A 72,089-nucleotide genomic window follows, 5' to 3' on the forward strand; every position below is an offset into this window, starting at 1 on the left:
ATCTGTCGAATTATATTTTGATCAACATATATTCCTTTTTGTTGAATATATCACGAATATGTACTTATTTCTGAAAATGCTTCATTTCTGCGCCATTTACTCATTTGGTACTGCATTTTTCTAATATTTATGTTTAAATTAACATCACAAAAGCAACTGGTACTCACCATTTTTCTTCCTTACCTTTATAATAAAAACACAATAATTTTTCTTTAAATACATATATTTTATATAATTTCGTTTATTTATTTGATTTCAGCTATTTATGTACAATTCAGAATTTCTCCGTTTTTCAATCTAATTATCTTATTTATGCTCAAAAATTTATGAAAATTAAAATTTATTGCATTGAAGTGAAGGTTTCTATAAAGACATCTTTTGTTTTGTTTTTGTTTGTATATACGTTTCTTTTATATATACAATTTATATACTAATTGATTGGTAAAATTATTGTTTGCAATCCTTGCTTAGCCGCATTGCGAGTAATTGCAGCAGTTCTCAAATAATATAGCTTTACAGTTAAAAAACGGTTTCCTCTCTACGAACTATGAGTACATTTTTCTTTTGTATTTGTTTATTAGTTTCTTCTACGCATAAAATCTGCTTTAATAACTACGCGAGTATATATACACGACTCTTTGCCGAAGCTGTTCTCATTTTTGTGCCTCTCAAACCGCAATTATCTCAATTGCGAATGGCTACAAATGTCTTGTTCTTTGATTATCGTTAGGTTTATGCGCTTCTCTAGTAAAATTATTATCTTTTATCTACGTTTAGTTAGAGTATGTATATATTATTTGGTGTAAATTAAAATACGAGTAAATCTTAGCTGCCCTGTTAGTAAAGTAAAAATATCATTTGAGTTTAAGAGAAAACAAGTATAAATGAAAAGAGGCTTTCTCTTTTTTTTTCTGCTTTGTCTTCATATTAACCGTAGTAGTTCATTGGCGGTTGAGTGGGATAGCTTTTGGGGCCTTGAGAGCTTGAGGAAGACCCGGAGGACCCGGAGGAGCTGGAGGATGGATTCTCACTGAAGAGGCCGCCAAAGTTGCGCGAGCCCAATATTTCGCTAATTGGATTGCTGCCGCCGCCGCGGTTGGCGCTGCTGCTGCTGCTACCGCCGCCACTAAGCAAGCTGCCCAAGAAATTGCTGGCACTGCTACCGCCACTGCTACCAGAGCTGCTGCCGCCACCACCACCGCTCAGAAGACTGCCCAAGAAGTTACTGGCGCTACCGCTACTTCCAGCGTTGGCCCCGCCTCCACCACCCAACACGCTGCCGAGTAGACCACCAAGAATATTGCTGCCAGATGAACCGCTGCCTGAGCCGCTGCCACCACCACCGCCGTAACCGCCACTTGGCTGGTAGCCACCGCTTGGTTGGTAACCGCCGTTAGCACCACCATTAGCACCGCCACCGCCGCCGCCACCACCTTGCAAGCTCTTCGTGATTTGGCCTGCAATAATACCAGATACAGCCTGACTTACCGCCGGGTTGGAGAAGAAGCTAGAGAAGAAGCCGCCACCTTCCTTGTCTTTCGGTTTCTGCGGCACTTTGTCACCACTGCCATAACCCGGTGCATTTGGAACGTAGCCACCGCTACCACCAGCATTCGGATTGTAGCCACCGGGTTGGTAGCCGCCGGGTTGATAGCCACCAGGTTGATAACCACCCGGCTGATAGCCTCCTGGCTGGTAACCGCCGGCTGGTGGCTGATATCCGCCCGGTTGTGGCTGGTAGCCACCGTAAGGGTTTGATGCGCCTGCTGGCGGGCTGTTTGGCAAAGTGGGATAGAGGCTGTGTCCACCTGAACCGCCGCCACCGAAACCACCACCGGCATTGCCGCTGCTGCCGCCACTGAAACTGTTGCCATCACCAAGATCGGGCACTGGTGCGCTCGGATTGTACGAGTTGTGTGTGGTGCCGGTGCTCACTAGGCGCAGGCGCGTTTGCATTGATCGAACACATGTATTACACGTATATGCGTGTGTGTGTGTGCGGGGGTGAGTTGAAAGTGTAGTTTTTACATTGGCGAGGTTTGCAAAGCAAGCGACAGTTTTTAGTGAATTTTTTTTAGTCGTTTTAGCCACAATTTAGCAGAGCGAAAGAGCGTGTCGTGTTGGAGCAGAGATTTAGCCACAGAAGCGTTAAAACGGAAAAAACAAAAAAACAAATGTAAAAATGTTTACTAATATACAACAGCAAAGCAAAGTGTAAATTACATTAATAAGAATAACAAAAGTTCTACTAAACTTATATGCAGATGAACTAAGTTACCAAAAACCTAGTCTAAAATGTGATGGCTTTTGACATAATCCATGACCACAGCTCTTCTAAATCTTTGAGTCCTGAATGCTACTTAAAACTGAATCTTAGAATATTTGTAATTTCGAAGAGGTTTTCCCTTAGATTGGCATTGCATTAGCTTTAGTTCTAGTTCTTGAATTAAATTTTAAAGCGAGTAATGCTATGTTTAACATTTTATCATGAGGCGCCATTTTTTGTTTTGAGCATTTATTTAGAACAGCGACATCTTCAGCTAAATGCTAGTATATTAGGAGTCCCCCTTTATCTTTAGCAGAGATTTTTTCACAGTAGAAATATTCTCTCAAAGCTATCGCTCTCACTCAGAAATATCAGAGACTAGCCACTGTACACCCAGGAGTGACGGTTATTAGAAAATATTTTTCGATTAGGCTCAGGTCATGAAAGAACATTTACCATCTGAAATGTGTGAATGTACCCAAAGACCGGCATCTTTTGTAAAAAGGACGTCAAGCAGACACAAAAGCGAGCGATAAGGCATCATTACTGGTAATGAGACGAGGGTTTATGAGTATGAACTCCAAATTGTTAAGTAACAATTAACATATGTTACATAACAATAACATTCGCTAGTGTCACTAAAAAAATAGAAAGAAACCGAAACCGTCTAATCTCATTCCAGCCGAAGCTTATGGCCAGTGTTTATAAATTGCATCAAGCGTTATACTTGTATTGGCTCAGTATCCTATTTTGAAGGCGATAATAAAGATTTGAATAAAAATAGGAGCAATTTTATTTTTTTTGCCAGTCCGAGTCATATTTGATCAATTGGTAACGTTCAACTAAAAAACAGTAACATATATGTACAAGTATATTAGGGTGGAGCGAAAGTTATTATTTTTTTTTGCTTAGCCTGAGGGTAAAATCTGTAGATTATAAATAAAGAAAATTTTTGAACAAACAATTTTTTTTTAACATCTAGAGGCGGCGCACGCAGCTTTAAAATAAATTTCGAGTTTAAATTTTTTTTGGACAAGAAAAAATTATTTTTGGTTTAAACTCTTTATATTATATTTATAAAAATTACCGACTGTGACGGCTTTTGACTCCAAATTTATTTTAATGCTTAAGGAAAGCTACAAAATGTTTAAGATATTTTTTTAAAACTCCAATAGTGACCACAAAAAATTTTTTAAGTTGATAACTTTTAATTGGCCAGAAATAGGACTCTACTGAAATAAATATTTATAATCGACAAATTTTATCCTCAGGCTAAGAAAAAAAGTTTTTTTTTTCGCTCCACCTTAATATATATGATTTTGTATTATTAACCAATTATTTTTTACACGGACTACTTTAGACGGACTTTTCAATTTGGGAGCGAAATTAATTCGAAATCGAAGCAAAGGTCAGGCCTTTATAAAAGGGCTTTACTGGTGTAAAAAGCACTGAAAGTATGTTTTTTATTTGATATAATCATTTAGGTGTCTACAGTGAAGTAGACGAAGTCAAATATTTGAAATACATACAGAACCCCTTCGGAAGGTTCCATGACGCCATAAACTACAGAAATTCATCACATTTTAGCTATGCTCTTTAATATGCCTGAAAAGCGTCATTAAGCGTATATTAAATTTTATAACTGTTAAATGCTAAAATACTTGTACAAATATGCTTACACTTAGTAACGTGTAATTGTAGTTCTAAAACGCCGCTTTTTGTTAGGTCTTACACAGTTACTCTCGTTTGTTTGTATTTACTAATTAAAGCCGTCACGCTAATAACACACACTCTCACAAAGATACGTTGCCACTTAATTTTATTTCGTTGAATTTTCTAAAGTTTAAGTTGCAATCTTTTTTTTTTAATTAAATGCTAAACAACTTTTCAAGTTCACTAAATGTTATAAGTCTTCGGTTGTGTATTGTTAATTAAGTAATTATATAGCTAAATGGTTTAGTATTTACCGCCTGTTACATATGTACAAATTGAGTTAAGTTTTTAGTTTTTTTTAATATTTTCATAATTTCGTTAGTAATAATTGCCATTAACAATATTCGCTTTTGTTGTTGTTGTTAGTTATTTTGGTTATGCTTAAAATGAACACAATTATATGAGAGGCATAAAATGCTAAATTCAATACGAAATGCCCATTACTTTGCCGTTAAATATAATTAGTAGTATTGTATCTATAAATATAAATATATGTACACACATACATATGTATATATACCCAACTGTACATATTTTGGTTAGAGATTAGTACTTTGCTATTGGTTATGGAATGTACTGCCGTTAGTTGTGAGTTTTTAATGCCGTTATGCGTAAAAAATGTTAGTAGCTTAAACGATAATTATTTATATTATTAATAAATTAATTTGATTGCATTTGTTGAGTTCAGTTGGCAGCTTTTGCTTCAGTTTCCGCATTTGCCATTTTTCTTACAAATTAATTTTTTATTTGTGTGTGTGTGTGTGTGCGTCTGTGTGTAAGTGCAAATGAGTAACAACGGACGGAAATATAAAAATAAATTCACAGTTTTCGTTAAATACTTTTGTGAAAAAACAAAATTATTTTTATTTGCTTTGGATAACGGTAAAATAAAGTTTTATTTATGATTTGCATACAAAATATATTTGAGGTAAACAGAATATCTGATACAATAGTTGCTTTAACATTCCTTAGTTAAAAAACAGAAGTTCGAAAACTCTTTTAAATGCCAACACCTTGCAACAATATTCCTAGTTTTTATATACTTATATATAGTATATATAAATATATGATATTGATTTTATATTTATTTACAATGTTTATTTGTATATTTTTGTTTCAATTCATTTGATTTAATTTTGATTTTGATTTTGATTTAGTGGTTGCCATACATTTTGAAGAATTTTAGAGTTTTTGTCCAACTCTTCATATTTAAATTTTTTTATTGTTGTTTAATTTTTATATTTTATCTTTTTTTTCATAAGTTTCTGTAATCGTTTTAAAAAAATTTAGCTTTGAAAAATATGCCTGAAAATCGAATTGAAAGTTTTGCTTTAAAAGCACCCGAAAGGCCAAAAGCAGGTGATAAAAATATATTTAGTTTTACAATAATATTAAGTAGAATTTTTAGCTTCTTCTAGTTTTTGAAAAACAAAAGAACTTTAGTACATCTAGAAGCTTTACGAAATTATAGTGGATTTTATCCGGCATATAGGTATTTAATTGAGATTTGATTTTTTTTTGTTTTGTGGCAACTCCGTTTAGAGTTCTTTTATAGTTTAGTATCTTACATTGGTTCAACGTTTCTAGTGGGTCAATTCAGTTGTAAATTTTCCTTTCCAAATTGTGGAATTTGTTAAAATAATATTTTTTATGATGAGATTTAGTATTTTTCGCTGAAAAATGAAATTTTTTTTTTTGTTTAAGACATTTGGCATTACTTCTTTAGATACAAATTCATGTATATAATTACTTGTATGTGCTTAACTTAACTATACAAAATTGAATTATTTTATTATTTTTTATTTATTTAACTACCTTTTTGCTTTTTATGTGAATTAATTTTTCGTTTACTTAAAATAAACTTTTTTTTCGTTTGGTTTTCACTAAAAATTCGTTGTGTTCAAAATATATGCGAACATTTTCTCGAAACTGCCTTCAAAAAATTTTTGTTTGTAAGCGATTTTTTTCGATATTAAAATTCGTTATAATTTGAACATACATCTGGTTGTGCAAATACGCTCATTTACAATATTTAGCAGTTGAAAAAACTTTTGAAATACTTCCAAATTCTGCGAAGAAGAGCAGAGCCCAAAAGGAAGCTTGTAATTTAATTTCTTACTGAAAGAGTTGGCGGAAGTTTGCAGTTAACTTTCCAGAGTGAAACCTTGTTGGAATTTTTGACTAACGCTCCCAAAACGCTTACCTACGACACCAGAATAGTTATAAGATTATATATTTTATAAACTTTATTACCGATTGAATAAAATATACTTTTGAGAGCAAACATTAAGCAATTCAACCATTACAATTCTCATATTTTCAGCAACTGAAATCCTCCATACAAAAATTCCCTTATTTGCATATTTTAGATGAAAAGAATGCAGTGTAATCCTAACAGTATGCAAAGGAGTCTGCTGAGCTAGAATTAAATATCTCTCCACACAAGTGGGAGAAATTTTCGAAAATCGATTACGAATGTTGTGCACAATTTAATTGCATTTCCTTTGTGAGATGGACAAATAGTGAAATGCAAAGTTTCTAAGGGCACACGCCCTCACAAAAGCAAACATGAGTTCAAACAACAAGGAAATGTAGAAAATCTGAATAACAGTACCATCAAATACATTTGAGAAATTCAATTAGCAGTGGAAGAAATGGGAAAACACTAACAAGTTTCCGAATTCCAAAAATTAAAAGATTTGAATATTCTGCAAAATTAATTTTCCAAGCAAAAGATGAAGAGCGATAAGTGTAGTGAAACATTCTAAATATTCATTTAAATTTGTTCGTACAAATTCAGACATATGTACATTTGTAGTTTAGCTAACTTTTCAGTGTTGGAACCAACTAGAGTGCGTGGTGATGGAGGCGTTGACTAATATCAACGCTGCTTGTCCATAGTCCATGCGACGTCCGCCGAAATTTTGCTCACCCATCGTATAAGAGTTGGGAATGCTTTGCCAACCCGAGTTGGGCCCAACAAACTGTTGTCTATTGGGAAAACAGCATTGCCAATTGCCATCACTGTGCCCATCCCCATTCCGACTTGGCTCCCCATTTGACCAGGTGCATTCATACCGTCTTCTTGTCTTTGTTCGTTCCCCTGAGCTCCCATTCCGGGTTCACTACCCATTCCGGACACCAACTACCTGACCAACCTGTCTTCTTGTCTCTGTCGATGGGTATAATGCGGGATCTTCTACAAAGTTTAGGAGAATAAGGAAGTGGTAAAATTAAGACAAGAGAAAAAAAGGCTCTGCCCTGGCGCCATTAAGTATCTTAATGTGTGCATTTTTCCACGAATAGTAACCCTTTTTATGTGGTACATAAATAATGTACAACTTCCTGAGAAGCTTATAGCAGTGTTGCATTGATAACATTTATTTGACTTTCGACGTACTTAATCAGGTGCACAAAGTTTGTATTTGTGAGCAGCTAACCGTAATTATTGTTACTATAATTATTGTTGCTATAATAATCGTAATTGCCGCCATAGTTATTGTTGTTGTAATAGTAATTCCCATAGTCATTACATACATTATTATTATTGTAATTGTTGTTGTAATTATAGAAAATTGCCCGCCTTGATGGTGCCACAAAAGTCGGGTAGGGATAGTTCCCCGGTTGTCTGTAAAAAGAAGGTGGGTAAGAAGACCACTGGCTTTACACTAATCGTCTCACCGCCACCATTTAGACGAGGTAATCCAGGTACTGGCAGCGGGGCTATTGGACGTACGACAATAAGTAGTGGCAAATGATTAACTGGCATTTGAGGTTTTATGGGTGTCATTGAAGAAGCTGTTGGAATCAAAGAAACCGGCCTAACGATGGGTGGCCTGGGTAGCGGTGTTAACAAAACTTGTGGTGATCGCACTTAACAGTTCTTTGGAATAGAAAGAGGGAGAGAGCTAACGCTTTCGAACCAATTATCTTCACAGAACTTTAAAGTGTCCTTGGAAACTTTGATATCAAACTTGAGAGAGCAATAAAAGAACAACAGAAAGTATCGCATGAAAATGGATTGTTTGAGAATATCGAAAGAGAGTGTACCAAAAGGAACTCATGTACTTATTAAATATCAAGAGCTGCATGTATGGCTGTTGAGTGTGGAGTTAGAATCACAATCAAACGTAGGTAACGCTTTTGTCTATACCTAAAACATAGAAGACTCATAGAATAAAACTTTTTAAAATTGTACGCCTTGTAATAATTTGGAAATAATGAAAGTTTTTTGTATCAAAATTTGATTTCGATTTGAGCTCTGCTATCACAGCGCAGACTTCCAAAGTATTTCAGTTTTCTCATTCCAATTTGTTCAAACACTTTATAGTATGCAATAAAAAAATATTGTTCATTACTTATGGTATTATTATAGTCCGCACCGTTATGTTTCCATTACATGATTTCGAATGGATATTTTAAAACTACAGCAACGAAAGAGCAAAACAACAAAAAGGTAACCGAATCAAAGTGGAAAATAAAATGTAATATCATTTAACCCATTAAGCGCTTAATAAACGTTGACCGTCGATAACAAGACTATAACATCTCTGCCACAACGACGTCGCATGCAACATTACGTGCTGCGACCGCAGGCCAAACGCTGCGATACAAACGCCGTCAATAGAGCGTAACCGCATGCAACAATGGTCAGCGTCTGCCAACTAGTCGCACCACCTCGATGCACAGCGCCCGATGGATGTCCCTGTGTCTGGCGATTGTACGGGTTCTGGTTTTGATATTGCGGCGGTGGTTTGTTGTACATGTTCGGATTTTGATAGCCTACATTGCTGTTGCCGTAATAGCCGCTAGGCGGGGCCAAGCCGCCTCCGCTGCCGCCGAGTATGCCGTTGCTGCCACCGGGCGGGCCACCAGTGCCGCCTGGCATTGAATAGTAGGGCTGCTGGCCGAACACGAACGACGGACCGTAGGGGTTGACGGGCTGCAGTCCGACCGGATAGCCGGGATTCAGTACGCTACCTGGATGATTAGGTTGGGGAAATTGTTGAAAAGATGGTGCTAGTGTGGGTGAATTATAGGGGAAAATGGGCAGATTGGGTAAGATCGGCACCGACTGCGGAGCGCCGAACACATAGTGCGGGTCAATGCCACCGGTGCCGCTATTCGGGCGTAATTTCTGACTATTGCCGGGCGCACTGTTGTCATTGCCGCTGCCATCGTGACCGTTGCCATAATTCGAGTTAACATTGTTGCTACTCTTGCTTGCATAACCGTTATTTATGTTATTAAGACTGCCACCGGGTGATGAATTGCTGCCACCGTTGGCCGATGACGCGCCGCCATTGCCGGTGTAGTATGTGTGCGTGTTAAGCGTGGGGTTGGATGAGGCGGATGAGAAGATGGCGTGCTCGGGACCGGGCTTGAAGCTTGATCCTGGGCACGATTAGAACATTTAATACGTGTTACGATGGAGAGTGCGGGCAAGTGGTGCAATGATATTGTTTATTTACGATGAATTTTTAATTTTTGATTTTGTTATGCAGCAACCAGAGAGCCAGAGAGAGAGAGAAAGAGTATAAAATGCGTTTGGTTAGTTAAGAGCAGTCAAGGAGATGAAGATGTTAAAAATATATATATATGTTTACGTTAGTTGTTATATGTACTACTCTTCATGCAAGCGGCAAGTAGCTTAGAGACATGCGTGGAAGACAGTAGAATGCAGAAAATCTCAAAAGAAATATTTTTTAAAAGTGATTTGATAAGTGCGTGCGATTAATAACAAATATTACAATGCATACTTTTAGGCGTGTAAGCACATTTTTATTTTCGGTTGCAACAACAAATACTAGCATATACTTAATGTTTATGATTATGATATCAATGCTTGGGTAGTGACTGCAGCAAATAAAGAATTCATACAACCAAATAGTTGAATTTAAAATATAATTTTTTGAAGAAAGCAACAACGTTTTGTAATATAATGAAATAAACGTATGTATGTTATTAGCTTTTGACGTTGCCATTGTAAACAAATTAGTATTATTTTCGTGATTTTCATGAGTTTTGTGTTGTGATGTGTCCAGTTTTGCGGTAAAATTTGCAAGCGTTCTCAGGCCAATTCTTAAGTGTAGCTTAGCCATATTCATTTCAAACGTTTTTAACCATCTCGATTTAAGCTTCTGGTGAAAGCTTGCTCAGTGTCCTATGAAGCTCTAATAAAGCTCCTAAAGCTCTTAAAAACAAAAATTCTCTAACTTCTTATTTGAAATTTTGGGAATTAATAAAAAAAAATTTCTGTATTCGATTTGTTAGCTGTTGCTCATATTTGAGGTTGAAATGGTGTGCAGAGCTCAAATATAAGTATTTAGTAGGTGTTATCATAAAAATTTGTCATAAGGACTTTATACATGAAAAAAGCTTGTATTAATTTGTAGCATTTTTAAGAGAGCTTGTGAGCTTGAAAAAAATATCAGCAGAAAATTTCGAAAGCTCTTCTAGCAACTTTCGATTTCTTCAAAATTGTGATTGCGTATAGTTTCAGAAAGCGTAAAGAGGGCACTGATAAGTCTTTGATCTTTTTTTGAAATCGTTAAACAATTTTTATTTCAAACAACTGATATTAATTTAGTAAGATGAATTTAAGAGTCTTAAGATTTTTTTTTTAATTATATCTAATTATTTAAGTGAAAACTTGGGCCTGTATACTCAACGTAAGTAAGTCATGTGCTGAAGAGTACGAGAATGCTATTTTTTACTACTAAATTATGCTAAATCTTTCTGCTCAAATTTTTAGCGATTTTTGAGAAACAGATAATTCTTTTAATAATTCCCAAAAAATAAAAATAAAATAATGTAGCCAAATGATGCCTTACGGTTGACCTACAGGTACTAAAATTGAGTATTTCTTCTTCACCAAAAAAAAAAATTAAGAAAAATTAAAATAAAATAAAACATAAATAATAATCACCTGACGGATTAACTGGCGCCGAGGACGACGAGCTGGAGCCGGATTTCCTCTGACATTTCGGGTAGTTGCCGCAGTCCTTGCCCTCGCGCTGCGTGTAGCTGCACGAGTCGCTGCTGATGACGCACTCCTCACTGGGCAGACAGCCAATGTCGTTGCAGCCGCGTCCATACTCTACAGTAGCGTGACAAAGCCGACGCCGAAAGCAATGTGGGTAGGCAGGTGTTTTTTTTTTTATATCGAGACAGTCATTGTTGTTGTTGTGATTGTTGATTTGATAACATTTGCAGGACAAAAATAAAATTGATACAATAAAAAGGGAGTAGAGAAAAATATAAGACGAAAAAATTAAAATACACAATAGTAAAAGAGGAACTCAAGAATGGGAGTAGACAGTAAAATACGAAAAAAATGTGAGTGTGTGTGTAGGCGAAAAGGAGAATGAGAGGAAATTGTAGGGAGTTTGTTTTGTGTGCAGGACATGTCCTTGTATTTGGGGCCGAGTGTGCCGAGCATTACGAATGGGCTGATAATAAATAATATTATGACATGTTGACAACATTGACGCGGGTGAAAATTACTCAAATATTTACAAAATGTTGCGGAAATTGATGAAAATGTGTAAATGCGTGAAATATGCTTCTCTGTGAATATGTGCGAATGGTTGTGTGTATGTGTGCGTGTTTGTACGAAATATTGGCTGGGGGTGTGTGTGTGTGGGTGTGTTAAAGTGTTTGCGTGTTTGTGTGCACGTGACCGGAAGTCTGTTTAAGGGTTCTATGTTTGTTCTACACGCTCGAGTTGTTGTAGTGGGAAAGATTTTTGGGATTTCAGGCAAAAGTGAAAAGTGGTTGTTGGTGATTTGAACATTTAAATGATGATGAGACATGAAAATTGGTAAACTCCTTCAACGCGCGCTCGAAATACTTTTGAAAGTTTTAAAGATTTAAACATTCCGGAGAGATGGTATGGTGGTATGCAAGACTAAGGAAATAATAATCGATTTAAATGGCGGACGAGTTGTTTAAATTGTTTCGGATTTTTTTAGTTATAAAAAATTATGAAGAAAATTATTTCTTTTAATAACATTTATTGAAGTTATATATATATTTTTGTAATTTTCACAGTTTTTGCAGAATCTTTTGAAATTTGAAAAACTATGTCTTGTTTGTAATTTCAGAAGTAGTTAATAAAAATAATTTTTTTCGCGTTATTTATGACTTTTATTAATAAATTTGAGCAACAAACAACTTTCAAATGCGCTTCTCTCCCTAATCTTGCATACCACATATTGAAAATTTTCTACTGAAACTCATAAAATTCTGTTAGTTTCAGAAGATCGCAAATAACTGCAATGTAATGAAATACTCAGTGCTGCTGAGATGAACATTTAACGACTTATATAATTGTTTATTGCTTCATTCGCAGTTAGTTCGTACATACTTGAGAAGGAGTTGACGCTGTTAACGACGCACAGCAGCAATAAGACGCCGGCAGCAAGACCTGCGGTGCCCATTCTCGTCCACATGTTCGCCTAGCTATGTTCCAAGTCGTTGTCTATTCTTCTTCGTTCCGTTCGGTTTCCTCTCGATTGGTCGACCACTTTATGCGCTGCTGCTTCTGCGGTCGCTTTGACTTATTACTGCAGCTTCAATATATCTTCTGTCAAATATTTCGTCTCGCTGTCCCACACTGTTGAAAGCCAGCAAGTAATATAGCCTGCTTATAGGCGTTAGAGTTGGCGAAAATTCTGCAATGAAAAGCGAGCAAATATATTTCTGTTAAATTAGATGCAATGAAATATGAACATCAAACAAATAAGGAGCGAAAGAAAAATATTCAAAATGTAAACACAAATCTGCAGAAGAATGAAAAATGCGAAAGCATGCTGGAAATGACCAAATAATGTGAAGCTTTGTTTGGCTGTGCTTCTCTTTATACTTTTTGGCAATGTTACTCTTTGCCTATATTGTTGTTGTTGGAGCTCGGTTTGGTAAATATTTACGCTGTCGCATGCGGATGGCTTTCTCTGTTTGTATTTGCACATATTGGTATGACACTTTGACACGCTGCCTTATTTCCGACTGCGGCACTGCGACAAAGCAAATTAATGAAAAAATTTGATTTCTCTGGAATACAAAGCGACTCTGTTCGTTGATTTGTTGTATTGCGACAACTATCAATTTGAGTTTTTCGAATGTCGCTTCAATAAAATTGGCGTTTTCTGCTTTTTGCGATTTCTTGTTTATAAGTTTTACAAAAATATAAAAATTGTGTTTGTCGTTAATTTTGTATGAAGCAGGGAATTAATATTTTATTTAAATGCTGCTGCCAAGCACAATTATTTCGTATTGCGTACAAATTTTAGCCGGCAAGTTTGTGATTGATGATGACTGCCTCTATTCAATAAAGGGATATTTTTATTAAGGCATTTTTAATTTTGCACCATAAAAATTATTTGGTTTTGAGAATTATTGCATTTTTTAGAAGATATTGGTTGCTAAGGCAATTTTGGTGTTGTCACACGTCATTTGTTATCTTCTCCGGGATGTTTAATATGTTTTAGCATAAATGCTTTCCGAAGAATTTGTGAATAATATTACTGTTTTTTGCTGTGAGTAGGACACAGTTTGAACTAGTCTTTAAACAACAGTAGTTATTCAAGTGTTCAAGTGAAGGTCGTCAAAGACCCTAATTTCAAAAAATTTTATATATTTTAAAGGTACATATTCCACAGACAACCGCATTAGTATAAATTCTGGTTATCAATATTATCCACTTGATGTAAAAATATGTTAATTTAAAGTTGAATTCTACATAATTTGAAATAGACCCAAGATCAGAATCGATTTTATTGGAGAAAATTTAAAAAACCAAGAAAAAATGTTAACTTCTATGGCACCGAAACTATAATACCCCTCACAATTAAAAAAGTTTCCATACAAGAATTTGATTTTGATCGATCAGTTTGCAAGAAGCAATGACAATTTTCTGGGATTAACATAGATGGAGCTTTCCAAATTTTACATTGGTTAAATTTGTTCAGGGTGGTTAAAATATTAATTTTACCACTAGAAAACCGCTAATTGTACAAAAAAAAGTTATGTCTACTCATTTAAATATTTATTTTTATTAAATAAATTTGAAAATATTTTGTTAACAATTTACGTTATTCGAGACTACTTTTTCACTTGTCCAGCTTCGACGTGGTGAAAAAAATGTCTGTAAAATTTTTAAAAGCGGTTTTGAGTGAAAGAAAAAGCTGTGTAAATTTATCAGATCTCCAATTTACAAAAAAGTGTAATAATAAAACCACGTTAAAATTATCAAATAAAGCGGCAGGAAGCTAATTGTTTTCATTTCGCATTAAGCATCTGGCATTTGCTGTCATATACATACATACATACACACAAACAAACAGAAAATTACCACAGAGTAGATATGGCGATAATTAAGAGCAATAACTATTTAATTTTATTAAAAATATAAACATTTTATGTGCACGCTTATTAGGGAATAAGCAAAAATACAAAACACACCGCACGAGGCAATTAAACCACACGATTCCAAAGTAAAATTCGCAATTTATCGTTTGCATGTGTATGTGGGATGCAAAAATAACGCTGATAAATGACTACAAGCGCCAATCACCACCGAATATTCGGCAATTTCCGCCAGAACGCACACAAAAACTGGGCTTAATGTTGCCTAATGGATTAAACTGCTTGTTGTTGTTACTGATTAAGCGTGAAAATGCCAACAAAAAAACGAATTGTAGCACTTTAATTGAATCTGTCGAAATGTCAATACGCATTAACCTGTATGTATTAGGCCTAATTATATGCTTTGACAAATGATTGCAGATACAATTTTTTCTTTCTTGTGGCTTTCGGTGGATGTATAATGTTTTTTGAAATTTTTGGTGAATCGCAGTAGTAATGGATTAAACAATAGTGAGAGGAAATTTTGCTAAAAATGTAAAAGTGTGTGGAAGCTTTCTTAGCTGCGTTGAACATGACTTCACTCATTCAACAAACTCCTTTTGTGGTGCTTGAGTCACAAAATTTTCACAAAGTAAATTCTCAAGAGCAAAAATTGTTGACAAAGTAACTTTTCGAGCATTTGAGAGCACTTATGATATAGGACTTTTTGTGATTGTAGTTTCTATAGACAGTTGTGTTAAAAATTCTCTATCAGCATTATTCAAATGTGAAAAAAGAAAAATTTTCTTTGAAAATTAAGTTCGTTCCTGTACTCTGCTTTGAACAATATCGGTTTTTAGTGTGTTAGCGAAATTGCTAGATAGACCGGAGATTCTGGGTTTACTTCTAAATAGTCTCTAAATAACCCCAATTACTTTACTAAAACAATATTATATAAGCTAACACATGTCGTTGCTCTATAGTTGTACTTTTAAAAATGCTTCCCCACAAGTGAGTATGTGACCAGAAATTGTTGCTTTGTTAAGGCAGCGAAGCGCAATTGCCCGGCCACAGCTGTTGTTCAACTAAAAATGCCCCGAAGATATGCACAAGTAGGCTATAAGCAATTTTCTTGGCTTATTTGCATCCACATCCGCTGCCTCGGTTGTCTTGCCACTTAGCTGCTGCTGACAGGAAACGGATGCAAACTCTTCTACAAATTCACTTAAATGTCATTTCGGCTCGAAGCATCTCCCGTTACGGAAAATGTGTGCACAAATTTGTTTTTTTTTCGTATCTGCTGGTGTCTGCTGCCACATGGTTAGGCCCTCACAAAAGTTGGCAACGCATAGGATACGTGCCGCAGGCAATAACATACGAATTTCGGAGTTGCCAAAAATGCAAGGCATTTCTCTGGGGGAAGGAAATAGTTTTGCGAAAAATAGGATTTCTAACTGTGCATTTTAAATTTTTGCAAGAGTTTTTGAAAGTATCTTTATATATATGCTGTTTAGTCTTTAGTAAAATTTTCCTTAATTTTTTATGCAACATTTTTATACTAAAATTTTATTTTTTTTTGAAATTTAATTTATTTCAAATTGCCTTTAATTAACATCTCAATACAAAACAACTTGAATTTTTGTTTAAAAACTTTGTCAAAAGCAGTTAAGCGACAAGTTGAAGACAGAAAGGATTTGCCAGCTGTGAAAGGAAAGCTCAATTGAACTGCTAAAAACTCTCGAAGATAATTAAAAGCGTTGCGACATTTTCCTGCTCTGCTCTTTGTGTGAATTTTGTGCGCTCTTTTGTGCAACTTTTCATCCGCATCAAAATGAAAAACGAAAAAGGTGCAAAAACGGATAGTGTGATGGACAGCAAGTACTCGGTTTAATGACAGCTTAAACGAATAGCTGCAAAAATGAGTTTATTTCACTTTTATCGTTCACTTTTTCTGTTTTAGCAGCGGTTTTATTGATTAGAGAAGGCTTAAATGTAGTCCTCCACTGATTACAAGAATTTGTCAAAATTTACGCTTTAAAAGGAAATTAATTTAACGATTCGTATTTAGAAATTTTTTTATGAAGAGGTCGGCAGTCTAAGTTAGTTTTTCCAACATGTGCAGGTGTAGAGATTAAGGTGCGACACGTGATAGGAGTAACATAAAAGCAAGTTAAATCGAACAATACAACTATAATTAAAATAAAATTAATTGTTAGAGACATAAATCCTAAACCGGTTTGAATTTTAAGCTATAGAAATAATAAAAATGTACTTTTGCTAAATGTGTGTAGATTTTCATCGCCTCTTGTTACTCTTCAAATATATGTCACTAAGTATGTATACTCTTTGTAAGATATAAATATGCTCTAAAGTCATAATATATTATTTACAGGATTCTTATAATTACTAGTTATAGTTATTACCGCCTAAAAATATATAATAAACTAACTGTCTATTCAAAATAAAATATTCTTTACCAATGTAGTCAAATACGCGAAATTTTTCGCAATTTTATATCAGCTGTTGAAAAGCAGCATTTAAATAGTAAAATTAAATATATTTGCAGCTGAAAAATATTAATAGAAAGAGTATTGTTATTCAACATAACAGCTAATGAGTATAACAATTTTTATAATTTAACACAAAAATCTTAATTTCTTCATTAAGCAATGAAACTAATTTGCGAAAATCAGCCAAAATCATTGAAGAATTTCACCAGAGCCACCACTGAAGTTTTGACAACAACTATTTCAGCTAGCCCACACTATTCCAGGAGAATTTTGCTTAAATGCACAAATGATTTTATTCGCACTTGGAAAAGTTTGCCATAGCATGGCAGTTGCACGGAAATAATTGCCAGTTTCAGTTGAAGTTGCATTGGCATAAAGTTTTATGCACGCGCAATTTCTTCCTTCCTGCCGGCATAAAAGCAGCCGAAAATGAATAAAGTTTGGATTTCCATTTCGGCTCGATGTCCTTACGAACCACGGCCGGTGTTAATATGCAGCGGGGACGGATTTCGTGATTTCCTCTGATTTCAATGGTAATTTTGGCAGCCGAACTTTGGCTTGACTGGCAAGCAAAATTTTAAGTTCAAGAAAACAAGCCGAGAAATAAAATTGCGCCGAACTGAAATTACTTGGTGGGTTACTGGAAAGTTTGGCGAATTAAAATAGAATAAAGGATTTAAAACATATTATATACGAGCTAAGTTTCTTGCAACAATTAAGAAAAATATAATAAAATTATTTATTTCTATTTGCAAGCTAAGCTGACACACAAAATGACACGAGTGTTAATTAAGTTTTCAGGAGCAGCGCCGCAAAGTAGGCTACCATTTGATTGCTACTCTTGCATAAGCAGCTGAGCTAACACTGCCATGCGATTATCTTTGTCTGTTCCAGCCTCAGCCGTGCTACTTGTTCTTCTTTTTTGCATGCATTCCCCGTTATTACCCATTTTCGTTTATTGATGCTTGTTTCCTGCATCCTTGCGCAACAACAATAAAACTTTGTTCCTTTATTGCCATTCGCTCTCAATCTTCAGTTGATATATGTGGAAAATATTTTAATTACTCTGGATATTGGCAGCCGGCAGCAAGCTGCAGCACACAGCGCACTTGACCGACCAACTTGTCGGAGATGCACACACGTACAACATATATGTGTGTGGACGTGGCACGATTGCCATCATAAACACTTTAGCATGAACACCTTCAGGATATGTGACAAATTTTCCTTATCCACTCACACATTTCTTCTAACTACACTTCTCCCTAATACTTGGAGTCCTTTTCGATTTCGCTTTGTGCTCATGTGTGTGTGTGTGTGAATGTTTAAGAATGTGTGTCAATTATGCAAGCTGAGCATTCTTTCGTGTTTAATTGCTTTCGATATATTCACCGGGGCCGACACATGCACACCGAATCAGTAAAACTGCTTGCTTGGAGCATTTCGCACGTGAAATAGCAAGCTAAAATATGCCTTACTCACACATGCACATTAATGGCTGCAGCTTAGGTATGTGCAGGGAGAAATGTAAACATTATTTTGTGCTACATAACTCGTAAATTCGAATGAAATGTCAAATAAAATGCTTGCGTACTAAATTCTAAGCCGAATTCATTGAGAAGGATGCTGCAGGTGGTGAGCAAATTTCAAATAACTGTATAATACAAATATATTATACATATATATAACTTATGTATATATATATATATATATATATGTGTGTGCTTAGTTTAGCTTAAAATGACGAATTTAATTTAAAATTCCTTACATAGTGTGTTTCTAGAAATATGGAATGCCACAAGTTAGGGTGTTAGCTTTACTTAGTACCTTTGGTAGTTGCTTAGCCAAGCTTTCCTTTTATTTGTAGTGCAAGTCCCTAAACTATGCAACTCATAGAGAGCCCTACACGTTTTAACCAATCTGTGTACGGCGGAAAACGTTGAGCGCATTGTTCCTTTTTGACTATGGGTGGGGAGTTTTAAGATGAAATTCACCTTTTATTCCAGAAGTTACCAAGCGTAAAACTTTAGCTAACTAATCTAATTATATAGAACTGAGTGGCAGACAGGACAAATCGGTTGATTTGCGGACATTAAAGAGGTAATTTGTGTTTGAAAAAGCAGCAAGTCGTCTTTTTTAAATTAAGGAATATTCGTGTGTATAAAGAATATTTTCCGAAATGTTCGAAAAAGGTAGACATACATATATGTATATAGCGAACAATGTCGGTTATCGAAACAAGAGCTAATTAAGTGCTAGAGGATTAAAGCTTATAAGGTTATTGATAAGTTAAACTCTGACACCTTATACTAGCATAAAAGCATTATGTGAGTTATTAAATGAGTACTCCACTGGTAATATGTTACCTCAGTTGGGTTGAGAGTGCAAAGATACGAATCTTATTTTGAATCAAGTTGTATGGCTTAACTCAGTTCCTCTAAATGATTTCAAGTTATTGCTAAGAATGATGAGATTTGATATCAATATATATAATATATATAATAATCTTGATTTTGATCGGTCAGTTTGAATGCCAGCGATCTAAACAATATGCTCGAATATTATAGCGTTGTTTTGGGCAATAGTCTATACCATTTTTTTCAAGATATCTTATTAAATAAACAAGTCTTTCATCCAAGAATTTGATTTGGATCGGTAAGTTTGTATGGCTGCTATATGTTATAGTAGTCTGACAAATTAGTAGCTTCTGTGGGGAGAAAAGAATAACTAAAAAACTGAGGAAATAATTCGCACATATACGAACGGACATTCCTAAATTGACTCAGACAGTCACGTTGATTCTTTATATAGGTATACCATATACTTTACGGAGTCTCAGAGTCACAGCATTATCTTTTAAGAGTGTAGAAATAGAAAGGTTTGGCGACTTCCAACGAAATAATATATTTTTGTTTTGTTTTATTTACTAATACTTCATTGCTCCACTGTGACATGACAATATGTTTGAATCATGCTGATTGCTGCCAGTTTTCAGCAATTTTGGCAGCCGCTACAACGCATTGAAATTGCCAATCATTCGGCGAAGAATGGTCCAGCGCAAATAGGGCCTAATAGCAATTTCGATTTTGGATGGCGAACGGAGAGCTGCCAATCTGTGCGAGAATGCTTATTAAACGCTCTAAATTGACAGCTATTGCCAATGAAAGACGATGATAAAAGAGTGACAAAATTACAACAACAATAAACAAGTAAGGAAGGGCTAAGTTCGGATGTAACCGAACATTTTATACTCTCGCAAAGTCAAATAGTATACTCGTTTGAGATTTCTTTGTGGATTGACTGATATTTTCGGTAGAAGGTCAACTATAGGCACTAGGGTCCACATATTTAGTACTTAGGGGCTTAAACAGTTTTGGTTCGATTTAGACAATTTTTGGCCACAAGGTGGCATACTTTAATCGCATTATTCACGCAAAGTTTTATCCCGATACAGTCATTGTTGCCTGATTTGCATAGTGGAAAGTAAATAATCAGATGGAATTTAAAATGGTGTTATATGGAAAGTAGGCGTGGTTGTAGTCCGATTTCGCCCATTTTTGCACTGTGACATAGAAACATGAAAAGAACGTTATGCACCGAATTTGGTTGAAATCGGTTAAGCAGATCTCAAGATATGGGTTTTCACCTAAAAGTGGGCTGTGCCACGCCCACTGTCTAATTTTGAACGCGGTTCCTATAAAGTCATCTCATACCATCCCAGAGATAAAATTTAATGACTCTGGCGTGTTTAGTGCTTGATTTATCGCGCTTTTAGTAGTTTTTAACAGTACCGTTATATGGGGAGTGGGCGGAGTTGCCACCCGATTTCAACTATTTTCACACCGTCAATAGAAGTGCTAAAAATATTTGCTTCCAGTGAATTTTGTTATTATAGCATTAGCGGTTTAGGAGATATGCACATTAAACCTATTAGAGGCGGGACCACGCCCAATTTTTTAAAAAAAATTTTAACTGCAGATGCCCCTCCCTAATGTGATCCTGTGTACCAAATAACAGTCTTGTATCTTATTGCGGAGCTTAGTTATGGCAAGTTATTTGTTTTTGATTAATGGCGTTTTGTGGGCGTGGCAGTGGTCCGATTACGCCCATCTGCAATACCAACCGTCTCACGGTACCATGAAACATGTCTACCAAGTTTCATAAAGATATCTCAATTTTTACTCAAGTTAGAGCTTGCACGGACGGACGGACAGACGGACAGACGGACGGACAGACGGACGGACGGACAGACAGTCACCCGGATTTCAACTCGTCTCTTCATCCTGATCATTTATATATATATAACCCTATATCTAACTCGATTAGTTTTAGGTGATACAAACAACCGTTAGGTGAACAAAACTATTATACTCTGTAGCAACAGGTTGCGAGAGTATAAAAAGAAAAAATTGCAAAAAGAGTAAGTCAAACGCTGATAATGAAAAAGGCGCAACGATTTTGTGAACGGCCACACTGTTTGTCAATTGTGAGTAGGCTGAGAGTGCAGGTTGGGAATTGAAAACTGTTTTGTATTGAAAAACAAAAAATACAATAAATTAATTTGGATGGTGGCAAAAACTGTAATTTTATCGCTTTGTTCCTTGTCTATCCACATGTGTGTGCATGGGGGTATATTGAGTGCAGATAGCAAAAGCGAGAATCACAAAATGACAGCCTTAATGGATGGCAGCAGCAGCGGCGCGAGTCAATGTCGTCACAGTTGCAGCATAAACCACGCCTGAAAGCATGCTAGAGACATGAGCACAAACAAAACACAAGATATGAGGAGACCCAAAAAATTACACACACACACACACACACATTTATACTACTGGAGAGTGACATACGATTTTTTCTTACAGAAAACTTTTATCCACATCTTCACTCTTCCCCTGGCGTTTAGTGAACTTCGTGGCAGCGGATTTGCATATTGAAGACGAAGAACTTGTATGGAATAAACGAAAGGAAAATGGCAGAAATAAGTGAATGAAAGCAAAACAAGCGTTAACAAAAGCAATTTGGCGCTGGTGCTTGTATGTGGATGGGTGTGTGAGTTTAGCGAAAACAAACGAGCAAAGCTAAATATGACGAAAAATCTCATAGAGCACTGGAAATGTTGTGCTACAAAGCAAAGCAAAGCAAAAGGCGGACATGGAGAACAATGTCAACGACATCGGCTTCAACGGCGACGGACAGTAAGTGCACTGACATACATCAAACAAATGACAAAAACGCTGAACAATGCCCAGACAGTCGTAGCCAACAACTCACACACACATATACATATATACACTCACAAATATGCCATTTGCAAAGCTGGAAGTGCATATATATTTAATTTTATATATCTTATATATTTAATATAGAGTTTATAGGTGTGTGTGTGTGCTGAGTTCCTCATGCACGAATTTTTGTTGTTTGCTCTGAAAATACTTGAAGCGCAAATACATATATTAAAGCAGGGAAACAAGCGATGTATCTGTGTGCGTGCAAAGAGCATTGCAGGGGTGCTTTAAAGTCTACTTGTAGGCTCATGACCGAAAAACAATTTGCTTTGTAGCGCGTTTGGGGCGAAACAAATTAAAATTTGATGATTTTGTAATGATGTCACCCACACTTTTGTTGCCAGCTTTGAACTTGTATGCGTGTTTGTGTGTTTTAGTTAAAAAATTAGGTTGTTATTATTCAGTTTCCCTTAATATATTGTAATTTAAGATTTGCTGATAAGTTTTTAAATAACAATCTAGTTTTTTAGAACTTATTGATAAAAATTGTTGTAATATTTATTGTATATATTTTGTACCATAGCTGGTCAGGTTTGGTTTGGTTTATCGGAGTGTCTAATAATTGTATTCGTGCAGCCGCCAAGATTTCATATTCCAAACATGTATCATACTGCCTTCAAATACAAAAAATGTCCTGAGAGGGCAGCGGCTGAGAAGTTCTGCCGCACCCACCCCAAAGCCCTAACGTTGCTCCTTCTGACTGCCCTGACTGACTGCCGGTCAATGCAGGATGCCTTCCATTGAATTCGGTTCACATCAGAACAAGGTGGCAAACCTCCTAGAAATAGCACTACTAGCTCCAAATTTTTATACCCTGAACAGGATATATTAAGATGCCACGAAGTTTGTAACACCCAGAAGAAAACGTCAGAGACCCTATAAAATGAACAGCATGATGAGCTGAGTCGATTTAGCCATGTCCGTCTGTCTGACCCTCCTTCTGTATATTTACGAACTAGTCCCTCAGTTTTAAAGCTATATATATGTATATATATATATATGTAATATATAACTGAGGACAAAGATTTTAAAGCATCGTTGATAATACTAAATATTCATTCAATAACACGAAACCTGAAACTACATCTTATTTCAACAAATAAGTTTGTTATTTTATTATCTTTTTAATTTTTTTTTAAAACTAACTAAAATATATAATTAAATATTTACACAGTTTCTGTGTAAGTAAAATTTAAATTATCTTTTACGTCAACTTTTTTAACTTCTAAATTAATATCATAACTTTTTTACAGAAAAAACCAAGGCTATTAAAACCAAAGTTTTCAGGCCATAATACTACATATTTCAAAAATTTTTACTCCAACTTAACGAAAATAGCTCTTAAAGCTTACGAACATTGCAAAAATGTGATGTGCGCGAAAAACAAATGTAGAATGCTAATAGTCTGGCATCCGCTTGTCAGACATTTCAAAGTTTTCCGAGGCTTTTGTTTTTCTTTTCCAACAAATATGCAGTTCTTTAAATCTCCAACTGCCCACACGTTTAACAAACCCTTGCCAACACCGAGATGTCACTGGCCTCTGCTGCACTATCACACATACAAACACACACTCGGCTAGTCATAAATTCAAATAATCAACAAATGTTTAGTGAAAAGCAGACGAAATATGCACGAACTCTCCAAAGCAGCATGGCAGGGGCAGCGCTTCTTTTTTTTTGTGACGTATTATTAAGCTCATTGAAGTGGCATAAATTTGTAGCACCCGAAGCTCAACAATGCGGCTTTCGCCATATTTCTTATGTATTTGCTCATTACATATACACATGTGCATATAAGAATACTACAATGTCTGACAAGTGACTGCTACATGCCGCTTGCCGCCTGCCACATGCCACATGCCATGTGGAACCGCAGAACAAGAATCCGAACTAACAATAAGTACAATACCCACATGCTCGCAGTGCATAGAGCAAAGTGAAATTGAAAAATATGTGGTGGCCACTCGAAGCGCAGAGTCTGAAGTGTGGCGTTGGCGCCTAAAAGCATGCTTCGTAGCATTTCAATATTTCGGGTGCGAGTGCGAGCATGTGTGTGTCGGAGTGAAGTGCTCTTGCAGGTACTTGAAAGTAGGTGCGCGCAAATAAACATGTGGCACAACAAAAGAATAGCGCATGGAGTGGAAAACGTATAGAAAACAACAAAATACTTGCTGTGCTCTCAGAAATACAACAACAACAAAATATGTGAAAGACGTATGGAAAGGCTTAACCGGAAGCTGTTGAATTTACGAGGCGGTGCACAGCAATGACATCTAATTTTTCACTCTACTAAATCCTAAATACACAGAGGACCGCGGCAGATTTGCCGAGGTGAAAAACAAATGAGCGAGCTTAAAGGTGAAAATGCTTTTAGATGGCAGCACTGTAAAAATTTGTGTAAATTTAACATATACACACAATTGTTTACAATTTTTCACAAAATGCATTGAAAAAAAATTTCTTATAGAAATTGCTTGCAAAATGTGGCAGCTGTATTAAGGAGCGGCTATTTCGAAACAACTTTTAATATATATGTAAGTGTAGCGATGTTTAAAATTCAAACTTCGCGTCATTATTCACTTTTTTATTAATTTCTGCAGCATTAAAAATTTAAAGAAAACCGTTAAGTCTTGCACGGGCTTCCAGCAATTTGTCGTCAACTTAAAGAAGTTGCAAAAGTTCACTATTTACAACTTGTTTTTCTTCCACTCTTTAGCGCTAACAAGCATCTACAACAACAACGGTGAAAGGTATTGTTCACAACGGCAGTGGCGTATGTTGTACGAACAAGTGTAAGTCGAGTGGCACAACGACAAGACAACATGCAACTTAACAGGCTGTTGGAAGTGCGAAAGCGGCGCAGAAGAAGCTGAAAATTATAAAGAAAGAGAAACTCAAATAGACACATTCCAACTTTGACGGTTGCTGGTACGTTATGTAACGGGAATATTACGCGACGTATGACTATTCGGAATTAAGAAGAGGAAGTGGTAGTTTTTTTAACGGTACTGCTAGCGAAGCAATTGTAAGACGTGATGTGGCGACGGTTTGAGTTCTTAATACATATAAGCCTTAGAAGAACAGGACAATATTTGTAATGAGCTTGCAAAGTTGAAATTAAAATAAAAATGAGTTTAAAGAAAATACTTTTTTTTGTAGAATTGGTCTAAGGCTGTTTTAAACAATTTGTTCAATTGCAGTATTTCATATCCAGCAAATGTCAGCTTAAGTTAAAAACTGGTATTTTTGGAGTTTAATATTAAACTCTACTTACAATCTGCGCATTTATGCGTAAAAAAATATCTTGAAAACTATGGCCACATTGAAAATCTACTTAGTTATGCGGCAGAAAACATTCCTGAGGAATTTCGGGTCCGTTCCGGTTACTTAGACGCGACTGTCGTGAGAACGGAACTTCCAACTCATCGGAAGCCTCAATTTATAAAATTAGGACACTAAAAACCAACCGATATGAAGAAGGTTGGAGAGTTATACATTTTTCACAGGTTATTTAATATTTTCAAAATTCAATTATTCAAATTCCCTGTAAAACCAGTTCAAGGTAAAACTGTTCTCATGCCAAAATGGCAATGAAAACTCGAAAACTCTAAATTTTAGCCAATTTTTATAATGTAATAAATTTACATATACATTTGTACGTGCACACACATTCGTTAACTTCTGCTCGAAAATTTTGCTGCGCCCATTCAAATTTATTGCGCTAACTGTACCGGTAATGTCACCGCGGAGTAACGGCGCATGGCTAAGTTTGAGGGGCGTCGCCTCTCTTCAGTTTGAAAGTTTAATGAAACAAAATTAAAACGCTGCCACAACCGTAACCCATGGCGACAGTAAAATTTGTAATGTAACCAAACATTGCAACATTAGTGGCATACATTGTTGCAACAAGGCACAGCAACAAGGTAATATTTCAATATATATAGAAGGGAGGTTTTATGCTTTAGGAGAATCATGTTTCCGACGTACTTAAACTTTTTTGCATATTTGCATTTTTTTGTAATTTTATGAAGACTAGATGTTTAGAAATAGTTGAGCCCTTACTAATTTTTAATAATTATTCAGTGTTGAAAATTCTTTTTATGAACTGTACCACACATTTTTTTCGAACCTTGAAAGTAGCTCTGTATTGGCGTATGTGTGTGTAGATTAAAGAAAAAAAAAACTAATTTGGTCACAAATGTGATTTACTCAATTCAGCAAGAAAGCGTCATACAGAAGTATCATATTTGTAAAATTACTCTGAAATCTTTGCTTAGTGCTATCTGTTGGAGCGTTTTGAAAAATAAGTCCATTACTGTCCATTGAGTGTAAATATTTTCAAGTTTACTGTAGGTAATTGCAAAACATCAGTATTAAAAGTCAGGATTAAGGGGATATTCTGGTCAAGAAATAAAAAGAAAAATCGATTTTTTTTTGCAAAGTTTAACTGCCTAATAAGCAGACATGTAAGTAGACTTGCCACGCCATATAACGACTATTGTAAAAGCTGTCAGGAGGTAGCTGAAGAGGAGACCATTAAACATCTTCTATGCAATTGTAAGACTCTCTATAGAAAAAGAATCGCAGCCATCAGTCGAGGGTTTCTTGATGACGTTTCGGAGGTTGCACGGATAAAACTTATTTTGTTAATGAGGTTCATCAGAAGTACGGTGTGGTTCAGGGAGAAGCCAATAGACCGAGGAGACTGTGGTCGCGGTGCTATCACAATGGGAATCCTAAAGGCCTGGATGTGTCGAAAGACAGCCACTCTATCTACCTACCTATGTCCGGAACTAACCATATCGCCAAAATTATTACTACTACAATTTTACTATTTTTAAAAAATTACAGTAAAAAAATTATTTTATACAGACCATTTAGTGGAGAATTTTTTTTTTCCGTAGAATCAGACATTGCAACATTATTCTAGAGTCTAGATACATTCTTTTCGTTTTATGGTTTCAGATTACTATTAGCGTTGAAATCGTGGAGCTTTATGAGCTGCTAATTTCTTTATCTTTTGATCTTTTTCTATATTTTTGTAATGTTAATAAATAACTAATAAAAAATTTATAGTATAAATATAAATTACCTCTTTTTACGACACTTCAAAAATTATCTGAAATTCATGCCTCTAGATTAGAATACACTCTCAAGAAATTTAATTTGATGAAACCAAGCTTTGGTCTCAATAAACCAGCTCTAAGAAAGCAATTACACCTTGTACTTTAAACTAAAAACTATACAATGAAGAAGTAATCGAATATACTGTAAAATATTTTAATATTTAAATATCGAAGTTAATTTTTGCCTAATCTATTCATAAGCTCAATAAGCTTATTACAATTTAAGAATACATTTTTTATTTAGTAATACTACTTCACTAAATTTTTAATTTTTAGCCCCTGTGCGATTTTTCAAATTTCTCTCATTTGCCGTTAATAAGCGACCTAATTTCATTCTCATTAAAATTATTTCGTATTTTTCTTTTTTTGCAAACGTGTTTCCTTTTAAACGATGTAGCCGTGCAGGTATAAATGCTTTTAAAAAGCATGGCAACATTGGCTTTTGAAGTGGCAATAATACCAGCGACAACAGCACTGCTTTCGACGATGAAATGGAGCAAGAACACCCGCAAAATAAGCGAAATAAAGTAGCTTTGTGAGAGATGAAAATAAATAAGAGCCAAAGTGGTTGCTGAATGGGGCGAAAAGTGGGATTAAAATGGGGCTGAAGTGCGGTAAGTAAGTGCTGTTGATAATAAGTGAGAGCCTGTTACGCTTTCTCGGACGGATGGGATCAGGCACTTAAAATAATATGGGAAAAGACGAGGATTTCGTTAATATTTAGTAATTTATTAAATTTAAAAGTGTCTTCTTTTTTTTTAAGTATATAGCTTTAGTATTGCATACCATATATTGTACACTTATGTACTTGTGTACTTACTGAGTTCGCTTTGAGTTGAAATTTCAATATTTAATAGAAATTTGTATGTTCTAACTAACTGCTGCTCTGCTCTCTTGCAAAATACAATAACAATATATGTAAACAATAAAAAATAAGGCCAAATATTTTTATTGTTTTTTCATCTCGAGTTACGTCTCATTACAGATTCCTGCCTTCTTCCACTCAATCTTTGTTCTCCTCCTCTCGCACGGAATATTCCAATTTCGTATTCTTCGCTTCGCGTTTTGTGTTGCAGCAATAAATATTTTTAATATTGCGTACAAATGCAACAACAACAAGCTGGGACAGGCATATCAGCTTCGAAAAGCGAAATTTGTGCGCATAGAAACGCAGCGCCCTTCCATAAAAGCGGGCAGGACGCCAAAAACATTACGACATTTTATGATATTAAAATTTGTTTTTGTTTAAGGATGTGGAGAACATTATGTTTGCGTAGTGTTTCCAAAAAAAAAAAACACTTTGCTATTCTTCGCAATGTTAATGCAATTTTAATCCGAAATAGCTGTAAGAAATACGAACCGTTATAAATAAAAATTTGTGGTAAAGTTTATGCTGCGCAATTTGCGCGTAACCCAATTACGGGGCTTAAATGAAATTTGTTGGTTGTTGTTATTAGGGCAATGCTACTTTGCTTAAGTGGAGGTGATTGAGGCATTTTTCATTTATGTACCGTTTGCCTCCGCTCGAGTGCGTGTTTTACTTTCAATAGCTTAATTTCGTTTATTTTAAACCTTTGTGTATATGTGTGTATGTGTGCGGTTTGCGACATAATTATCAGCGTATGGCAGCGATTGGAGTACTTTTGTGTAAAAATTATAGCTTTGAAGTGGACGCTTGGTGAGAAGAAATACGACAGAGGCAAATTGGGATTATACAATAATATTTTTTTTCGAATGAAGTGAGGTATTTAGTAATGAGAATTTTGTATTATTTTTATTTTATTTTGTGGTTCTGGTAACTTCTGGTTTTCTCAAAGTTTTCATGTAATTTTGATATTAAGTTGCAACTTTGTATTCTTTCATAATTTTTCTATATGCTCGGCCTTTAGAGTTAATCTCAATAAAATTTTAGAGCTCTGTTGTTGAGCTTCCTCCTGCCCTTACATCAGGATCTCGGTCTAATATGCGGCAGAAAGACTGTTATCCAACAAGAAATTCACAAGCTCACAAATGAGTATGTAAGAAAACTTTAAATTATTTCAAGAAAGCTTTAAAAACCTCTTTGAAGTGTTTTGCAAATTGCTCTGCAAAAATAAAGCAGATATTTATCTATACACATACCCAAAATGCTGGTTTATATGCTGAGCAAAAGTTTACGAGTCTTGGAAAATTATCGTACAGCATATTAAGCGTATATGACAAGGCAAATCTTATATTTTAAATTTTCTACAAATACACATTTTTGCGCAGCCTCACAACTATGTACCTCAAATGAAAAACCATTTATGCAACGCGCGTTTTAAAGCGATTTCCTGAAATAATAAACATTTTTGCTCATTCACTACAGTTTACTGTTGTAAATGAAACTCTCAGATTAAAAGCTATTTTTTACTGTTACATTTCTTTTGTGCTGAAGCCACTTTCGGCATTATTTTCAATTCCACAATCCACTTTTACCCGCAAGTATCGCGCTGTGGAGTATATATTATACTTACACAAGCACTAAAGAGCAACAATTAATGTATGTGTGTGCGATTTATTTATTTTACACGCCAAAAATGTGCGTTGCACTCATTTTGTTTGCGTTCGTTTGTTTGCTTTTCGCTGCAGAAGTGCTTGCGCCCGCGCGCCAATTGTTATTCTTCAGCACGCTGCAAATAAATGTGTGAGTGTTTGTGTGCGTGTGACTTGCGGCGGGTAATTTAATGAATTTTAAATAAGTTTCAAACAACCGTTTGGCAGCACAGCTGTTGGCAAGCCACTCGGCGCCTGTCCATACTGGAGGGAGCATTGAGCCAATTGCTTGCCGCAATTTGAGGATTAGGTGCGCCAATTTACGGTACCGTTATTATGTGGGCGCCGCAAGAGCTTGCGAGATTTATTGCGACATGCATTTTTTTGGAATAAATTTTTTCAAAACTGTGCGGAGGAAATTGGCGTGTGGAATTTTTTCCTCCATGTTACTCATACGCCGTGGTACTTTGTGATGTGGGTCAGCATACAGAGCTTAGTGGCAGTTTAGAACCCATTTTTTTGTTGTATGTTGACAAAATAGCTTAATTATGAAGACTGCTCATGGCTGAGGATAACTTTAGTATTCTGAAGAATTTGGTTCTGACACAAGAGTCCACTGATTTTACAATTTTGATATGTTTTTTTTCACTTGGAAATTAGCTCTGCTATTACCAATAACTGGACCTCCGTAGGATTTTGAAGATATTTACGCAATAAAAAATATCAAAAAATGTAGACGAAATATTAAAATTTTCTAACACCTTTCATCTCTGCTTTATTTTAATATTATATTTTTTATGCAAGGTTGAGAAAATATTACTTTCAATAAGCAGTTGCGATTAATTTTTTCAGTTATGCTTTGTATTCGCCTCGTTAAAATTTATTTTATTTGTTTTTGATTTCCTGCATATTTGCACATCGCTTCCCACCTCTTTCCGCTGGCGAAATAAAAACATTTAAACTTTTGTTAAGAAGTTCTCTTTCGCACAATGATTTTGTATTTTTGTAAAAATGGGCAATTCTTGAGTCTCTAAGACTTTTAAGGCCAAAGAGCCGATGTAACCATGTCGTTTGAAAACCTTCTCGCTTTGCAGCGACTCAATTTATTACTTATTACGTCCCTTACTAAATAGCGAGTTTCGCCATTTCTAAATTGATAGCGCCGTTACAAAGTGGTCAAATAAATTATGCTGCCCCAAGTGAAGGCGGTAGTGCAGCGGCGATACAGAAGAAGGAAGAAAACTTTTCACAAACACATATTTCCAAAGTCATTGCCTCGCCAAGTAACGGCGTTCTATGCCGTTATTTATTAATTGTAGATATGTTGAACGAGCAACCTCCTTCTCGGTAGTAAAATTTTCAGTGTCTAAAAGAGACTTGAAACTTTTTGCTGTACTTTTTAGCCCTGCCCACCTTGTGCGCCCGCCGTCAACTCGTCATTGACTTTGTTGTTAAATTTTTTGTTGCTTTTATTGTCATAGTCTGTCTGGTCTGCGCCTGATCCACTACTCGTGCTTTTGCTCTGCCCTTATCCTTGTTCTTTGGCCGTCTGTTGATTGTGTGTGTGTGTGTGCTTGTGTTGGACGCTCTCTTCTTTAAGCTGGTTAAAAAGGCGCAATTACTTGATTTCGTTGGGCATGCCTCCTTTTGCTATTGTTGTTGTAGTTTGTTGGCGCTACAGGAAATGATGTTATTGACCTTACAGGCCTTCATTTTGTAGCACACTCAAGTGAAGTGGCATTCCTTGGTGAAGAGGAAGCACCGTTTACGAGCCGACTGTGACCACTTTAGGCTTTAGGCCTTTTGTTGTCACCACTACTTGTCAATGTGATGAGAGGCAATAAATTTACGCCAAAGTCAAAATTAAATTTTCAGTGGTAAATGTAAATTCGGAAATTTATTAATAGGCGTCTATGTTAAAAGTTAATTATTTAGTTGAAAAGGGTTAAAATTTCGCTATTGAATGTTGAATATTGAAAATTTTTTATTTAATGTTCAATGTTTATGCTTATACTATTAAATTTTTGTGGAAAGAAATTTTTCATAAAGAAACCGGAAACCCGTTTGGTTGCCACTTACTTAAAATTTTTAATTCTATATAAATTAAAAGGTAAAGTAATTGCTTTAATATAACAAAATATAATAGTAAAAAGGTTGGAAAAGCAAATAGTTGGAAGAATTTTTAAGAGCGTTGCCATCTCTTTGAAATTTGACATATGCAAATGTTTATTTGCAACTCAAATTATAAAAGTTAATAGTAATATATGCGCAACAAACTCTGCAAGCGTTACCACCTGTTCGAAATAGGTAATTCATATAATGAAGAAAATTTAATAACTTCAGTAATAAATATTGGGATTGTGCTTTGTGAAGTATTTAGAAAAATTTTTAATTAAAACAAGTTGGTGAAATAATAATATATCTGAATATTTTTATATCAATTGCATAAGAAAATTTTTTTTGATGTACAATATATAGAAATATCTGAAATGTAAACAACAGCTTAAATGTCATGTTCCTGTAAAACGTTTCCTCAATCAAATTTCGCCATACTTTAATTTAATACAATTTTGGTCTTTATCATTTAAACGCTTCTCTGCAGCTTTGTGCCCTGCCTTTTTCTTTCAATTTCCTATTTTCTTTGTGCAAAGCAATACATATGCGCATTTGTGTGTGTGTTTAAAATTAAATTTCCGTGAAGTATTTCGTACGCATCCTGCTCGCTCGCTTAACGCATTACCAACGCTTGTTTACAAAGGCAACAACACAATAGTCTGTGCCGCACAAGGCACACTCGTGTGTGTAGGATATGTTCTCCGACAAACAAGCATGTTTCCTTTAACGCTTCAACTCATTGCCGCAATGGCCGTTTTGTTTATTATGTGTGCGTTGCAGATTAAAGAGCTGGTACTTATTGTCATTGGTTGGTTGGTGGCTCCCCTATGCTTCGTTTATATATTTATATAGGAGTGCCATGTAGGAAATACATTCTTTGTGCTTGAGGAGAAATCGCCCATGATCTTCCTAGAACTTCGTGGCCATTCTCAAACATTATTATACTGCTAAACTAATCTAACGTTTGAAATGTGGGAAGAAATTTTTAAACATAAGAATGTACGTACGTAAACATACGAATTTACGTACATATGTACATATTGGGGTGCATATTTTTGCCTTAGGGTAAAATTTGTAGATTAAAAAAAATTAAATTTCTAAAAAAACATCTAGAGGCTTACTTTTTGAGTAAATGTCGAGTTGAAAATTTTTTTTGTTTAAAATTTTTCACATTTATTGTATATGAAAATTACCGAATGTGACGGTTTTTGACTCAAAATTTATTTTAACGCTTAAGGAAAGCTTTTTTTAAAACTCCAATAATGACCACAAACATTTTTTTGTAAGTTGGTAACGTTTAATTGGCCAGAAAGACAACTCTCCACAGCTTCTAGAACACTTATCAAAAATGTTTACCGAAATAAAAATTTTAACTCGAAACTTTACTTTAAAGAGGCTAGATGTAAAAATTTTATTTTCCAAAAATTTAAATTTTATATAATCTAAAAATTTTACCCTCAGGCTAAGCAAAAAAAAATTTTTTTTCGCACCACCCTAGTACATATACCTTTATTTGTATCTACTGCTTACAAATTTGCAAAATTTTTGTAAACATTTTAAAACTTAAAACTTAAATATCTTTAGCAATATTGGAGTTAGCGATTTAGCTCTGAAAACTTTTTTGAAATAAATTAAATTTCATATTGTACAAGTTTACAATTACATTCCGCAGATTTTATGGAAAAATCAGGTTTAGTGGCCTACCTCGCCCGTAAGAGTTATAACTTGGCCGCAATGGGCACTTTTGTAGAGCGTTAAATTCTGAAATAAAAATAAAAAATCAGAGTTTTGGTGTATTTTAACTTGAAATCTTTACACGCCTTTGTCCAATACTTAAAATTAATATTAAGGGTTAAAACTTTCAGGGTTTTGTTTTCCGGGTATTTCCAACAAAATTTCATGATGGGACCGAAAAAAACAATATTTAAAAAAAGCATATATATTTTCATTCGATTTCCTGCAGGGTACCTTGCGGATATGCGTCCCATTGTGCAGTTGTGTAAATAAACGCATGCATCAACGTCCCGGAAAACATGCATAAGTATGTGCATGTATAGACGTTACTAGCCGTATTTACACACTTTAAAATAACATATTATATGCATACACGTTGCTTACATAAGGCTTGTGGAGAGTAAAGCGTATAAGTGCAACACACGCATTTCGGAACTTATTTAAAGTTAAAAAATTTTTTGATTTTTTTGACAGCGCGTTGTGATCTCTTGCTGATTGTGCTGCTTGTTTCACCGCTGTTTCTGGTTTCTGTTCGGTAAAGCAATTCAAATTGTTGTTGCAACATGCCGCACGCTGATGTCACACACGGTGCGCTTTTCACGGATCAATGCGCGAAGGCAAATTACTTTTTTCATGTCCGTGAAAATTAATTTGTCGCCGATTATTTATTACTTTTCGATATTGTCCTTCACACGCCATTGTTCGTTATGCGAGTGTATGTGCTTGTGTATTAGTGAGAGTGTATGAAATTTGAATACCGCGTACTTGTATGAGAGAGTGTGTGTCTGTTTATTTCACGTTTTTACAATACGGTTTCATTAATTACAAGCGCTTGCATACAAAATACTCTGCAGAAATATTTAATATTATCTTTTATATGTATATATGTTGGTATATACAATATATATATTACATATTTCAAATAAAACTGAAAAAATTGAAAATGAATTGTGGCATGTTTAATTTGTTAAATTCTGTACTCACAAAAATAACAAAAAACATAAGAAAAACTTCCTGGCTTTCATTTTTTATTTCGTGAATCTCGTCTTTTATACAAACATACAAAAGCTAACCGTCGTCACACACGTTGCACAAACACAATGCCGAAGCTTCTGCCTCCTTTGCTGTGCCTCTTCCATGTACCGTTTGCTGTGTTGTGCCGCCTAAAATTATACCACATAAAATTTAATCATATTTTGTTTACTCGGCCCTTTCGGTGTTTGTGCTCGACTGCCATTTTGCCAGTTTCGTTGCTCCAGCCACTGTGCATTTCGGTTCGCCGCAGTCATGTTTACGGTCCCACATTCCTTTCCATCAGCTTATTTTTTCATGCAACCCGTTTCCTAGTTTTATATTTCTCTATTTACTTTGTAGTTGTTGGAATGCTTTGCAACATGTCGAGCGTGCACGTGTGACCTCATACGAGCAGAATTATCCATGTGTCTTCAAAAAAATGTCTTTTTATCTGTCTTTAATGAAGCGATTTATTATGTCTGATTTACCCTTGTATCCTTTTAAACAGATTTTATATTATTATTTTTCATATGTTTTTATTATGTGCTTGCTTGCTGTTGGCTTTTATAACTCTTTATAACTGTTTAGCTTCTGTATATGATTTTTTTTGGGAACTAGTTTCAATGAATATAAAAATGTTCTTTTACCATCCGTACTGGTTTGGAGACAAAGGGGGGCAGTGCATTCCACACAAAAAGCTGCCAAGTGGTATGAGTTGAATGTTCTTTCTGATTCAACCCGCACACATTTCGGACTCTGCTTAAGTGCTTTTGTTTGTTATATTATTGTGCAATATTACTGAATAAATGGGACTTATGAATCAGCCTGCTTTATTTTTTAATAAAGAATACACGGATAAGGATTTTAATGGAAAAATACTATAAAATATTTTTAAGAATGCGAGATTTTAGTGTTATTTCTGAGCTTGAAATCTATAAAACTATATTTTCTTAGAACAAATTAAAATTATGAGAAAAAATGACGCGGTTGCCTCTTATCAGCACTTAAAACATATTGCTTGAAAAATTTACTATAAGTTTTGAAATATATATTTCGAGCTTGGGAAGTATCCTTTCTAAATAGGTTGCCAATTTTTTTTTAAATTAAAATCTAGTTAGTCCGCAGTTTCATAGACATATTCATATTCACATGTTCTTCAGTGATGATGCGAATATGTAGAGCTCCTACCATCTAATCCTTGAAGTACTTTATTTGAAATACTAATATTATATAATATATTTAAACAGAGTATAGTAACCCAACTAAAAAAATATCAATAGCAACTCAAGTTTTGAAAAATTTTGCAAACTAAAACTTCACCGACTGATAATATTATAAATACTTTGTAAAGCCTTATTTGCGGAAATATAAAAAATCGGTAATTAATTAAAAATTGAAAGAAGATGCCCAAAACGGGTAGGGAACGAACTAGTTAGTAACTAACCTTTTTTTTTTTGAAAAACTATTTCGAAAGACCTCTTGTCGCTTATATTTGATATTTGAAGCTCCATCAAAAAATAATAAATAAATAAATGGCTGTCATAGCCATGGAAACATTACTTAAAAATTTATTTTTTTATTCTTTTAACAATGTTTTCTTTATTTAAAAATTCATATCTATTATAGGATATCAAAATCTGCGATGTCTAATAACCTTAATATGAAAATAAAAACGCAAATATTTATAACATTTTTGTATCGATCTGAAATTTTACAAACGTAAAAGCATGTAGAAGCTGCTCATTTGTCGAAACTGCCTATATTGGAATACTATATGTTGTGCATAAGGCTGCCATACAAATTAACCGATCAAAATCAAATTGTTGTATGGAAACTGTTTTATTTGTGAAATGTATGTTAACTTCGGTTAACTGGTAGTCAACGTTACTTTATTTAATATTATTATTTTTAAATTTTGGTTATTTGTTTAAGGGTTTCATATAAAATCCTTCGCATTCAGCATCACAGCTCAAGCATCTACAAATAATTTTCCAACTGACTTTTACTTTTTCGACTATTTCATACATTTTTCCTTCCATTTTACCTTCTAAGTACTCACATAATTATCACTAACTACACATATATGTTTCGCATATGCGGCTTTTCATGCGAAGAATCACAAGAATCACAGTACAAAACATACAAAAGCGCCATGTAACTACTCTCTTGAGTGTAATTAACATTAAGAGCTTTAGATAAGATTAGTTGAGGTAGTTGAGTCTTCTCCAGAATATAAATGCGCATTCATACTAATGCGCCGCGCACACAGTCAACGGCATTGTTGCACATTAGCACACACATAAATAAATAAACACGGCGCATGCAGGTTGTTGGCTAAAGAATCCATCTCGGCATCTAGTGCCTAAAAGTATGCAATCGTCGTGGATGGCTGCGAGCGCAGCTTATTAAATGCTGACGAGTTTTCGTCGAGCGCATTCTGCCGTTTCGGCTACGCGGTCTAAGCGGTTTCACTGCTCACACATGAACTTATGTATTTGTGTGTGTGTGTGTGTGAGTATGTGTATCCAAGTGTGTTGTTGGTTCTTTATGAAGCCCACCTATTCAAATGAATGCTTTCACCGCATTCTCTAACAGCCTTAAAAGCTGCATTTATGCCACTGTGCTTGCTTACATGTGTGTGTGTGTGTGTGCACTTGTACAAAGCGTGCAACCAGCTAAACGCTGTTGATTCTACGGCATTCATTTGCTTGCTCTACCCGACACAAATGCGGAAACGTTTGTTTGCTCTTCTTCTGTAGTGAAAACATGCACTGCTTGGGTGTGTGTGGTGCGCCTATGCATATGCAATAAATTGTTGTAAATTAATTTATTCAACTTCTAAATGAATTGCTTTTTTGCAGCGTCTCTTGGTGTTGTTGCAGCTGGAAGTTGTTCATGTGTGCCCACATGCACACACACACATATGTGTATATGTAAATTTCCACTTGTATAGACATGCTCGTATAAAAGAGCAATATGTTGATGTAATAAATATGCAAATTGACAAAAGTCGGTGTCGTTCGGTTAGGCTCGGCTGGCGGCCAAGGAGCGCGGTGTGGTGATACGAGGTGATTTGCATGTTGCAGCAGCTGTTGCCTTAAAGCAGTCGGGCAAAATATACTTTAATTGCCAGTGTGATTTTCTCGTGCAGTTCTCAGTTATTTAGTGCAACAAATACAAAATAAAGCTTATTTAGTACTCATAGGCACATCATCTTTCAAAACGGTACTTCATTGTTGCAATATTTAGTGTTGATATCAATTATCAGCTCTTCACAGCATGCGACTTGAGCATTTTAAATTGAGATATCTGAAATTTAATTAAATTTTACAAAAGCCGATTGCTTGTCAAAATTGAAATGTTGACTTATCCTGCATAAATGGCTATGACAAGCTCTTTCTATGAATGTGTCACTTAAAATTGCTTATATTTATACAATTTTTGATCAAATTTATAATTACTTTTATATATTGTTTCAAAATTTGCTTTTAATGAATTTAAATAGCTTATAGACGTTAATGCTTTAATAAATTTATTAAAATTCACTTACGTCAACTAAGTATTCGGTTGTCAATATTTTTCAGCGAGTCAGCTAATGTTTTAAGCTGCAAGAAAATAATTTGTTATTGCTAAAAATTATATAAATATTTTGTTACAACATTTGTCTAAAAAGTTTTGCAGTATATTATATTTGTAGTGTTTTTAGACCTTTTTTTTTAAAACACTTGAAAGTTGCGTATGCCACACGTATACGCAATAGAAAAAATTGTGAAAATTTTGACTGGTGTTAAAAAGTACTAAAACATGTGAGGGATCTAACAAAATATATTTTAGTGGGCATTTTCTACAAGGCTCTCACCAAAGGTTTGAGTTCAAGCTTAAAATAAAATTTCTCGAAGCTAAACAAAGAAAAGTCCCAACATGCAGGACTTAATACAACTTTACCTTTTTCGATTTCTGACCCCAAATATGTGAAAGGACGGACTGTAGTCGTAAAAAGCTTTATCATGGAGTATATTTCATTTAAAAGTTGGACATGAATTTGTTTACCGTATTTTAAGAATACTGGGATTGCTTTGTGAAAACGATAGTGCGGATTATGATCTTCGCTAATTTATTTTATATTTACCTAATATTTTTTCTCTAATTTAAACATTGATTTTTAGAAACTTCTTTTTCAATTATGTTTTATTTCCTCATATAAAATTCCAGCTATATTATGCAAAATAGTTGTACTGTGCGCTAAAGAAGAACTCATTTTTACTAGTCTAACATTCAGAAAATACTAATAAAAATTCAGAAAATTATACTCTACTTTCGAATTGAAATTTTATTAAATTTCTGTGCAACATGTTGCGAGAGTGTCGTGAGTGTTTGTGAAATTATACAAGTGTAGCATGAAAAAATTATTATTAATTCGTTTATTTCTTTTTTTATGACAGTTCATATATGTTTTATTATCACATGAATCAACAATAATTTCTTGCTAGCGGCGCGTCGCAATCGCAATCTAACCTCATATTTCGACACAAAGTTTATGGCATTAATATTTTCACGCCACTTTCACCGCAGCACAACCACACATACGGCCAACCAGTGGCACGAAGCATTTACTACAGAGTTTTTTATCCAATTCATAAATATTGCAGTATTTGTTGGCATTGTTGGCCTTTCTCCAGTCCCGCTGGTGCTGCGCTCGTTCTCGGCGTGATTGCCCCCAACAATATTGCCACAGTGTTGATTTTTGCACTGTTCTACTCCACTTTCGATTCCGTTGGGATTGCCACTCAGCCCAGTTGCCTCACACGCCCTACTCGCTCCACCCATGCACCGCAGTTGTGCTGTTGGCACGCCACGTCAATGGCGAGGCGACGGCCAGCAGCGCTTAACAAATACAAATACAATAATAACTAGCAATGACTAAAACAATGGTCAATTGGTGGCGTTCACCACTTATGCGCTTGCTGCTCTCATTATTCCGTGTAGCGCCTGCCACAACAACAAGAGCACAAGCACCGTCGGTTTTTGTCGCCACTTTTACCATAGTTCTGTCTAAGCGTATTCTTTGTCATTCGCTTGATCCTCGCTCTAATGGCCGCTTTCGTAACAGAAACAGACGGCAAATGAAAAAGGCAACAACAAAACAAGTTAAAGAAAAAAACAAAAAAGGAATGAAATAGCGTAATGAATAGTCATGGCGGCAGAAATGAATTTATTGTTTTTATCGTCGCGCAATTTCCAATCCCTCGGCTTTCCCCTGCCCCGACTGTCGCGCACTCGAAAGTGATGTCACCTTTGCCAAGGGCGCACAAGTGGTCAGTAACACTAAGAACTGTAAAATGCCGAAGTGGCGGTGGGGCGAAGCGCATACTGTGTTCTCAAAGAATTGCATGTGAAAGAGAAGTGCTGGAAACAGAAAAGCCATTTGCTAACTGGGGAAAGGATGATTTAATTGAGGTTGCGAGGTTGTGACGTATTCAGAAATTGATAAATGCGTTCTTGGAATGTAGCGACGTGGCAATAAGACTTTTATTTAAAATAAATGGTTTATAACAAGCCAACTCTTAAAATCATAAAAGCGATGAGATTTTAATTTGAACCCTTCAATCAGTTATGGAAAAGGCATGAAAAAAAAAGATGTATTACTTATATTTGAGGCGATTTGGCAAGTTTAGTTAGATTCTACAAACGATCTTCTCTATAATAAGAAGAATACATATGGTCCGAAATATATAAATCGGAGATGATGAGGAGTTAAAGCATAGAAAGTCAGGTATAGATATTGTATTCCGACATTTACTATATAAAGCTGAGATTGCTGTACACGAAGAGAGATGTTGAGGACGAGGACACTTGTTCTAAATTTTAGCTATTCGAGCCACTTGTTGTAATTGTACCTAAATTTTAAATTAGATTTTTTTCGAAAATTAGATCAAATTCTGAGGACAACGACATTTCCATCAATTCAACACTAAATAAAATTTCTTTTGGGCACATGTGTTATACATGTATGTAAAATAATTTTTATACCCTGAATAGCGTAATTTAAGTTCGCCACTAAGTCTGTAAAATCCACAAGGAAACGGTAGACCTTATAAAGTATATATATAAATGATCAGCGTGACACTTTAGACACGTCCGTAAATTCGCAAATTGGTCCATCAGTCTTTCTGCTATTAAACTGAAATTTTGTACACGTCCTTTTCTTTTCAAAAAGCTGCTCATTTGTCGAAACCGTCGATACCGAACGATACAAACTGAACGATCAAAATTATGTACTTCTAAGCCCACTTGTTAATTTTGTGAAAACTATTATAGCTTCGTGCAGTTAACGTTTTTTCTTGTTTATCAGGTTTTCAACCAACTCAAGTCCACTGTGCCCGTTGCCATTGACAACGTTCAGTCAACCGTAAGCCACAAAAAAAAGTTTTAATTATTTTGCATGCGAACAATTTGCCATGCAATTTGACTTTGCACTATAATCGCAATAATAACAACAACAAAAACAATAGTTGTAACAACAATAACAGCACAATAACCAGTAAGTCAAAACAATGGAGGCGCCAATGTAAAACAAAAGTGGAAACTGTGATGAAGATAACAATTTTGCTGCAACTATGCGCTCGTTGTTGTTGCTGCTGTTGTTGTTACACTTTCCGTTGGAAAGTTTCGCCTTGCACTGCGGTTATGCCACAACAATTCCACCAATACAGTGGACAACTGCCAGGAAACAGAAATTGTTGGCAACACTTAACACGCCAAGCGCCATCAGCAAGCGGTCATCGATGAAGGCAACAACAAGGTAAGCACAAGGAACACACTTTGGTGGGGGTGAGGCAGAGCGCGAGGATATGACAAATGCAGCACATATGAAAGTTAAGAGAGGGTTGGCGGCCTTTCGAAGGGGAGGGGGTGAATGTAAATTGTTGCCGCCACACCACTCAGGCGAACAACAACAAACACATACATATGTACATATAAATATATACAGTACAAACACGTACTAAGTTGTATTTGTTTGTGCTTTTGCCACAACGATCTGGGTTATTGGAACAGGAAGGTGAGACCAACTAATATGCAAAGCAACAACAACAAAGCAGAGCAAAACAAAGCAGCAAAGCTTAGTGAAACGGGCAATCGGTTGCTGGCTATTGAAAATCTCTTCAATTTGACTGTGAATATTCATTTGTTGGTGTTAGTGTTCACAAACACACACACACACAAACATGCAGGTTGTGATTTCAAAACTTTGAATGCACAACTTTTTGCAATGCAAATAACTAATTTTTCAAGCGCCGGCCAGGGATTTATTAGCAAGTGCAATGCATCCCTGTCGCCAATTTGATTTTTCCACCGGCAAATCATTCATTCATTTATTCACACAAATTTGCATGGAAATCACCGCTTTATTGTCCGCGAAAGCGAAAGCTCAAATTACACCCACACAAGCGTGCCGCTTAATAGCGCAGCGCTTGCGCAATAAAGTTGTGAAGGCAAAGTGTGTCGGATACAGAAAATAAATAATAATTTTGCCACTTTTGGCGTTTTGATAAATTTCATTTTTCAATATGAGTCAGCAACATGTGTGCACCTGTCAGAAGCGACGGCTGCTGCTGACACACCGCGCATAAGCATTTGCATTCACAAACGATGTAAGGAATGCTCTGCTAAATTTTGCTCTCATTACGCTCGAACGTAGTAGCCATTGCCTTTTATGACAAAACAATTAAATATTTTTGTTAGAAAATAGTAAATGTCTACTTATTTTCACTTTTCCTTCAACAGGTGTTAGATTGTAAAACAAAAACTCTTAGTTTTTAATATACATACATATATTATTTTAATTATCACCAAAACTTAAGAAGATTCATTTAGATTATATCTTTTCTTTTTGTTATCATTGCTAATGCTCACTCTCTGTGCTTTTACAAATTGTAATTAATTCACTCAGAGTAAGTAAAGGCAGTTGTGAGCACTTTATAAAACATACTGTATTAGACAAATATAAGAGTGCGGAGAGCACACTGCGGCTCAACGCGACTCTCTACTCAACGCAAAAATTGATCGCTTTATAAACTGCGCAGCGTTGTTTGCGTATAACTGTAGTTTCGTATGCGGAATTTTTCATAAGTGGATTTACATACAAATATACACATATGTGGACAGACATATTTCTACCTATTATAGTGAAATTGAACTGAATACAAATATGCTCCTAAATCAATGTAAAAATGCAATTATATTCTCCGATTTGGCCGGAAGACCTTGAAATTCGCAAATGTAAGCATACATACATATATACATATATGCTTCTATATACTTATATGTGTATGTATATATTTTTAATTTTATATAAACGTTTTACAGTGCAAATAAGCTGACATATAATATACTTGGATATACTCGTATAAATGGTGCGTATTAACGGGATTTCGATAGTATGTATATACACGAATATATATATAACATATTAACTTACTTGTATGTGCTCATTCGTAATGAAACCAGTTTCTGTTGAAGTACGAACAGACGTTTCGTGGGACTTGTGATTTCCCAGCTGTTCATGACGACTTCTGTGTTTATTAAATGTTAATGCGGGTTTAAGTTTGTCTATATACTAGGTATATTTTCGCTCGAACTTAACTTTTTACATCGAAATCGGACTTTCGAGGAAATTTAAACTTAAACTTATCAAATTTCCTCTAAAGTGTCTAATAACAAACAAAAAATTCATTTTCAATAATTTAAAAACTTAAAGTGCACTAAACTAACGAACATTGTCAGTTTTACAACAACTAGTAGTTAGCTGCTTAAGCGGTGTTCTTCTGAATAGATTCTTAAACTCTAAACACAAGCATACCACCAACTAATTCCGTTCATTATCTAAAAACTGTTGATCAAAATCGAAAAACTTAATACCATTTCAGCTGAACAAATAGTTTTACGACACTCTTTCTTTATTTTCTCATGTTTGGGTTGGCAACAATCGCCACCGAAGGTAAGCAAGCTTAGTGTTAAATTCACCGCTTTTCATTGAAAAAAAATTTAAAACCAAATTTCGAAAAATTATTTTGTAATGACAACTTTTACCTAAGAAATTATCTATAACATCTTTGTTACTAATGTTTTCCCAGAAATTTTATATTTCTGCCGCGGAAACTATTGAATCAATCGATACAAATTTTTTAATGTGAGAACAACAATCTCTATTGTACATAGGTCGGAAAGAGCAGACAGATGACGCTGAAGTAGAAATTTCTCTAAAAATCGTACAATATTTACAGCTCGATTTAAGTACAGAATATATACTAGCCAAATTGTGATTTTTTATACGATTGGTATTTTCATTGGATTCTTAACTATTTAGTTTGCATTGATATGTATTGAATTGTCTTGAAGTAACTTGAGCTTGATGGCAGAGTTGAAAGTGCCCTTTGCTTTGAATATTGGGTTCTACGGTATTGAAATGAGGGAAGTTATCGAATACATTTCATTAGCTCAATGCTTAGTAAAGAAAACCCTAATTTGTGTTCAGTCGAAAGTTTTCACTAAAAACTTGTTAAATATTAATATATTAGGGTGGAGCGAAATTTTTTTTTTTTTTACTTAGCCTAAGTCTAAAATTTGTAGATTATAAAGAAAGAAAATTTTTGGAAAAAAAAATTTAACATCTGGAGACGGCCCACTCAGTTTTAAAGTAAATTTCGAGTTACATTTATATAAAAATTACCGAATTTGACGGTTTTTGACTCCAAATTTATTTAAACGCTTAGGAAAACATGTTGTCGTTTAAGACTTTTTTTAAAACTCTAATAATGACCACAAACAATTTTTTGAAGTTGATAACTTTTAATTGGCTAGAAAGAGGACTCTCTACAGCTTCTAGAACACTTTTCAAAAATTTAATTTTGTTTTTCTTATTTGTTTTGTGAAATAAGACTTCACTTGAAGTATTTTCATTTGCCACTGTGTTACCAAGCAAAAGACATAATACATGCAACCTCAATTGGTTCTATAGTGTAGTTTAAACGACAGAAAGAAAGCATTGACTGCCATACTTCTACCAACGAAAATCAGGCTTCATATCAACGCCGCATTTACAAAGTTTTTAATTTATATCGGAATTATGAGCTTGATTAAATACTTTTAAAAGAATAATGTATTTAGTAAAGGTGACATAGGAAATAAATTTTAAGGTTTATAAGATCATATCTCATGCATAACATCGCCAGCAAGTGCTAACTCCAAAAAATTCTCTTATAAGTATCAATACTTAATTAACTAACGCACAAAATACATCTACCTCATAAAGATGCCTAAAAGATTTACAGCTTTAGCCGCCAGATGAGCTTTTCCTCTTCATCTTCATCTCAAAACGTTTTCTAAGTTTCTAAGTATGATTTACTACGCATCGCGACGAATTTCAGCCGTCAAGAGTGATGATTAGTTAGATTAATTTTATTGCTTCGCTAATGATGACAGCATTGATCTCCATAATAAAGCTATAAGCACAAGCACACACACACATACACACTAAAATTTACATAGAACTCAATGCGAAGTAGTTCACAACGAATCAACGATTGTCAGGCAAGCACGCTCCCCTCCCTTCACTCATTCACCACATTTGCCATTCTGCGCAGTGTGCGTCATTTGCAATGAACCCAGCCGCTGGCAGTGCCCCATCCACTTTTGACAGACGCTGGAGCAGAACAAATTGTGATGATAGCGATTATGCTTGAGTGATAAGCGTGTTGCATAGTCGACAATGTTGTTGTTGTGCCTTTTGTTATTGCTATTGCTCCTGTGCCTATTATTGTGTTATTTTCCGGCGTATTTTTCATATTTTTTTCTTTTTTCAAAATATGATTTATAAATGACAAATTGGCAAGCAGCAGCATTGCCTTCATACCGTTAAACATATGTGCCAATACAGACACATGTACATATACACACACTCCCGCGCAGTTCGACTAATGTGATGAAGTGTAAATGGCGGAAAATGCCCGCGTTGTCATTTGTATGGCACTGTGTCATACCAAATGCGGGGCAGGGTGCGGGCGCGAGGTGTTTTGGATTTCAATTCATATGCAAATACAAAGCGATCCGACAGAGAAAATGAAAATTTAATGCGCAACGTAATTTTGTATGCTTTTCATTCGAGTTTTTCACTACTGTGTGCGGGTGTATGAGTTATTTTATATGTGTTTATTATAACAGATCAAAGCGGCTCATAAATTATAACTTTTTTCAGGTATTTGAGATGGAATTTTGAAATGCTCTTAATGGGATTTCAACATTTTTTTATGCATATATATGGTCTTTGGGGTTATTTTTATGAAAAACTCACTTGCGCTGAATAGGATTATTTGAATGAATGATTATATTCTTAAATTATGTTATGCGTGAAATTTATAAAAAATAAATTAAACTCTCGACATTGCTTTCAATAAAGAATCTCCAAATTATATTTGTTTGCATGAAACTCTTAAAATAATCCAGCTGATAACTAACTAAATGGGTTTTAACAATAGTCAGTGCAGCAACCCCATACATGCATATATTTTTCCGCTCCAAAAATTCTACAACATGCAACTAATGAATTAAAAACGCCGCTTCTGCCGTGAGAGTTCCACATTCCGTTATTACGAGCGTGCCATTTAATTTGTAGCACCTAGCGACTCTTTCCCGCTTGTCACTTTAATTTGGCAGTCGCTGTCAATTCGAATCACATGTCGCTCGATTCGCTGGCACAGCTGATATCGATCTCTGAAAACTGCCGCCACGCACCCACACAGATGCATTAATATAGATATGTACTCTATATAACAGTACATACTTGTATATATGTACTTATATCTTTTCACACACACAGCATCCGTTGCCTTCGGAAGGTTAATGAGGTCTCGCCACTAATGGGGCTCGGCTGTGTGGCGGCGTGACGGCGCGTCGTCGTCGTCGTTGAAAAAATAGCGGAATGTCAATGTCGCTGTCTGGTGGAAATGACACTTTCCAACCATTTATTCACCGCTTTTCAGCGCAGTCGAGAGAGGAAATGTGCAGGGAAATGGCGGCAAATGCGCGCTACGTTTGCGACCAATTTTATCGTTTGCCAATCTTGTAAATGTCGTAAATGAGCGAATGTTTTTTTTATGTTTCATTTTATGGGTGGAAAAATATTTTTTATTAGAGTTGAATTTTTTTGTTGTGTGGTTTTCTGGTATTAAATATTTCTATGTTTTTATTTCATGTGATAACTAGTTGTTTGTATTCAATACAGTGTAAGAAGTGCTCAACAGATGAATACATGCAAATTTCGGCATGATATGTATCTTGCCCGGAATGGGTACACCTTGGTTAAAGTTTTTGTCTGGCCAACACATGCTAGAACATTAAAAAAAAATTTTTCTAATCGGAAGCTTTAAACCACTTTCTAACAGAGATAATATCCAGTGTTTTTCTAGGCATTATGGTCAACCAAAATCATTTTGAGGATCATATCTATGCGTTTGTCCGTAACAGCTCCGTTTTCACGTACCAGAAGCGTCTTCGGTAATCATTTGGCTTGTAATCTATTTAGCTAAGTAATATTAATATAATAACAACATATATTTAAAATCATATACCTATATACTTATATACTATATATTTGCCTGTCCCTATATTCATTTGATGCGTTTTAAATTAAACTCGCTCTAAGTAACGGCATTCGCAAAATGCGATAAGCATTTCAAAATAATTTCAATAAAAACATACATGATTTTGACCCACAAGAAAGATTATCAGCGAGCTACTGATTATTTGTAACAATATTGATATTTTCCAAAATGTAATATTCAGAAGATTTAAAATATATTCTTCTGTTTTAAATAACTTTTGTATTAATTTCTGTAAAATTTAAAGAGAGGCACAAAATATATTGAAACTAAAAAATTGCATGAGAGAGTGAACGTCATTCACGTAGCGAAAGCGGTAGTCATTGGTTATCTCTCTGAGAATGTTTGCTTGCAGGTTACTAGTCCGATGTTAGTTATGTAAAGTATCAGCCGTAGTTTAAAAAAAACTTCTTGATCTTGCTGAGCTGTCGTTCTAACTCAAGCCTACATTAAAGAGGATCAGTTTGGTTTTTTAGAGAATTCGAAAACCGATTAGAATTTTACAAGGAAATGTTCGTCTCTTATCGGTATATTAATTAAAAAAAAAAATTTTATTTATTTAAATAATTTTTTTTGTTTTTTTTACAGAAATAAGCACCACTAAATATACATACATACACTCACTGGGATAACGTCGCAACATTTGAAGCTTTTTTTTTGTATTTCTTTGAAATTGTTGAAAATTGCTCAAAGTCAATGTCCAGCATTGAAATATGTATAATTGAACTTGAAAGGCTAACACGTTTCTCGACTTTTAATGAAATCAATTTATGAATTTTTTTGTGTGCATGTGTGCCTAATTTGTTGCATATTTGAGAACAGTAGGTTACTCAAAGAAAAATTCGCTTGCGTGCTGGCGTGCTTTTGTTTGTATGTATCTAATAAATAATTGTTTGCTTATAATATATATAATATGTATATAAAAAATGTACGCTGAAAAAATTCTTTGTAAAGCATTCCTAAGCGAACTTATTTGCACAAATAGTTAGAATACAAACACACACATATTTACTTTTTTCGCATTGTTATACTTTAAATGAGTCACTATAATTTTTTAAGTAATTAAATTGCAATGGCTTTGAGCAATAAGAGAAAAATTTATTTTAGACTGAGTGTGTTTTTATCTAACGAGAAATAAACAATTCTTCTACACATACCTAGGAGTATGTATATATGCCTTCTTTGATCATATAAAAATTTAGCTTATATTTTAGTGTGTTCGTTTTGGTTTTTTTATCGCAACGACAGACTGCCTAAAATTGTAACGTGATCAAATAATTTTCTGTTATTTTTGCGGAACTGTGCATATAGGTATAATATACATATATATATGTATATATACAGACTTGTGTGAATATTTAGCTTTGCATTAAGTGATTATATTTTTGTTTGATCATTTTTGTCTTTCTCATAATTTCTTAAGTAGTTTTTGAATGAAAAATATATATGTATGTGTATACAACATATTTATCTCACATATCTTAATTGTTTACTAGAATTGTTTAACATGTGCAAACTAAAACATTATGCATATGTAGTGTGTTTTACTTAATAATGCATCAATATATATACGAGTAGATACGATTATGACAAATTATTAGAAATGGCTCTTTTCTATAGAAAATAATATATTGACAGTTGATTAGTTTACATTCTTATAAAATTTTAAGAAGCCTTGGATAATAGCGGAGCCCTCACGAAGCCTTCTCATAAGCTTTATAATTCCGTTGATTAATGAAGATGTATTGTATATAACGGAATGAAAAGCCAAACTTTCAGTATTTGCTGTCTGTTTGGAACTGGTTTTTGTTTGAGGAGCTAAAAAATTAAAAACTTATTCCAACTTTTATTAAAAAGGTTTTTGCTTAGAAGTCGCTAAAAATTAATAAACTGAGAGTAAATAAACAAAATGTCTATAGAGTTTAAAGATGATTTAGTGTTGCTATATAAATCTATAAAAATCAAGCACTCAAGTTGTATACCTTAAGGTTACATTAAAAAAGAACTTGTCACAAAAATATTGGTGCGAATTACTATTTTCAGCACTGATTGGGCATAAAAATGTTTTTGAGGCTAAGTCAATGCCCACCTATCAATTGTAGTCCACGTGTAAATATTAGCATATTTTTCATAAAATTTTCGGCGATTTGCATTTCCCGGCCGGGGCAACATGTTTCAGAAAAATATATTTCCTGTTGGTGCGAAACTGCTATCGAACCCAAATCAACCTGCTTTGATTCCAAATAACTCAATTTATGTTACAATTTTATTGAAACATATCAAATGGATCTCTCATTTCATTGCTTCTTGTTCTAATTCGAAAGTATCTCCGGCTGTGTTCTGTAGAAGGGTCGAATAAATGTCGAATAAAAGAGTTCACAGAATATTTTTTAAATTTTCAAGTTATTCCCCTAAAGTTAAACAATTAGCTTGGAAGTTAGCTCTAACGGCTTTAAACTAAAAGTATTGAAACTAGTTTTATGCGCTGAGCATCTTGTTGCACAGAATGTGGACTAAATGCTAAACACCCCTTTTTTCTTAATCCGACTATTTTTTTTATACGACGAAAAATAGAAATATGCAGATTAACTCTCAATGGCAAGTAGAGGCCTTAGCTTTAACTGAATGTGATTGAAAGAATATCCTCATTCTGTGAAGAATCCGGCTGCTTAATTTACTACCACAGTAAAATTAAAAAGAAATATATCGCTTCACTCACTTATGTCTATTAAAAATTTATGCATTAATAAGAAATGAAAAATTTGCAATTCATTCTCGTATTTTGAAAGTGGAAAATGTTTTCTGAGGTAAAGAGAATTTTTTGGTACAAATACTATGTCACTTATTCACACACACACACACATGCGATGCCATGCAAATCTTTCCAAATGACTAATTTCTAAACAATTTTTGGGCATTTTGTATTTCTTCTGCCGGCATTCGGTCGCTTTTATTCGGACTACCATAAATGCAGCAAAGTAACTGAAGAGAAGTTTCCTACGCACACATGCGCTCACGCACATGCATGTGAGTGATTAAACGTATGCATAAACGAGACTCTGATTATAGATAGCCTGTTTACATATAGGCAAACATGCTCGCAAATAAAAACACACAAACACACACACATAAGTGTAAGTGTGTGGCGGTGAGTGCACGTAGCAGAGTCATCGTCGCATTCATCGCATCACAATGCGGGCTCTGGCATTTACGGGGCATTTCGAACAGTCAACATTGACTGCCGGCCAGTGTGCACTCAGGCCAGCCGAAGCCACAATACCAAATAAAGCAGCAGCAATATTTGGCTACCACAACCACAATAGCAACAACAAGTGTACACTTGCAGCAAAAAAGTTGTGAGTCAGCAAGTGCTGAGATTGTGATAGCTCAGGCTTATCAAAAGGAAAGCAAATATTTTGTATTCTTTTTGCTGTACTTTCTTGCATTCACACAAATACCCGCTGAGCTGGACATTTGAGGCATTTATTTGCCAAATGTATATTCGTGCGTAAGCGAGATGTCTCGGTATTGTGTGTTCCGGCCTGTGTGTTCATTGTGCGTTGAATGTAGCCAAAGGGATGTGTTGTTGTGGGACCCGCTGGGCGGCACGTGCTTAGCCATTAGAAAATATTGGAGTTGATAAGCGTTTTTATGGCTGTGCGAACATGCCTTTTTTATGCATATTCCTCTCTTTATGGCCTCAACTCAAAAAAGTGTGAAGCTACAATGACAGCGTTTTGGCAAAATGCAAAAATATGAGCTTGAAATTTGCCCAAATGGCCCATTTGGTATTAAACTCACATATTTGTCTGCGAAATTATGTTGTGTTTAAGTTTACTTTTGTAACTTTTTCCATCCTTTCAACAATTCTGCCACGTGGCACGCTCTTGCCCTCCTTTTCCACACTTGCGCCTAAAAGCTCACTACATTAAAAACCTAAAGACTGTCAAGCATCCTTTTGCGCACATCATTTCCGATTTGGTTAGAGAAAAAAATTATCGAGTTGCATCCACAGTATTTGCCACAACATGCTAGCAGAACCAACCGATAGCAATTCTTCACCGCTGTCCGCGCAGCTCGTTGCGGCGCACAACTCATGCAGCCACACATCCTTCAGCCATTATTTGTGTCCTTGTGGTCACAACAAACAGTGACAGACAACACACATACATGCAATCGTGTTTATTCATATACCAACAAATATATGCATGTATGTGTGTGTGTGTGTGTGCTTGCGTTATTGTCCTTTTCTGCTCTCCACTTTAATGTAATACAGCGCAAGTCAACCGCAGCAACTGCCTTGCACTCGCACATTCACGTGTGTGCTCTCGACAGTGTGTCCTTCAACCTTTTATTGTCTTTCTATGTCACTTCCGTAAGCTGCCTCGCACTTTGGCCGCTCGGCCGGGGTTGCCAGCGTGCGCTTTTGTTGCACTTTTCTTGGCTTGCATTACTTACCGCAGACCAAAATACATTCTGCTTTGTTTACGTTGCCGTTTTTTGTTGCTATTTTACACAGGTTTGTATTATACTCGCATATGTATATATGTGGTAGTATATATGCATGTATTTGTGCGTTTATATAACTCTGCTGTTGACTGAAGCGGCCGTTTGTCTTTCGCTGCCGTTCTTCTGTTTTATCTCATTTTCTAGTCTTATTCATCCATTCGCCGAGTAATGTACGCGTTGTTGTTGTCAACCTGCGTTGCACTCCGCATTTTAGTCCTTCGAAAACACAAGTTGACATCGTTTATAAATTCAGACGTGTGCGACAATACCATTTTATTGCGAAATGCACTATTTGAGAGCGAAGATTTTTTTCTGTCTTTACGAATTTAAAAATATACAAGAATATATTGGAAAAAATAAAATAAAATAAAATATTAAGGATCTATACAAAATAAGATTTACTAAACAAGTTAAACTCAAACTCAGTCAGATTTATAGAATATTTATATTCTTGATATTCATTAAACAGCAGAGAGAAATGGTAGTACAGTGTGATGAATTAAAATAAATTTTACCTAAAATTTCAAGTTCGAAAACTAAAATTTCAGATTAACTACAAGGTGGGCCACCCCAAAAATAACTGTACTTTATATTTAGATCAAACAACATAAAGCACTAAAAAGATAAATGCATCCTCTTTCAAACGCACTTAACTTTATGCAAACCGAATGACAGATGGTAAAGTAACAGATATTTCAATAGAAGAAAACGTGTGCAAATGTTACTAAACAAAAATGGAACAAAGAGCAAATATAAATTTTTGTGTTAAACCTGAAAAAAAAAAATCATTGGAACATGATTGTATGACTCGTTCTCAAGTTTATATGGAGTTTACACGATTTAAAAATGATCATGAGGATTTATATGACGACCACAGGTCAGATCGTTCAGAAGCTAGTAATCGTGCTGTATTGATCTATCACCATGTGACTATTTTCTATTTCCAAAACTGAATACCAACATGAAAGCATCATTTAATTGTGTTATCATCGCCCTTCAGCCAGCTGAAAATCAGTTTAGGATATTTTTATAGAAGTTCTTATTACAAGAAAGTATTTTCATGTACATATATAAGCTCCATATAGACCATAAAACAATTTTTATGTTTTTTTTCTGATATTTGTGAGAGCAATGTAATTGTTGTACATTTTGGAGACTATCCCTGTATAAATTGTAAATCGACCATATTTGGATAAATATATTCAACAAGACCTATATAAATCTTTAAGCTTTAATCTTAATTTAACCAGAGTTCCGATCCTTAAAAAATTGTAAATCTATTTTACATTGATGGTATTGGAGATTAAAATGTTCGTCCAATAATTAAATTTTATTAGGGTTGCCATGTGCTAGGTCTGTCGAGCTGTTAATAACACAATAAAATACACAAGATGTTTTTTAAGAAGCTTTAATGACCGACCAATGAGCAGCTTCTTTGGAGGAAAAGGATTTGTGCAAAATCAGAGAGATATCTCAAACCCTAAGGGATTAGTTCGCGTGTATATACGTTAATCATTTATATACATACCAAGCTTTATATACCCTGTTAATGGTATAAAAATGTGACTTTTTCTACATTTTGAATTATATCCAATAACAAACAAAATTGAGCACTAAAATGCTTAAAAGTTTAAATTTAAATTTTAAAATAAAGTAAATAGTTGGATTGACGAATAATTTCACAAACATTAACTTAATGTTAACATCAGTATTTTTTTAAAATTAACACATGTGTCTCAATTCAGCATTTTTCTTCACTTTATGCTTAGATCAACCGTTTAGTTCTACAATAACCACATTGAAGTTTAAACATTGGAAACAGTTTCAGTTTTTTCACAAGATTAATTACCATTAATTACCATAAATATTAATTTCTAAATTTTTTAAATGGTGGTATTTTAACTTTTGATTGTAGAAAATTACAATTTTATTCAGCTTGACTTAAAAAATTTGCTTAAAGCGTTTCAGTAAACTTCGGTTATGCACGTTTTAATGAAGCAATAGGTGCCACTTAACTCATGGTCAACCTATTAGTCACCTTAAATAAGCATTATGTGGTGAATAGTTCTTAGTACTTTAATTATAAAAATTATATTGTGTAAGCACAAGCGCTTACAGCTGGTTTATTCTCATTACAGAAGTCGAAGTTACTTGTTAGTGAAATGCATTTCTATTTACTGTTAAGTTATTGCCTTCACTCACTTAGAAATTCTTAATTTAAACTTCCGTTAAAAGCATAAACAAACTGTATACTAATAATATATGTAATATAATATATGTTTGTATGTCTAAATGTGAGCTAGTTGCCTGTCTTGTTGAAGGTTTAACTCATTTTTGACAGCTTAGTTGAAACAAACAAACATCAACTGTAATAATTTCAGTTATATATATATATATATTAACATACATAGATACAAGTGCATGTATAATATATAATATATAAGCATTATCATACTAGTCACAATTACATATTAAGTAGCTAAGCGAATCGCAGTTCTGGCGATAATGACTTTGTTTTGAATTTGTTTTGGAATAATAATGAGCTTTTAATCGTCCACAATTCTGTTGCTTGTATGTGTTTGTGCGTCGAAGTAAATGCATACATATTTATGTATAAGATTAGTTGGTTTCTATAATTATAAATACTCGTATCATTTGATTCTTACAATTAAAAAACGGGTTTATTAAACGATCTTCTCATTTAAGGAACTTAGAAAGTAAAGTTTTACACTAAACCTATAATTAAACAAATTTGAGCGGCATATTTATAAAAACCTTTTTCAAATGTAAAATACTTCACGATCACCAATTATGGCAAATTTTTCCTGAAAAAAATATTTCAAACGTAATTTATAGTTGTTGTTAATTACGTAATACATTGCATTTCAATTTATTTGTAATTGCCTTTCAAACCCACCAGACGAGTGCACTCAAATAATTGCTTTGATTTTTTTCGCTATAAATCATTTATAAATAAATTGTGAATATTTCTAAATTACGTTTTCAATTTGGATTTATTAGTACCGCTGAAAATAAATTGATTTTGTGTAAAACAAGATTTCCGACATTTGATTTTACAATAGTTTATACTCTGAGAATAATTTAAGGCGACTTTATTTAATTAAAGAATTGTTGTATATTTTGTTTTTAATGTTTATATTTTAAAATATATTTATTATTAAAGATATTTATTTCTAATGAATAAATAATTTGAAGCGAAGGCATTTATGAACGGTTTTCCGGATAAAAATAGACCACCGCTGCTGCAATGATTGCGGCCTTCGCCGCGGTTGAAAATAAAAATACTAAAAGGGATGATTAATCTGTAAGGTGTTGCCCATACAATGATCTTAACAAAGTGGCAGACTTATAAAAATATTTTTGTTCAAAAAATAGTTGATTTTTGGCCCGCCAAAACTGCATTTTTCTTTCAACCGAAAACTGGTAGGTTACTGTACAGCAAAAAAATCAAAGCGATCGAAACGTTTCCTTACAACTGCAGCCAATTTGAAAAATGTAGTTTTGAGATAAATGTGTTTAAAGGTAAAATGATAGAGCTGATTGAACTTAATGGCCACACTTTAGAAGCTTATAACTCAAAATAAATATATTGAATATTCATATCAAATTTTGGCATGTTATTAATATCTTTTAAAATGTATAGACTACGAAAATATGCAAAACAAAAAATATTTTTTTGGAATTTTGAACTAATTTCACTTAAGTATCGACATCTAAAAATATCCAGCTATAGATCTTAATCTATGAACTGATTGTTAACACAGGCGGTATATCAGTAATTGAGAGACTAATATTAAGAAGGGAATCACGATTGTCATATAAAGTGGAATGAGACTTAAAGTCCAGGCGAAAACAACACAGTGATTCACATCATTCTTAATTAGTTTTATATGCTTTGAAGATTAGGCTCAAAGGCCTTTGATGCTCTGGAAGGAACATTATTTTAATTTCAGGAAAGAATACACATACTTAAAATTAAACTAGGCACTAGATTAACCCAAAAAAGTGTAACGTTTATAAACTTAAGACGAACAGTATAAAGGGGAAGCTTCGATTACATAGAACAAAGAGAGAAATGTATACCTTCTTTAAGAAAGCTTGATACGTCCTAACTTAACCTAACCTATATTAAGCTACAAACAACGTCAAGAAAAAGAACTCACCTTTAAAGTACGTAGCTATAACTTCAGCCAGTTTACGCAAACTTGTTTTTAGTAGCCGAATTTACACAAATCGCGATTTCTGTTATTAAAAAAGAATAAAAATCATTACGTTTAACTCGTTGAACACTCATGTTATCATAATAATGAAATTGAGTACTAAAAAATGCAAAGCGAAATGTTATCGGCGGCGTTTTGTACTAAGTCACTGGTCAGCTGTTAAAAAAAAACGCTAATTTTGGTTGCACCGAAGCTATAGCTTCACAAAACTGCGCAAAACTGCTTACAAGAACTTGATTTTTATCAGTCAGTTTGTATGGCAGCTATATGCTATAGTGATCTGATCTGAACATATTCTTTGGAACTGGCATCATTGCCTTCGACAATAATCCACGCTAAACTTCTTGAAGATATATGTATGAATATATAAATATTTCATAGCGCTCTCGATATTTTCTTTGGGATTCGTGGTAAAGTTAATATGCCCTGTTCAGGGTATAAAAATTAGCAAAAAAAATTTTTGCATAAAAATGATTACGTTATCTATACTTGTTTAAAAAAAAATTATTTGTATTTATTTTTATTGAATTAAAATTAATGTATAACAAGCAGTTGCACACTCATTTTGTCAAAAATATATTTTTTATTTTAATATTTATTAAAGTTTTAATAAGATTTTGTGATGCCTTATTTCTTAAATTTTAAATTTTCACCGCAACTAAGTCATGGAATTAGTACTCTTGCGTATGAACGTATGCATAATTGCGTCTTCCGCGTAATGAACGCCACCCACTTAACGCCAATTGAAAACGATAGCAGCGACGCGATTCGTAATTGAAGCCAATAAAGGTGTATAGCGGAGCTTACGAGAAGCAATAACAGCAGCAACCAGCAACTGCAGTAAAAGTGACGCAGCAATAACAATAATAGTTTGCACTTTTAAGTACACGGAACAATTACGCGCTGCTAATAAAGAAAACAACAACAAAGGAAATACAAGCGAATTGATTGTTTTCGAACTTTCTGTAAATAAACGCGAAAAGATGGATTCTCGATCCGACTCAGCGCCTCAAGTTGCTACAGCCGTAACAAAGAAGCTTATTCGATCGCAGTTTCAAATGTTGATTTCACTGATCACACGTACATACATATAGGTCTTTGTATATGTATAGTTTGATAAATGGGATTTTTTACGTAGCCGCTGAACACATGAGCGGTCACACATCTCCGCTTTTGATTATATTCGCACATTTAATTTGTTGCTTTGTTTTATGATGTTTTCACAGTCATTTTGAACGTGTTCATTGTTTCGCTGCGTTTTCTCGTATATAATTTTCAAATAATCCATCAACTTTTTACTCCATCGAAAATAATTCTTTATTTTACACTCTTTGAACACACGCACACAAAAAACTTTATGTATATGCTAATTTAGTGAATAAATATTAACGCTTACGTCTTTGTATTTGACGCTGATTTCACAAATGGGCTTAGTAAAGAGCCCGACACGAATGCACTGTTCGCTTTGGTTGTCCGCGCCACGTACGTTTCACGGCGACGAGCGCTCCAAAAATGCCACTTCACACAGCAAACAGCAAACGACTGCGAGCTGCCACAGCCACCGACTGACTCTGCTACTGCCAATGGCTTGTGGCGAGCGTTCGCTCTCTTTGGCGTCGAATAGCTTGTGCTCCCAGTACAACGTTTGCTCTGTTGATTTGAGAGATGCAGTGCTACCAGATTTTGCTTCAATTTATTTATAATTTTTTACACTGGTTATTTACCTGAGCACTCGCTGAGCTCAATAGTCGTTTTCCACAAATCTCTATTTACATTCTGTACACTATCCGTGCTCTGTATTAGTAACAGTTTTTCCTCTATTCCACAACACCAGTAACAGAGAATGTTAATGGTAACATTAAGCAGCACTGTAAAACTTATGGCGTGCAAATGAGCGGCAAATAATCACATGCGTCGTGTATGACTGTTATTTATGTTAGCCGCGTGATTTTCAATGCCACAGGCACTTGCAAACACAAGCAGAGAGTATTTTAAATAATTTGTACCGCAGTTTTATGTAGCGCGGTTAACAGTGTTCTGTTAGATTTGACAGTTAATGCCAGCATTTGCAATGTGGGAAATAAAATGTTCTCTGTTGTGCGGAGTAAAAAACATTTGTCAGTGTATTTTATATATTTGCTCCGTAAATTTTTATCACGTCTCAGAATTGTCTACATTTTGAAATTGTAGTAAATCAAATATTTATTTATAAAAGCTTAACAGTAGACCGTTGGAAAATGATAACATTATATCAGTGGACATTTCCACATAAAATTACAATTCAAATTATTCAACCATATTATGTAGATATATATACGCAGTATTAAAATTATTTTTCTTGGCAAAGCTCTTACTTAGGTTACAATATCGTACATACATTTTATTTATGAACACAGCACTGCGACACAAATGTTACATGGCTCCTCTCATTTGTTACGCCTCATTTTAAAATATTGCTGCGGTAAATGTCAATTTCTTGTGCCTTGAAAGGTAGCCAATTGCCAAAAATGAACAGTACACAAAAACAAAAAAAAAAATGAGGAATCTTCTTTAGCGAGCTGACTTTGCGATGCCTTTAAGTGTGGAGAAAAAGCTGCATCTGTCAACACAAGTGCAAATCTACTGGAAGGTTTACTTTAGTTTGAAATGTATATATTTAGAATACAATCGACTCTTAAATTAAAAAAAATTTTAAATATTAAAATACAACTTTGCAACTTAACATATGTTAAGAAGCTTTGAAGAATAATCGCTTCTTTAATGAGGTGTTCGAATACTCTCTTGTAACTTTTTGTTGCATTTTCAAGTACGTTTTTTTCGGCAAAAGGGCAGCAGGCAATTTAATATTAATTAACTTAAGCCTTAATTTATTGAAAAGAAGCAACATTTCCATAGTCCACAGATTTTAATCAGTTTTTGCTTACAAATATTTTATACTGTGCACTTTCTTTCACTTTCCTCACTTTTGAACTGAGCGCCTAAGTCAACAGAAAATTCAAATGAATTCTTAAATTGAAAAACTAGCGTTTTAAGTGTCAGTGTTTAGAGCGTATAGTCAGCAAATAAATTTGATAAGTTTGTCGTCAGTTACGAGCTGGAATCTTCTCCAGATTATTGTCACTTTCACTGAGTATACTAAATAAATTTTAATCTCGTATATTGCGTCAGTCAGTATCTACTTGCACCCAAACGCAACACTTCCACTTTCCGCTGACTTTCTTTGCCTAATTTATTTGTTACTTAAATACCTTCTTTATTTTAATGCCAAACACAAATAATCATAAAAACAACATAAACATTGACACTTTCGTCCTACACAAACAACAAGAAAGGCAAAATACTGGACCAAAGACAAATCTCAGATAGGACATTAGAGAATTAACGCAAGTAAATCTACGTCTATGCCATTGCGTAGACCCTTGAGGCCACCCAAACACAAACATACATACACACACATAATTGTATAACTACAACAAATTGGGCATGGTTATGTGAATGGGTGTGCTCGAAAGGCCAAACGGCAGACCAAAAGGCGACATTCAAACTAATAAATGACCGACGCTGGAAAAGACAACGCCATAAGCTAAATGAAATGTCACCCGGATATAGCATGATAGTGAGATTATGATACTCTTGAGAGCAGTTTGTGTGTTCATCATAAAAGTGAGTTCGTTGATAAGTATGTGCGTGCGTTATATGGGCATGTGGGAGAATTAACTCTTGTAATATAATATATACTTAATACCTAGTTAATAATACTATGCAATATTGTATACAAGTACATTTATGATGGCCTTTATAAAATGTGTATGTAATATGTGCTTGCTGTGCTTATTAGTCGGTTTCTGCTGAGTGAAGAATATGAGGTTAGATCATGAGTACATTTCTATGTAAAGTTAAACCTTAACATAAGTCGAATTTTACAGAATTTTCAAGTTCTTTCGAAGAAATCAAGTTAACAGAGTTCAACACCCCAGAAAAAATTTAAAGCGACTACGCTCGACGTCAAAACACATATTTTTGAATTAATTATGTTTCCATTTCTTTCTAGAGGAAGCTTGGAGAATGTCGGTATTTTAGTTATCCTGATAGAATGTCTACTGTGACTTTGCTTTAAAATTGTATGTACAATACAAACAAGGAGCAAACGAAATAAAATAAATTTAAATAAATATTTACTTGAGCTAAAAATCAGTCACTTTTGACTTATAAACTTTCGTTTGTAACCCGTCAAAACTTCCCAAAAATCTTCCAAAAATAAATCCGTTCAAAATAATTGCTTTTACACAACGTTTTAGCGTTTCCTTTTTGAATAAATAGCATAATGACGATACAAACAAACAATGTGTTGAAATGCGTGGCAGCACAATGCGGATCACTCGGCAACATACAGCTAAAAATCGCAGTGAGTAACGGGAAAATGTGTCAGCTGCAGCTGTGTTGGTGCTGATGGTGTGTGCGGTTGCGGCAAGCCGCTTTCGTAGCATACTTTTTTGCGTGCATATTTGATATCAGCTGGTGCCGCTGCTGCTGTTGGAGCTGGCAAAAAGCCGCACGCTGCCGCGCGCCATGTATGTTTCGCTGTATTTGTGTGCGCGTTTTATGCAATTTATTTCTTTTGTAGTTCATATTTAGTAAGTTTTTTGTGCGAATATTTTGGCATGCGCCTCTAAGTATGTCACATCCGCTTATAGTGGAGGCTTCACCATGTTCGTCATCATGTTCGCGAATGGCAAGCGTTAGTTCTCGCTTCCGCTAACTGAACTAATTACATTTTTAATTAAGTTTCTAATACTCTTAGGCTTGGCATGAAAGTGTTGGCTGTTTTTTTTTTTCGAAAAACTTCATAAATAGTATAAAAGGCTTTTGTCGACTTTAATATTTATTTGACAAATAAAATTGAAATTGCTTGTGATTTTTGTGAAAACATAATGAGGGATTATTATTTGTATACAAAAGGGATAATGTTAGAGATATATTAAATTTCCAATAGGTGGGCCATAGTCGTATTATTACCAAAAGCCGATTCAGCTCATATTGGAGGATCATAGTGCAGCATCGTTCTAAGTGTTTCAAAAATATATATTTGTCTCGATACTTTGTATATGCAAAATTTCTTCAAGAAGTGACTCCGAAAGTCAATTAAATAAACTGTCAACCTGCAGAAAATCTCTTCGCTTTTTCTCTGCCTTTAATTACTTATTGCAGTATAAGCTATGAACAGTACAAACCCTGGTCTTATCTAACACCAATTACATTTAATATGCAATCCTAAAGCAGAACCAGAGAACAAACTTTGCCCTTACGCTCCACATTTCCTTTGAATATACAATTTAATGTCTCTTACTTATGTTGTGTATTATCTAAACTTATGTTATCTTACACCCTTCTCCGCTTACAGAGCTTTCACCGCGTTGCAGTAGTTCTCTAAACTTCACTTCATAAAATGTATTACTATGTGTTACTTCAGTTCTTTCATTGTCTGCAGAGGAGTATTGGCGAGTAAGTGTGCGCTAGAGGTCACTGAATTTTCAAGTTCCCTGTTTACAACCAACAGCAGTCACGTAGTTTCCTGTTTTGATTGCCTGCCTACGGTTCACTGGCTTGCTACAACTGTAGATTGAAGGTACGCTTACCTACCGCTGGTGCTCTCTGCGTCGACTTGCATAGAGAACTTGTAAGCACATAAATATACTATAAACATACTCAGCCAAGCAGTCGCTCTCTGAGCGGTAAATAAAATGCAATATGTGTAAATATCAAATTTATGTGAAAACTTTCTAGTATAATGGTTTAATGAAGGTAACAGTTAAATGGTTCTATGAATAAGCTCTTCAAATATTGCAATTAGAAATAAAATTGTATTTGAAATATTTTTATAAATTTTGAAATTAACTCAGTGTTTAAGTGGTGACAGCTTTGTAAATTTCAGAAAAAGGTAATATTATATAATATTATATATATTGAGCATATTCGCAGAAAAGTTGATATTGATTGAAACGACGAAAACCCTCAAATACCTAGGTATAAGAATGGACAACAAACTGACGTACTGGGCTCAAATTCAGCATGCTGCTAAAAAGTCAGCCAATATAACCATGTCGCTTTCAAGACTTATGGCAAACATCGGAGGTCCGCTTGCAAGCAGAAGGAAACTGCTCATGGACATAACTCAGTCAGTGCTATTATATGGTAGTGAACTGTGGGCCGATACATTAAATGTGAAACATAGACGGAAAGTAGTTGCTAAGGTGCAGAGAACAGCAGCCCTGAGAGTCGCCTCGGCTTACCGCACTGTATCCGAATCCGCAGTGCTAGTGATAAGCTGCGTAATCCCAATAGATCTACTCGCAAAGGAGAGAAGACAACTCTGGTTATGCAAAAAAAATGAAACGGAAATACACATGCAAACAAGACAACAAGCAAGGAAGCAAACACTCGAATTTTGGCAAGATCGGTGGACAAGGGAGCGTAAAGGGAGATGGACCGCCAATTTGATCAAAGATATAGAGATATGGCACAGTAGAAAACATGGCGAGGTGAACTACTACCTAACACAGATGCTTTCCGGCCACGGATATTTTCGAAAATACCTGTATAACATGGGTAAAGCCGAGAGCCCTGCATGTATTTACGGAGACGAACCACTCGATGATGCAAACCATACCTTCTTTAAGTGCCATCGATGGAATGAAGCTCGAAGAACTCTAGAGAACAAAGTTGGAGAACTAAACACGGAAAACCTAATAGCGAAAATGATAGCTAGCGGCGAAAACTGGAAACAAATTGCCTCATACGTGGAACATGTACTACGCATCAAGAAAAGGGACATGGACGCGGACCCTTCGAACAATCCCACTCAATAGAAGATAGTCAGCCTGATGCTGGCTACAAACCAGTAGGCATCCCTGGACGCAGAGAGAGTAGAAACTGACCCGATATGGGTCCATCTTGGAAACCTTGCTCTGAAGTAATGCGAAAGCGGTCCCGGGGCAAGGTAAAAATCCATGATAGAAGGGGGGAGTGTTTTAGTGGGTACACCACTCACGTAGGATGACGATCCCTATATGGTGCGAAGGCATTTTAAACCCTCCTTACAGCCTAAAAAAAAAAAAAAAAAAAATATTGATCCGGCAAGTATTTTCGCAGATATCAGCGTATTTTTAAGGAGTTTTTAAATTAATGTAAACGACTCCCAAAATTTCAAACGCGGTTTTCTGGAAACACTGTCGGTGCGGAAAATTTCTCCGAAACAGCTGGACCGATGGACTTGAAATTGACTCCCATAGAGAAGTTCACCAATGAGAGCGAGCACCTTATATGAGTAGATCGACCATTTGCTCGCATGCCCAACCAATAAAATTTGCAGATATCAATATGAAAATTAAAACTAAAACGGCCTTTAAAGATAATATTAAATGAAATTGTATACTCAACAATCAATTTCTCTAATTAAACGAACGACACACTGATACCATTATTTTTATATAATACCCGATTTAAATCCAATTTTGAAGCAGTAAATCATGACAAAAATTTTAATATCAATTACCACCGAAATTCAAGTAATCCATAACTTCCATCCGCTACATAACGGACAATGGCAGAAACGAAAACTTTATTCATTTTCTTAATCATACCAACGGCATACCGGGCTGAGTGAAAGGGGCAAAGAAATTGCGAGCGCACAAAACTTAACTGAACTCTGCAACGACAACAACAATGGCGAACAATTATCAATGCAGCTTTGAAAGGAATAGTTTCGTAAGACGCAACTGAAACCATTTCTACGCGCTTTTTAAACGGCTTCAGGCACTGGAGCAACAGAACCTCTGAATCCTTCCGCACTCGCCGGCAAAACTGGCGTGGTGAAAATGATTGCCAATGATTAAGAGAAAACTCAATATCCTTTAGATGGTTTCGCAGCGCAGCAGTTAAATTATGCAAATGCATCAGCAGTTTTGAAGATGGCGTCAATTCTCGGCGTTCAGCGTCCTGAGGAATCAGCGAGTAGTTTAGCAAAAGTTTTATACGTGCGCGGCCTGAGGGAGTCACCACAAGCCGGCGTGTATTGTGGTTGGCATAGTTTTGAAGAATTCTTAAGCAAAGCATTTGACATTGCTTTAGTATTAAAGGCATCCAATAATTGCTTAACTAAGCGAGAGAGTTCAATGAATGATAAAAAGCTGTCAAGGATGTTAAAGCTGCGAGGAGAGTGAATAAGTGAAGTTTTAGATTAGAAATAATATATAGCCAAATTTTAAGATCATTATTACCAAATCGGTTTGCTTATGGAACAGTTTCGGAATGCGGAATCGGTTAGATTATAGAAGAACCTGCAAAAAATGATTCGTACTTTAATGAAAAAATGTATTACGGCGATAAAGCAAAGTCAGGAGTTATTGCATAAAAATTTCTCAAACCAAATAATTTGCGCCGGTCAAGCTTTACTTAAACTTTTGCTAAGCTAATACTAATTCTTAAAAAATTAAGTGATAAATGAAATAAGCGAATCTTAATGGTAAACTCTTTGCAGTAGCTTACTTTTCAGCGCCTAAGTGAGCATTCTTTTACTCTCCAAACATTTGGTCTATGAGCCTTTGCTTTTGATATCTTATGGCAATCGTATAACACCAATACTGATTCAGCAAAGTTATATATAATATATTCAACACTAGTTTGCCAAAAGCTGCAGAGCTTTTAATTACCAAACTTTCTGTGCATACCAATTAATTAAAATACAGCCTTCCTGCGCTTCCATAGGCCTACAACGCGTTAGTGTCTTGAATTTCTGAACTTTATTTAAAATTTTTGGCAATAAGAAGTGCGGCAGGCGTTCAGCTGCTAATGACCCATCGCATGTCATAATTTCCGTTGCTCGTCGAAACTTTTGCAAGCTCTCAGCCAAGAAACTTAAACAAACTTAACGATTTTTCTGATAAAACTAAAGTCCACCGACCTGTTTGCTGCTCCTTTGCTGCCAATTTATGCGCAGCGACCCGAAGTGAAAGGTGAGCATAGTCTTTGAGTTTCGCACTTGCGTAATTAGCGACGACCGAGTGGATCTCCCTAAAATGGTGGGCGCTGCATAAGGCATGGCAAAGTAATTAGCGTCAGCCAGTTGTTACTGCGAAGCTTTAAAAACTTCTGTAACTGGAAATTTTAATAAAATTTGTAAATTGTGGCAAGCAGAGTATTACATGAATTTTTTTTTTAAATATTAATTTATGGAAATACTCCTTCGTGCAGCACTATTTTGCTATTCGATTTGATATTGCTTTATCTGAAAAATTGTGTGTTTTAATTTTTAATGTGCTATATAATTACTTAGGTTAATATGCACACTCTTCATTCTTATTTCTAAATAGATAAAGTAAATAATCTTGTTGTTTCAAACTGAATTCATCGTTTAGTCGGAGTTCACTTAAATAGTTGCAATATGTTTAAAACACTCAAAAGGGGGTAGTCACCATTTTCGAAACATATCTAATTATATTTTAAACTTAGATTTATTAATAAATATAAAATAAATCTAAAAAAATTATTCGTGGTTATTTGAGATAAAAATTGGTTTGCATATAATAACACAGTTCTCAAATAAAAGCGATTGGCACTATTTCGAAAATGGTTGCCACATATTCAGAAAATTTAATTTAATTGTTTGATTAATTACATACATATGTATACAAAACATCATTAAAATATGGGTGTAAATCGGCAAAGGTTTGATAATTAATAGGGTTGTCACGTAATTAGAAATAAATTTAACTGTAGTTACTCGAGTGATATAACTGGTGTATAGCTATATAAATAGATGCCAATTGGAAGAGGTTCGAAATATTTTAAATATGGTTGCCACCTACTGCAAATAAATTGTCACCTTCAAGGAAAAAAATATTCCTAAGAGGGTCAACTGGCACTCTTATGAATTTAGCTTGTGTATGCAGTGTTCAGAAATCTTGAATGAAAATCTGCTATTTAGCAAATTTTTGGATGGAGAAAAAAAGGTTGCATTCAACATTTACACATTCAATGTGAGTATAACTTGAGAAAAGCTCATATCTAGTATCTACATTTGTTTAAAAGTTCAGATCTTGAGAATCCACAGACACTATGGGTCCGAATGTGTATCTAAAGATTTAAAAATTATTATCAAATACTGTACATATTTTTTATTATTCTCGGAAATTTTATTGTCACAAACATTGATTTGGAAGTAATCTAATTTAAATGTAAATATGTTAATCATAGGTTTTAAAAAAATAAAAAATGTTGCTTTCGTATATAAAACATTCTCAACTACATAGATATATATGTATATGATACCCTTTTACCTTTTTATCAAAACCAAAAACACAAACTTTGACTCTACACTGCGGTTGTTCCACAACGTGTTCAACGGCAACACTTGTTACCGCCATTGTTGGCTAACTGTAACTTTCAACGTGCTCGCAGCAGTCGGTCAACCGGCGGCAACTGCAATGCGCAGGAAATTGTGCAGCGAGAATCGAAAGTTGGGCACGGATATTGGCAATGTGTGACTGTGGCAGTCAAAAGCCAGAAGGGAAGGGGCAGTGGTGCAGGACGAAGTAAGGAGTGGAATTTTAATATACAATGGTTTTATGCTCACACACACACACGCATATGTGGGTACCAATCTATGAAAAAGTTGTTATGCATGTGTATGTGTGTGTGTGCATGTCCATGTATTTTAATTTTGCATTCTTGTTTTTAGCACTCGCTTCGCGCGTGTTTACCTTTGGCGGACAATCTAGGTTATGAGAACAGGAAGGTGAACTTGTCAAATATGCAAAGTGAGCAATCGATTGTGGATATTGGATATTGACTGGCTTCATTTCGCGCGCCGATTGAGGTGAGTGTACGGCACGCCGTGTTTTCAGCACGGTGTAACGGTTGTATTAATTTGCAATGAACTCGTAAGCTTGTGTTTGTATCTGTTTCTTGATTGTTAGCCTCCTGCGGGTCTAAAAAAGATTTAAAGTATTCAAAGCCGTACATATTATTATACTTTTGCTTTATTTATTTATTTATTAATGAATTTTTTCCAAAAAGGCTTCGTCGCTATTTAAATACGATTTTATAATGCGAAATTGAGTAGATTAGTTTTGAAAAGTAACTGATATATACTACCAACTTATTTACTTAAAAATTAATTAACTTGTAAATATGATTTTTGCTCATTTCGCTCCGACACCCGTATTTGCAATGCAACCCTGTAAAATCTTATCTAAATCTAAATCTACCTTTACAAAGATAGTTTGCGGTCGAAAAGTTCAAAATTTTGGTCTTTGAAACAAAAATTATTTTCCGTTTCGTTTGCAAAGAATTTTCGATAAACAAAATTAATTAAGTTAATCCGCTTTCCCCCTTAGATCTCAGCTAATTGGCCTATTTGAACAAGATATAAAAATTCATCCAGCTCTTACTTCCGAAATAAAAAGTCAATATGCAAATAATTTACCACAAACTAACAAATATATGCAAACACTCATTCAGGCCATCAATTGATTTGAAGTCCCTTGAATAAATTTAATTCATACGTCATTATTCATGCAGATGCTGGTATGTTAATTAAATTAGTCGTTGGGATATTAAATTTATTGAATAAAATACATTAGAGTGCAATTAATTAATTTTTGAAAATTGGAGTAATTGAAATGAAAAGAAATGAGGCAAGGTTAAAAACCTAACAACTCAAGTTTATTATTTCAATACTTTGGATATATGTACATAGTATTTCCCTTAATTCCGGTTGGAGCGTTGGACCAAAATTGATTTCAGCATTCCAGTGTTTTCAGAAAAATGGGTGTTTAGCCCAAGTTTACTAGTTTGTTGGTAGAGCTGCTACCTTTGGCTACGAACCTGCCATAAAAATATAAACTTTTATAACGTGCGACGCTTGTTCCAAGACAGACGCCCGCTGTAGCCGTCACTATTGTGTGACCTCCCTCGCAGAAGGTGTAAATTGTTTCAGCTTCGGTACTCATCTTCGACTTTACCGATTTAGAAGGCCTGCCAGTAGCTAAGCTACCGCTGGCGGCAGTATAACAAGATAACAAACCTCGAGGAGGACTTTGTATAATATAGCAAAGCGGTCGCGTGTCTTCCAGTAATGTGGAACTTTGGAGCATCTGGCAAAACTAATCTAAATTGGTTTAACTCAAATGTATTGTATATAAATATTGTAGCTCAGGTTTCAACAAAACCCATAATCAAATTTAATTAGTAATTTAGCAAATCTTAATATTAATTGCTATGCAATTTTTCAAAATTGTAAGAAGTACCCGTAGCGAGAAAATTTTGACCTCAAAATTTTTTATATTATACCTCTAACATATTTAAAAAAAATTCTGAAATTTTCAGAGGTGTGTTCTTTTTCGTTTCAAAGATATAAATTTTTGAATTTGAAATGTTGAAAAAATAAAAAAAAATTATTTCGCCGAAATTCAATTGACTTTTTATAACAAAATTTAAAACCAAGAAACTTATTATACATACATACATCTTACCATATATGTACCAAAGTTTCTCGGAATCTTGATTATTTCGCACAAATTAATACTTAATCTATCACGTTTAGTTTTAACTTTTACAAATGTATTTCACTACGTAAATGCGTTATGTTGCAAGAATATATTAACCAAGTTTATAAAAAATATTTAGAACTTTTAACTTCAACTGATATTTTACACATACTAAACTATACAAAAATACAATTGGCGTCCAATCTACGCTCCATAAAAAAATTCTGTTGTCAACAAAGCAAGCGTCTGGCATGTAAATGGTTCCAGTCAGCTTATCACCTGCGCACACTTTGCGATTCACACCTTCGCAGAAGCATTAACTGAAGTGTTTATTTGTATGGCAATTTCGCGTACATTGGCGTGTGGCTTTGGAGCGTCTGCTAGTACCTTTGAGAGAAAATAAAAGAAGCAGGACAGTAACCGTTAGCTCGTAGTCAGAACAGGAAACTACGTGCGCCAGTCAAACACAAGTTGAAAGGTGTTGTTGACAAACAGAAAACTTGTGAATGCAATGAACTCCAAGAGGACGTGTGGGATCAACACTGATTTATCTATAAAGAGCAAAAAGGAATTTGAAATTTTTTGCTTGAATGTCAATGGAGTACTTAGTGAAATTATCAGCGCTCTCTGAAGATAATTTGAGATTAATTTGATAATGTGTTGTTATGACATAAAAATGGAAATCCGCTTAAAATGTTCTTTACCGTTACAGAAGTTAAACATTTAGCTTAATTAATTAAATTGATAATACTCTTAAGCTTATGTGCAACATGTTGCCAATGGCATTTAATATGTTTATGCATTTAATTTTGAATGAGCAGAAGTTGACTCTCAGCACATTTATAATTCAATATGCCCAAGGCATCCTAATTTGGTACACTTAAAGGTAAAAGTACATTGATGAGGTAAAATTTAGGTATTTAAGTAATTAATATTAAGTGGCATAAGTGATTGTGCATTGCATGTAAGTATATACAATATGTACATATATTGTGTATCTACAGGAGTGTTTTGAAAAGACTGTACTTTTGCGATTAAAGGCGTAAATACAATTCCGGTGAGAATATTTTATTTTTATATAATTTACTTAAAAATATTTGCTTTATGTAGGTTGAAAAATATTCACTAAATCAGTACTTATATAATATTTTGGAATTATTATTATAATTATATTTTTCAAATTGTTGGCATCTCTACGCAAAAATTTCTTCTACGAAAAGCTTTTCTAATCTGTTAAATAGCTGTTTATAATAAAATATAATGCTTCTATTTCCACAATTTAATGACCCTGGTTAAAAGGAGTTGTTGACAGGAGTCAGCTCTTCTCAAAAATACTTTCAATTTTTAAAGTTCGATACGGATATTGTACTTTTATTATTTTAATAATTATATTGAATTAAAATTCTTAACAGGTGGCATGCAACTGCAATTTTTCTTATGTTTTAAAGTTTTAGAACATATGGTAACATTCTATTTAATTAGTTTTAAAATAACCTAGCATTCCATTACCAAAAAATATTAACGAGCTCAAGTCGGTGCAGTCTTTTCTTTACGGTGCTACATATTATGACAAACGCATGTACTTATATGTATGTTAGTAGGCCTCTGAAAGTATTTACCATTTCTCCATTTGATGTTTGCTCTAAAAGTGCTCAGAGTTCATTTCAGAAAATTTCAGTGATTTTTGCTTTTGCTTTAGGCTTATGGTATAATCCCAGGAATTTGTTATGATTTATTGCTGTTCATTTTGAACTCTCTGTTGTGGCACTTAACGTCGACTACGCATACAAGCCTTAAGGAAAATAACTCTAGGAATATTTTGCCTGCCAAAACTTGTTGCTGGAATCTCAAATCTCCCATTTATGCTTAGACGGCTGTTTTCACTTACATGGAGACGGTTGAAGTTTTACATATGAGTTTCTTAGCAAAGTGAAGCAAATGTGTAGAAAAAGACTATGCAACGTCTGAATATATATGAGATGGTGATGACATAATGAAAGCGATATTTCAGAAAAAACAAATAGCTTACAAAATTATGTTTGTGCTGTTAAAATATCATTTTTAAATATAGTTTTTAAACCAACAAACTCGGGAGATTACATTGTCAAGGTCTAATGGTCTTAATACTACATAAAGGAGCTATGGGTTGAATGGATTTATAATTGTATTTAGAAAGGATTGAGTAGCTCTTTGCAACTAAGCTTATCAAGAACTTAAGGAGATACATAAGAAGTTATTGTTGGTATCACAACGATCTTATAATAAAAGCTGTAGACATTTCCAGTAAAAAATGCCTAACTTGACCTTAGTAGGGCCTCTTTAATATACTGAAAGACTTCTTTAATATTAGTTTTAAGCTGCTTATTCTTTGTGTTAAAACATAAACATAAGGAGAATAAAGTACACCACCGACCGACAGCAGCCGAAAGCTATAAAACAACAGAAATGTTTCGTATTTGCGCGTTCTTTTATATCCGCGATATATTTAACTTGTAAATAATATTTAGTGTGGCTCTTCTCTCTCATGATTCCTTACTATTGCTGCGCTTCTCTTTGGCCTTCTTTTTTACTCGATTTTTTCGCAGAATACCGTTATATTGTGCATTAACTTGGAGCGAACAACGATTTCATAAGACGTAAGACGAAAGTGCGCAGTGAAGGTCATTGAAGCGAAAGCGTGAAGAAAGCAATGAAGTGCATTTGGTTGAGTTCATTTATGAGCAAGTTCGCAGGAGCCAGCTGGCAGGTGCTGGATGCAGGATGTAAGATGCACTCAGCCGGTAGTATGTGAGGCAAGACCCCTGAATTGTGTTAAACCACGCTTGGGGTAATAAAAGGATGAAGACCGAAAAAAGAGATGGACAACAAAAACGGGATAGCGGTACATTTCCCTCCACAGTGCAGTTTTCGTTGCTTTATTTAAAGCTAAGTAACAGCTTGTTAGCGTTGCTGGTAGCCGTTGAGAAGTAATGTGCGCGACTATAGACCAAAAAGTGAATATTGAGAAGAATCATTCATTATTTGCAGATCATTTGTGTTAAAATATTTTCCTTAAAGCTCACTCGGAGTGGAATAAATTAAATAATATGCTTATTTTTTCTTTCCTGGATCTACGTCTTAAGCAAAATAACTTTTGCTTACTTCTCATTAATATGAATTTGTCTGGTTGACAAAAGAAGCTAAATCCAAATAGCTGAGCATGTAATCTAATAAAGAACTCTGATTTTGTAATATCTTCCACTTGAAAGCTTTCCCACAGCACATCAACGCACAATAAATTGCTTAACCCAAATTTTTATACCCATTTTCTGTTCGCTTTACATTGAACGTAGAGAAAAGATGTTCGTGGTTCTTCCTGAATTTGAATTACATAAAGTTTTAGAGTTTTTTTATATACTGATTATAGTGGTACTTTAACATCAATATGATTTCTGTAGTGCGATTAGTCTATTGGTTCAAAATAGGACTCGATTTTTCTCTTGAAGTCAGCGACTAACGAAAGGTAACTGATAAC

At 34.7% G+C, this 72,089-nt stretch overlaps 1 protein-coding gene across 3 annotated transcripts; it reads right to left on the bottom strand.

Annotated features, from left to right (window-relative positions):
• Positions 1-205: 205 nt before the first annotated feature.
• On the bottom strand, positions 206-57,601 carry Mnr (Membrane-bound Notch regulator). Of its 3 annotated transcripts, XM_070110524.1 has the most exons (6): positions 57,427-57,601; positions 55,974-56,052; positions 38,175-38,229; positions 12,348-12,654; positions 10,908-11,078; positions 206-1,934 (listed from the first exon to the last, which is right to left on the bottom strand). In XM_070110524.1, the coding sequence occupies exons 4-6, from the start codon at positions 12,430-12,432 to the stop codon at positions 928-930; spliced, it is 1,263 nt and encodes a 420-aa protein (XP_069966625.1). In that variant the 5' UTR covers positions 12,433-12,654; positions 38,175-38,229; positions 55,974-56,052; positions 57,427-57,601; the 3' UTR covers positions 206-927. The 3 variants fall into 3 exon arrangements, with proteins under 3 accessions (XP_069966625.1, XP_014102526.2, XP_036221399.2); XM_014247051.3 differs by lacking the exon at positions 38,175-38,229; XM_036365506.2 differs by lacking the exons at positions 38,175-38,229; positions 55,974-56,052 and having other exon boundaries at positions 57,427-57,596.
• Between the last annotated feature and the right edge of the window lie 14,488 nt (positions 57,602-72,089).

This window comes from Bactrocera oleae, chromosome 5 (genome assembly GCF_042242935.1).
Source record: "Bactrocera oleae isolate idBacOlea1 chromosome 5, idBacOlea1, whole genome shotgun sequence".
Taxonomy (NCBI): domain Eukaryota; kingdom Metazoa; phylum Arthropoda; class Insecta; order Diptera; family Tephritidae; genus Bactrocera; species Bactrocera oleae.

Bases quoted from the DNA above. Each gene is read 5' to 3' on its own strand.
- Mnr (XM_014247051.3), bottom strand. From the start codon at position 12,432: ATGTGGACGAGAATGGGCACCGCAGGTCTTGCTGCCGGCGTCTTATTG. The intron at 11,079-12,347 runs GTATGTACGAAC...ACGCTACTGTAG, and splicing joins CAGCGTCAACTCCTTCTCAA to AGTATGGACGCGGCTGCAAC. The intron at 1,935-10,907 runs GTGATTATTATT...GCCTGCGCCTAG, and splicing joins GGCGCCAGTTAATCCGTCAG to TGAGCACCGGCACCACACAC.